We start from the raw sequence: 72,089 nt of genomic DNA on the forward strand, positions 1-72,089 counted from the left end.
TTTCAAATTCGAGTTTCGTAGAAAAATCAATGGTAAAACAACTCCTGGCCTTGTATTTAGTGTCACCGTTTCTTCATCCTCTATTATTTGATGGCAATGAAACAAATAATGAAATTTTGCAAGCAGCAATGTCAAAGTTTGTCGTCACGGTTTTTCATGAAAAATCCATCGAACGCTTACTAAACTTACCGGACCAAAGAATAAGTCATTTGGACACTGAGCACGCAAACGCGATTAAGAAAAATTACCACTTAACGGAAAACAACGAGGATTATACAAAATTACTGTGGATTTTGGACGGATTTCCTCTAATCCTAGACGAAAACCCAGAAGTTCGTACAGCGATTGGGTTGTGTCCCAACAAAAACTTCATTTTACTGACGAGTAGCTTGAGCGGTTTCGAAAATATCGAAGTTTTTCAAAATCTGTCCGATTTGAAAAACAAGGAAATTTACACCGATTTGCTTGAAAACGTGAAAATTTCGGTTTCTGGAAAACAAATTCAATTGAAAGAGTTGGTAAGTTTGGACGAAATTACCACCGACGAATTGTTACAGTTAAATGATCACAAAATTGAGCAGAAACCTGAGGAAATTTCGGTGTTGTATGTTTCTAGCTTACTTTCCCGAAATTTTATTGATTTGGGATTTTTGAAACTGATTAAGAGCGATACTTTGGTTTGGTTAGTCACGTTCGCACGGATTTTTTGGAAAATTTTGAGTCTTTAGATGTCGATGAATTCTTAAAAATGAATGATTCTGACAATAATGCCTTTATACTCGTGAGTAAAAAGTGTTGTCCACCGGAAAAACTTGAGGAAATTCGTGCCAAAACTAACAAGAAAACGTTGCATTATTTCAAATTATCCCACAACAAGTTGGAGTGGGTAAAAACTGTCGGTTCCATCTCTAGTCTTCAACGTTTTTGCTTAGAACACGGCACCATCAAAGAAGACAGTTTAATTTCATCAAATTCCGAAAATACCATCCATTTAGTCGCCGATGATTCGGGTTTAAAGGAGTCTCTACTCCTAAAAAGCCTAAAAATCGGTAGCGACTACTCCAAGGTGAGTGAGAAGATCGTGCTGATTAAAGAATTAGAAGAGGTCGCGTTGAAGGTGGTACTAAAAGAGGAGGTGGAGAAATTTGCTATAAAACGCACGTTTATTTCACGGAGTACTTGGCAGCACGTTGCCTCGCCCGATGATCCGACCATGAAACTAAAAATTTTATCTTTGATGAACAGTATTCCAACATCCAGTACTTCTTTGATCTTATTTTAGCCAGGAATTGCCCTGTCCTCACTGTGGTTTTGTGCGATTTTTCCCTAACAGAACAGGAGCTAATTGGGGTTGATAACCCTTTGCAACTGGCGTGCTCTTGGGGTCCGAAGAACCAAACTTTCACTTTTGCAGAGGTTCAATCAATTGATTGGGTTAAACCCGCGAACACTCCCATTGAATATTTAAAAACGGTCGATCTGTTGGTTTCCAAGTGTGATATCTTTGAGGTTGATGAGGTGTTTGGGATGAACGCCATCGGGTATGGTGAAGCTACCGGAAATATTTTCGCTCTTGCAGCTATGGACCAAGTCAACAATCATAACACCCGTTGTAACATTTTATTCTATTCCGTTCTGTTTGGTCTGTCCAGATTTATCAATCAGTTCAAATCAGATCTAAATCTTCCAACTATAGGCTCTTCACTTAACAGTTTGCTTCATTTCGCATGTGAAATTGGTGATGCCAACGTGGTGGAGATGTTGATTTCTTCAGGGGTCAACATTGATCTTCCCAATGGCGAGGGTGACACTCCCTTAATCCTTGCGTGCAAAAGAAGCAGTACAAAAACAGTCGAACTGTTGATCAAAGATGAGGCTAATCCAATCGCTGCCAACAAATTTGGCGATACGCCGTTAATCCGCGCATGTGCCAACGGAAACGATGAAATGGTGGCGTTGTTGGTCAACAACGGAGCCAACATCAACGCTCGTAATGTCTTTGGGCAAACCCCTCTAAGTGTCGCTTGTGTTGGCGGACACGAAGAAGTAGTACTGTTAGTTATAGGAGGTTCCGATGAGCAAAACTTCAATTCATCTCTTCTGTTTGCTTTGGATCAAAGTAACAAAAGAATTGTGAAATGTTTAATAAATGCCATCGATGTGTCGCGTGAAGACTTTGAGACGTCGTTGCTGGTTGCTTGTAAGAAAGGAAACGAAGAGCTGGCGGAATCATTGATCAGTGCAGAGATCAAAGTCGATGTTTGCGACAAGAATGGTGATACGCCTTTAATCATTGCCTGTAAAAACAAAAGCGAACGACTAGTAGAGTTGTTGGTTAACGCGGGGGTTAAAACCAATGCTGCTAATATTTATGGCGATACAGCTTTAACCATTGCTTGCGTGAAAAAAGACGAAAAAATTTTGAAACTGCTACTCACCCATGGAGCCAACACCAATTTTATCACTTCAGTCGGGCACACATCTTTGATGATCACCTGTTTAGTTGGTGACGAAAAACTAGCAGAATTGTTAATTAACAATGTTCATACTTATGCGTTTGGTACTAATAAAACTGCATTAATTTTCGCTTGTGAAAGAGAACACGAAAAAATTGCACACTTACTAGTTGCAGCAGAGGCCGATGTTAATGCTGTCGATTTAAATAGAGATACACCATTAATTATCGCGTGTAAAATGGGAAATGACGCCGATGTCAGTGTTTCCAATAAAAAGGATGAGACACCGATGATTTGGGCGTACAAAAAGGAGATGGATGAAATAAAGAAACTGTTATCGGATGCGGGGGCTAGTAGTGATGTTGCGCATCGAATGTGGAGTCCCTTGCATAGAAGGTAGAGAGATGGATTGTTTATCAATGTTTATTTCTTTTTAAAAATATTTTTTGTTTTGTATTAATAATAAAATACAATTTTTAAGGACGGGGTAGGTTTTGTTGTCGCTCGGTCGACTCATCTTCTTTGACTCCTGAAAAGTTTTATTTTCGCTTCTAGGTGTATAAATTACTATACTACCTGGTGGTAAGCGTTGGCAATATTGCTGTTTTCTGGTAAATGAAATTGTTGCCTGCAAGATTTCATAATTTTTATTATTATTTAATAAAATAAATAAGTTTTTAATTAATTTAATTAATTAATTTGTAATTATTTATTTTTCGACTTTATTAGATTTATTCCAAATTTGGTGGAAAATGTACGTAATTGTTACTAGTTAAACAACCATCTTGTTATGAAGTATATTTGATTACATAGTTAAATAAATTTATGTGGGTTTGTACCGTAAAATAATAAAATTATTTATAACAATTGTTATTGTAAAGTAATTTACTCAGAATAAAAATGTACAATAAACAAATTAGACAAATTTGTGTATTATTGTAGAGAAAATGCATTTGTTGGACCCGTATTATGTTTTATGTTATGTTTAAATAAAGAAAATTAAATAATAGTTATTTGTGCACCAAAGCCAAAAAGTATTTCATTTTCAGCCGAGCTTTATTTTAATGGCCGAAGCGACAACCGTGTCAAACTAAAAACTTTATAGTAGAAAACTGATAAATTTTCCAAATGTTTATTTTGATGTCTACTAAAGTTCTCCAAAATTTTATATTAAGACCTGTGATTTTTGCACTGTTTATGCTACAAAATTCATTCAATTTGTCAAAAAATTGTAAGAAATCACTTAATTTTAACTTTCGTTTTCCACTACAATTGGATCATTTTAAATACAAGGTGTTTATAAATGTTTCTAGCATCAAGGGTCGCTTTGAAATTTCTGTCATGCATTATTTTGCCGCTTTGTTTTCATAATGAATATAATTATTTTGAAACATATTTATAATGTCACTTTTCAGTTACGTTTTTGTGTCCAAGTTTATGATTTTCAGGTTTCAAACCATAACTAGAACATTTTTTTTTATCAAAACTTACTTTGCTCCATGATTGAGGTTATCTACTAATGTCAGTTGAAAAATCTAACCCACATTTGAAATAAGTGTCAAAATTCTTTGATATCTCATAGCCACCTTTGATGTTAGAAACATTTATAAACATCTTGTAGTATGTATGCCGAGAAAAGTTAACCTACGAGGCTTGTCAAGTAGGTTAAATTTCACAAGTAGGCAATATTTAATAATCCAACAGTTCTATACAAGGTTTTTTCCAATGTTTTTCAATTTTCATCTAAAAACAATGATAACAAATCCGAAAGAAGTTATTGTAACGTAATTGACGTAGTTGCTAGTCAAATAGGACAATGGTGAATTATAATAAGTGTTACTTCGCTATATAAAGTTGACACTAATATATTTGGAAATGACATTTTTTGAACCCAAGTGCGGAAAAGTGATCAAACGAGTGAGTAATAGTCATTTTTGGTCTCATGAATTGAAACGTCGAATTAACATTCAAATAACAACTTCAGAAACATTATATTTACAAGCCCCCGTGCGGTAAAAATTGCCCAAATCATCTGCTTTTCAGATGCGTTTATAAATTAAAATCACTTTACCATAATGAAGATTGATCACCAAAGTGGTATTTACCTCAATTATTATCTCAATTAAGGCAATATTTCTATTTTTAAAATCATATTAAAACATTTTTTATGCAGCCCCACCTTGTGTATTTTTTGTGCACCAACTATAGAATTGACAGAATTGACAGATGACGAAATTTATAAATGTCAGATGTGACAGTTCTCATCAATTTTGAAAAATCCAATTAATTGAATTAAACGATTTTCGACCAAAAAGTAAAATTCTCGCCGCGCCATCTATCAATAAAATAATAAAATTTACTTTGATTTAGCAGCGTTCTACCTTACCCACAGTTATTATGGCAACGATGGTTTTGTTTTTGTTTGGAAGCCGTTGAAAGATTCTGGTGTTGTAAAAAATTTGGTGAAAGTTTAAAGCGGTTTAGAATTGTGTCGTGTTGTGAACTGAAGATGGTGTTTGCCTTTGTGGTTGTTGCAGATGATATTTTTCTAGCTGTCTTGGGGTGAGTATATTTTTTAACTAGAAATTTTCCGAAGCGTCTGCATGACCAAGTGCTTCAAAATGTTCTTGTCTAGACGATAACAGAGGGCCGATAAGCACAGAGTATTAAGTGAAGGTTGATTGAGGTTGATTTTGAGATTTTCTTGTGGTCTGTGAGAAATTGCAAAAGCCCGAATTCACCCGACTCGCATGACAGAAACTTGCAGTATTTATTTATTGCAAACAGTGTAAATTCGTTTGTACTTTTTTTTTAAAAAATGTTAAAGGGGTTTCTGGATATACAAGGCGTTCTGGTTACGAAACGGTAGTAGGTTTTTCAAGATCATCTCTAGTTTTCGAAAAAATAGTTTCTTTTATGTCAAATTTCAGGCCAAACCTGGTGTAAAAATACTGTATTTTCGAAATTATTAGTCCTCAAATTCATTCAAAATCGATGTTATTTTAAAGTCCAGCTCATTGCTGTGTAACTTTTCGAAAATTCTTGGGTGTAAATCTGGCTTTCAATTCTTTAGGGTGACAATTAGGGGAAAATTGAAGGTGACGGTTTTTGAGGATAACATGTTGTCAAAGTTGAAATTTGATTAAATTGGACCGCCTGATTTTTGATTTTTCTTTTCTTGTTTCGTTTTTTAAAAATTCAGAAAAACAATTGAAAATCAAAACAAAACTAGAGCTGATATGATAATCTAAATCAGATTGGTGAAAGGGGTCGTTCGGATTACGAGATCGTTCGGATTATAGAAGTTTTTCGTGTATAGATAAAAACTATCGTGTGATTCATTAAATTTCCATTCTAGGTAGGCCGTGTATTTTGGACGTGTGTTGACTTCTTGTTCGATAACTAGCAAATCTCGCAAATATTAAGTCGAAACTACTGTAATGATGTTAGTTACGACATGAATTTTTTTCTCAAAGCCAACTGCGAATGGAAATTTAATGAATCACACAATAGTTTTAGTATTCATATGAACATTATTATTGCATTTAGTTTATTATGTTTCAGGAAATTTATGCGCAAAGCAACATTATCTTCGTTCTGTCTTTGCTGTTTTCTTCTTCAGCCCACTGGATTGTAATATTCAAATTCTTGACTGCTTTAGAAGCTGTTTGTTTTCGACCATTCAAGTCCAAAATTTTTGCTTTCTCGCCTAAATCAAAGTTTTGTTTTCACGGGGTCAAAATTACATAATGTTTACTCGTGAATAATATACAGAAACACTAAAACAAAACAACTGACCCATGATCGATCACGTGGGCGGTAAGCAGGGGAGCCTGGAACCCGTTCGGTTTATAGAGTTATTCGGATACTAGGGGGTTCGGATTTAGGAGGTTCATAAAATTGACAGGTTCGTCTCTAGCAACTACCGGAAAATCTCTCTTGGTGATGCTCGTCGCACCTTTTGATTAATATTAATAAGAATCACCCTGTACAATTTTCTTTGAGTTTTCTGCAATTATTTGAGGATTTTGCATTTGATGCAAAAAACCGACAAATTGTTTGTGTTTATTTTAAACAACTGATGGTTATTATGGTGGCATGGTAACTACAATCCGAGGCGCACTATTTTCCTTGTATTTTTTCATCAATTTTTTTTCGAAATCGATTAACTCAACACTTTTTAGTCGAATGTATTTATAGTTAGATGAATTGTCCACATTATCGCAAGTTGTAGATATTATATTTTTAAACTAAAAATTTTTAAACTAAAATAGCTGGGTTATGCAATCAACTTTTCTAACGGGCGTAAATGGTGATCGCAATCGAATTTTTTTGACAGGTTATTATCTTCAAAGACACATTTTTGTTTTAAAAAGTGAATTACTGTCTATAACATTTATTAACAGAGCCAACCAGAAGTAGGGGAGAGGGGGGCATAGTGGGGTACCGGGGCATAGCGGGGTAACACTCCTGCTGCTCAAATCAAACGCTGTGAAAAAAGTCGAATAGCGTGTTTTGATTGGTTGTTAGTTGACAGTTAACCACGTGTGTTTTATAAAACAAAATGTGAAAACCTATATGTTTTATAAAACAAAATGTGAAATTCAGTGTTTTCGTTAAAAAATTCGCGAAGTTAGGGAGCAAGTTTTTTTCAAATTTAGTCATACAAATGTTGTGGCTAATTATGATGAACCTGCTCATTTATGTGCAATTGGCATTGATACCTAAGTAATTTTAAAATGTTACTTTTTCTAAGTAGGTACACAGTAATTCAAAAATTTGATTTCCCCATAGGGTACCCCACTTTACCCCATTTTTTAAAATAATGCTCACAAGTCGTAAGTTTTTTATGGAAATCAAAAAAAGTTCAACAAAAATCATCCGCAATACATTAGTCTATGATATTTAGTAAAAAAAAATTGTTAATTTCTATTATTTTAACATGCGTGGCTAATTGAATGTTAAGTACCCCACTATGCCCCCCTCTCCCCTACACAGTTATAACAAAGTTTATGGCGTGTTATTAAAGTAAAAGTTAAAAGTGGAATAGGGAGAATGCAAAAAATGTAACCTATATGTTTTTGTACCAAATTTTGTAGAATATTGTTCAAATAACGCAGTGGTGCAAAAATTTTTGAAAAATACATGACGGTTTTGCCAAAATTGGCTAAAGAAATTTAAATATTCAGGCGGGAGCTGAAACACTTTTTCATTGGTTTGACGTCACATCTCAGCTACGCGCTCCGCCTACTGATGGAATTCCGTATGCAGAACATTTGTTTAACACCAGCGTTGCAATTTATGATTGTTTTTGCAAAAGAATTTATACACAATGGAAACGGGATTTCAAAAAGCCGACACACACAATTTGAGACACGTAGATGTGCAAATGATATGGGATTTTTTATCAAGAAATCCTAACTTTGCGGTGAAAGTGTCGCGGTAACTACATCTTTCTTTAACTTGATATGTCAGTTTACAATGAATGGTTGGGTTTTTATTATCCAAGAGAAATACAATTATAATTATTATGTTGATGTTTCTTATTCAACTGGTCTACTTTCACACTTTTATTCACATTTTGCTTTGCATCATTCTCGGTCGGCGGGCGCATTTATCGCATTTACCGCATTTAACGATAATTTCTACGAATACACAGTCAGATTTATTATTTCTTTCTATCTCTTAACATCTTTGTAGAAAAAATATGGTTTTTACATTTTGATCTATTCTGATTTGATTGAATTTTATTTATGTACCTACGATATAAATAACCATCTATTATTTTCTATATTCGGAAATAATTATTATGAAGAATACGCTCTCCGTATTCGCAAGAAAATTTATAATTCAATAATTTGGTAGAAATTAAATAGGTGGTTTACTGTATTGGATTTTTTATTATCAGACCAAATTAATAACAATAACTGATCCAAAGCTTTTGTTGTTTTTTTAATTTTTAATTTCTATACAATCCACTATACAGAATGTCCCCGGATTGAGTTCACAAGAGAAAGAAAAAACATTTTACAAAAAAAAAAAAACATTTTTGCTTAATTCAAACCAGATAAATCTGCAATTAAAATTTCAAAATTATTAGTTTGTACTCTTAAAATCAATTTTTTCATCTTTTTATTTATTGAATTTTCTAATCGTAAGTACTTAATAGTAGGCTGTGAATTCAAAATATCAAATAGTGCATTAAAGATTAAACGACAATTTATTCAATAATGGGTAAGTATTTAAAACTGGGATAATAAATGCAGTTGCATCCGATAAAATTCGAAACAGCCGAATTACGAGTTAGAATTATTGAACTATGTGCTGAAAGAGGTTGGGTTAATCAAATATTGGTTTAAATTAAGGAATAAATTTTATTCTTTTGGCATTTGTTGCATAATTAAAAATAAAAAAATTCTTTGTTAGTTTTTGGTTTTTACGGTTTTAGAAACACATTCTGATAAGTTTTAATTTAAGCAAAAACTATTTATTCCGTGATTTATGCGTAAAATTAAAAATAAAGTTTTTTTTTGCAAATTCAATCCGGGGACATACTAGATAGACTACTCTATACAATAAAAGTCGCAACTAAATTGGTAAATTTATTCGAATAGTTTTTTCGTTAGACCAAAGGATTTTTTTATTAAAACCCCCAACACTTCAAGTCTTTGAGAAAAGGTACAATTGGCAGTTGTTTCGGATATAACAAAAGTCTTCAGTTTTAGCAAAATATTCATTGTTTATAAGTTTGTATAAAGCACTGTAATAAATAAAGTCAGTGTATGTAGCATGTGGACTAGAGATAAAGTCAATCAAAAAATGTAATACCTGCATGTATTATGGGTAATAACATAATTAATTTCAATAAATTTAAAATATTACACTTTATAGAAACATCAGACATCGAACATCTCGCGGCCGAAAAGCATTTTTTTTCTTCTTATTGTCTTAAGGAACTGTTCTAAATATTTTTTCGGGTGCATTAATACTAGCACTTTTACATCCTGGCACAAAACACCACTGTTTTGACCCCATTTTCAATTATAAAGACGGCAATCGAATTCTAGTAATACAAACGCACGGCTCTGCTAATAATTGAGCGAAGCTGAGATGTGACGTCACAAAGCTAGCCTCGCTGATAGGTATGTTTTCCAATCTCGTTCGAATCGGACTTTTAAAAACGCTTAAAAAATTATAAACAATTTTTTTACAATTTTTCTATTAGCAACATCATATTATACGACATGAAAACTATCGATTTTCATCAAAATTCAAAAATGTGCATTCTCCCCATTGTCATAACTTTCAATATTTAGTGAAATACCTTGTTGCAAGTTTTCTTTTAAACTGGGAACTGGAGCTGCGCTCTCGGGCATCAAACTTATCCTCGACAGGAATGAAACACTTTTCACTTCGGTATGTAATTTACTATTGCTTATATTGTCTTATAAAATTATGATTTTCATCTAGTGACCTTAAGCTGCGTAGGTTTTTAGCGCAGTCATGAAGTTCTTTTCCATTAATTTTGAAACAAAGTACTGCATTATTATCACCCGCCGGAAATTACTAGCTGGATTTGAGGCTGTAAATTGCAGGCAACAGCATCACTCAACTTTTCTCATTATGATGTGTATTAAGTACTCACCCCATTTCCCTCGTATTTAGATTACATAACATGTGGTGTTTGTTCAACTCCATATGAAAACCTTCCCAGTGGACAAATTTTATTCCTTATAAAACATCTTTTTTAGCATTTTAACTGGGTTCAAAATACAAAAATTAAGCAAACCAACAGATCACAATTAGTTGTATTTAAAAATTTAAATACTGATTGTTCAGCAGACAACTACTTTCCTTTTCCTCTTGAGTTTTTATTTCATTCCTTGCGGCACTTTTTACAAGCTTTGAGCCTGCGTTTGCTCCACCTGCTGTAGCAGCAACAACTCCTGCGACAAGTCCTTCCATTAGTCCTAACACCGCACCGCCCCCATCTTTAATTACTGCTGGTAGAACGTTAAAAAACCTTGGCTTTGCTTTGGGTCTGTGTGCATTCACTTTGTGATCACAGTCTGAAATGTAAGTTTAGAGTAATGCGAATATCTAATACGGCACTCAGCACTATCACATAGAAAAACTGCAAGAAATGTGACGGCTAATGCAGTTAACAACTTCATTTTGGTGAAAATTGAGTATTTCGTAACAATAGTACTTATATACATTCAAATTAATTATTAAATCAATGGAAGGCGTTTAATTAAAATGGAAACGAATGAATTAAGATCATTTGTTTTCTTTAACGACTTTTTTTAATTCGATAACTAAAAATCTAATAGTTACTTATGAAAATTAAGCGTGCCTATTTCAAAATGATTTTCATCTAGTTGCCTTTGAATGAAATCTTTTTGTGCCGCTCGCATTTTACTAGTCTTGTCACTTTGGACTTTTTTCAATGGTGTCACTTGTCAAACGTCAAAATTGCCGATAGAGAAAGAATGTAAACAATAAATAGCAAAATTAAGCGAATGTTGAGTCAGTTTTGTCCCCTCAACAATCCAGCTGTCCTAAACCACTGTCTAACTTATCAATTTTTAAAAGTATTTTCAGGTTATGTAACTAACATTCCAATCAATATCTTTGCAAAGCGGCATTTTTTGCTTTGTACGGGAAATCAGAGGTGACTAGACGAAAATCTTGTTGAAACACGGTGTATTGTCACTCATTTTGTTTATACAGGGTGAGTCGAGCTTGCGTAGGCCTTCTGTCAAGCCTTAATATATAACTCTTTCATATTTTGCAAATGTTTGAGTAAAATTGATCTTTTAAAACTAATTTCAATTATCGCAAATGCAATATTTTTGCAAGGACGCTTTCAACTTTTTTTCTGCCAATTTTAGTAGTGAATTTTGGTCCTGCGTCACAAGCAGCTGCCCGAACTAACTGATGTTTTAATTTTTAACATTTTCAAATGGTCAGAACTTTTTTTTTCGCACTCTGTATATTTTTAGTGTAATGAATTTATTTTTTTATTCACTATATTTTTTCTCTTAACTTCTACGTGTTTAAAATAATCGATTTTTGAAGTATATTATGGTATTTGAGAAATTCATGTATTTATTGTTTAAACTCGACACAAAATGGTATAATTTAAATGAAAACCTGTTTCAGAGAACAACAATAATGAAAAAAATTAATCAAAATAAATTTAATTTAAAAAAAATAAACTAAATGTTCAATACAGCTTCATGAACACAAGTCTCCATCTTTTTTATAAATGAATTGTTTAGTCTTTGTTAATAGATCGATTGTGCATATTCTCTCTGGTGAAATGAGCCAGCGCAGCATCATGTTGAAAGTCACTGTTCATTTGGACTTTACTTTTCACTATTTTGCTAATCTGTTCTTGCAGAATTGTCTTATCTTTCTCCTTCTTCTTTGATGTTGCCATCATTTTTATTCCTTTTGTTTTTTCTCTTATATTTCCCACCAATAGTCTGTTGATATTCTTAGAACTTTCATGTCTTTGTGATTTCAATTTATTCAGTTTCTTCCAACCCTCCGATTTAAAGTGATCCTTCTTCTGACAATAAAAGCAAACTTGCACATTTTGTTTTCGTTTTTCTGTCTTTCTTGAAAAGTTTTATCTTTATCACATGAATTCCAAGTTGGGACAAATAGTTCAAATTCTAGCGGTAAACTTTGAAGAATTTTTGCTATGGTGCCAATTTCTGGAAGATTTTCACCATCATCAACGAATGCTTAAATCACTGATTTCACTTTTCTGTGTTGAGTGATGCTGTCTACGTCTGACATTTGATAATTGAAGACTTGTTATGTCAATATTACTTTATTGAATGATGAACGTACTGTTAAGAATCAATGATTTTAAAAGGCGCAAAACGTTAGTTTTTATTTCTCGAAAATCTATTGACAAAAGTGAAATAACTATGGTAATATTTCAAAGTTAACTAAATCTATTACAGTACTAACAACTATTAATTAAAATAACATTTATTTGTTTATATGGAAATAAATAATAAATAAATAACATAACAAAAAAACTTGGATCTATACTTAAAAAAAATCAAGAATTTGAAATTCGGTAAAAAGATTTGGTTATCGTTAAACATTTATTTCAAAAGGGTCGCTGTTTTTTTCTATTTTGTATTCCACCTTCTCTGATTTGATAATAGTATATTAAAAAACGTGTTTTGTAATGGCGATCGAGTGCACCAATGCCATTATAAAACAAGTCCTTTATTCTATTTTTTTCGAATTTGCACTCTTTTTTTAATAAAAAAATTAAATTTTCCAGATCTAAGAGTTTTCGTGTTACACGATTGGTAACGGTTTTGTAACCACGACTTGCCACTTGATTTTCAAATTCAATTTAAAATTTGACATTTATAGAGTTTCACCTAACGTAACCTAACCTCACAACCTGTATTCACATCTATTATACACGGTATTTCAACTGAAACTGTGGCCCCAATTTTTGTGGTGACAGGTGTATATAAGTGCAGAGTGTATTATAGAGTTTAGGGTAATTAGCTGATGTTGGCAATTCGTTTAGAATGGTGGGGGAGTCATATTTGTTTTGTGTGATCTTAACCTAACAAGTCATGAACTGACAACTTGTGTTCTGCTATGCATTTTTCTTGGACATTTAAAGAAAAACACAATCATGGTAAGTACAAGTTTGCATTAGGACATTTCCCTTGAAATGATTGGTAACATAGTTCATTTTATTTAGTTTTCTACTTAAACAAGGTGGGGAAACTGCACGGCAAGTGATTTCAATTGGCTAAATGGAAACCAAAATGAGACAGTGGACACTATAGCTGCGAGGAACGACTTTCTAAGTACACAAAACCATCCTGGTTACGATGATCGAACCTGCTTGAACTGTGTGGACCATGATTGATTCAAAACAAAAGATGGGGGGAACTCCTTACTTGTATACAACCTTACTTGTTTGTACTAAACTGCATCTTTTTATTTGTGAGTGTTAATGATTCTAAAAAGCAGCACAATTATACCCACATTATTAAAATTAATAAAAGCCTCCACTTTGTTAATGATTTTATTCTGGAATAAGGATCAAATCCTTAAATTTTAAGCACAATGAAACGAAAAACAATACCACTTTACTAACTGACTGGTTAAGTTCATAGAAAGTTGCAAACACTCATTGTTTTGACCACTAGCTTTGAGAGCTTTGACAGCTGTCAGCTGTAGATTTGCTGTCAGTGTCAACAATATCCATACCAACATGCAATCGTAAAAATACCCTTGCACTGTACAATCGAATACATAAATTTGACGTACAGTCCCAAAATTTGATCGTGTGTTAGACTTTGGACCACAGATTCAGTTGAAATATGGTGTATTTAGCTACATACAGGGTCCGGCAACACTTGTGTCCACCCCTAAAATCGCCTTCAATTTTAGAGATAAAATTTTGAAATTTTTCAAACGCTCATAGTTGACAAAGCTCTAAAAGCTGACGCAAAAATTTGTTTTTTATCACTGATAGTGTTGGCATCGCGACGCCCTTAAAATGTCATTTTTAGTTAATTGTGAGGGTTTGTGATATCAACCTCTAATTTTTTTTTTTTTTTAATATAAATGTGTTAAAAATATCTCAGTTGAAATTTTAGATTCAAGGCAAATTGTCTTCAAAATTTGAGAAAAAAATGCTGTTTTATCAAGTTAGTTTCCAATTTCATTACGTCAAAGTTGGGAACTACGTTTACACCCACTGTCAGCATCTTGTGTCACAAATGACATCTATCTTTTGGCTCGCTTTAGATTGTAACAAAAGTCTTACTTGGTGAAATTGTCGCTTTGTCGATGTTAATTAACGATTTCTGGTGTCCATAAAGTGCAACATGCCCGTGTTAATCAAAATTAACCTTTATAAGAGTGAGTGAAGTCACTTGTGAAATTTTGGTGTAAACGTAGTTTACCGATGCGCTGCCATAATTTTGAAAACTAACTTGATAAAACAACGTTTTTTTCGCAAATTTTAAACACAATTTGCATTTGATTTAAAATAAAAACTCAGATATTTGTATCACAGTTATATTGAAAAAAAATTGATTTCGCGAATAATTCCGCAAAAACTCAAAAATTGCTAAAAATTATAATTCTTAGGCGTCGCGACGCCAACCAAACCATGATAAAAAACAAATTTTTGCGTCAGCTTCTAGAGCTTTGTCAACTATGAGCGTATGCAAATTTTCAAAATTGCAACTTTAAAATAAAAGACAATTTTGGGGGTGGACACAAGTGTTGCCGGATCCTGTATATTGTTGGCCGCAAAGGACAATTCAATTATATTGATACATTTTTTATTTACGCAGAAATTTATTAAACATGAATTGTAAAATCCAAATTGACCAAGAACTTGACAGGAAACGGGTGACAGCCGAACTAATTAGTTCTGTCAATTCTTTAAAAACAAAATTTCCTACTTATACCTATAAACGACTCCAGATTGAGTACTCTAAAGCGGCCAATTCGAAAATAGAATATTAAAACACCGAGTTTCATAAGGCAAATTTTAAGGCACGAATTCAAGCCGCGAGTTTTATAATGGATGAGTGCTTTAATGGCCTTATGAACGAAGTTTTTATACTATTTTTTCTAATTTGTTCTTGTAACAGAGCTATTTTCGCTATTTCCTCATTCGTTTTCAGTGCTGTAATATTCCATTTTGATACGCGATGTTATAATAGCTTTGTTTCCATAGCAACTTGGGAATCTTTAAAATACAAATTAAGAAATAGTATATTGTATAGAATTCCCAGTTTCTTAAGGTTATATTGCTTACGCTATTGTTGTGGAGTCATTCCTCTTTCAATAAGCGAAATTATCCAAACTACCCCCATCATAAATTAAAAATTCTTGCCTGGCTATCTAGTTTACATTTGGCTGTTTCCCCGGATTACAGCAGGCCTTTGATTTACAAGCGTCCCCATCATTTTAACAATGGTACAAATTATGGTGGGTGGCTACCTCTTAAAAGAAGTTAAATAGATTTATGGAGGCCATATAACCTTATTCCAATGGGAATACAATATAACAAGTGTTGAAAATGGAAGATTTCACACAAGTTTTGCAGACTTGCTTAAGCAAACGAGAGTAAAATCGAATTTTCAATTATCCAACCAAGGTTTCAAATTTTCAAATTTTCATCGTGTAATTCGTTTCTGTTTCAAATGTTATGTGAATTAGGTTTTGGGTACAAAAAACATCGTGTAAGTTCTGTCAATGTAAGTTGTTTTTTACCGTTTTTAAACAGCAGTCGTATCTGAGGGAAATCTCACTTCACTTGAAATGTCTTTAAGGGCTAGCACTAATTAATTACGTACGTAATCTTCTCATGTCAAAATTGACAAATGTCAAATTCTCGAGGAATGGTATCATCTTAAAATTTCCAAAGTTAATTCATTAACATTATAATTCTTAAAGAAATTTATTGGATCAATTCTTGGTGTTGACAAAAATTATCAAAAATACAATTTATTCCCTAACCCCAAATTTTCAATAGCAATGCTACCATCATCAGAGATGATTAAACAAAAAAACTAACAAATAATTCGCTCCTCTATTGTCATGTTCCTATATTTTTTGTGAATCACTAAATAAATTTGATGCAACCCAAAATTCCGTAAGAATCATATAAGAAGTGCTACATTTCTTATGGAACAAATTTTCATCTAGTGACCTTATATGGAACTTTTACGAAATTTTGTACTGCTGGTGGTGAGCAAACTGCTTCGAGTTTATCAAACTACAATAAAAGGTACATTAGGAAAAGCCAAAATTGCATCAAATCAGCAGTAGTTATAAGTTTATTATACAGGGTGTCATGGAAATTATCTAGAAAAGTTCTAGATCTTGATGCGTTCTAACCGGTTAAATTTTGTGTTTTTATTTCATAACCTGTTAATGATTTTTTTGAATAAAATTTTTGTAAATACCCAAAATGTTTTACTTTATGTTAGACTTAATAGGTCTAAACACCACCGCAAATTAGTTTAGAATGGTCATTAATAAAATGTTTTACAAGCGGACTGATAAAACAGAGTTTTTTATGCTTTTTTGTTCTTTTAATATTGTAGCAATTCAATGGTAGGTGGGCGACTCGTCAAAATATAGGGGGAAAAATGAGTTTAAAGACATGCGATTTAAAAAAAAATTATTAAGAAAAGTTGTTGCAAATGGTGAGTTCTCTTACCAGTTTAATTTTGTGTACTCATTTCCATAAAATCCTGTAATTATTAATAAAATACAACTAAAACATTTTTTTTTTATTATCGTCTATGACACTAAAATTGAAATTTTGAAATTTGTTTTTACCTTATACAAATTCTCACTTGACCGATTTATTGATGGCATCATCAGAAGGCCTGCTGAAAATTGTTGGTTTGTTAATTTTCGTTGCATTATAGTACTAAAACATTTTTGATTTTTGATTTTCATCTATGTGACTAAAATTGAAATTTTAAAATATGTTTTTACCTTATAGAAATACTCACTCGTTATGTTTTGATGCCTTAACGATTGATTGCTAAAAAAATGTTGAATAAAAAATCGTTAAAAATGTGCAACTTATTGTCCGATCGATTGAAGTCCATAAGCTCAATTTAGGCAACTCTGCAAGTTTAGGTACAACTAGATATTTACTATTTATCATAATTTATTGAACTGAATTCAATTTAACTTAAAGCTGTTGAAGGTGTGAATCGTTTGTTTGTATTTTCTGTACTTTACGATAAATCTGCTCTATGACGTCATTTTCGTGCTTGACTCGCTGCTCGAATGGAATAGCTAGAGGAGGCAAACTAATAATCCTATAATTTCCAATAAGGAGCGTCTTATTTAATTTTAATTTTTATTACAATTAATATAAATATTAACAACCCCGCTCTTTATAATTACAGCAAGGCGCGACTGTTTATTTTTTTGCTTGCCTCGCCTCTATCTTTTCAAACTTTTTTGAATTACGGCTCTTTTTTTTTGTCTGCGTTCTGGTCTTTGTTGACCTTGGGTCAATCTTCCTGTAACAAATTAATTACAAACATTTTTATAACTTTGTTCTCAAAGGGTTATGTTACTTATCGACGTATTTCTGGCCGAATTAATCTTAGGGGTAAAGAGGAAAAAGGTTGAACTTCTTGGAACCAAGCCAGATTTATAATTGTAATCCTCACTTCTTTCTGTTGTAACATTTTGCCAATAATAATTTTAATTTATTCATTTTTTTTAACACTACCAACTATTTATTTAACAATAATTTTTATTTCGTTTCTTTGAGACAAAAATGTATTCTCTCTTTTTAATTTTTTAAACACAAAATTAGTTGTCGCTACCTTATGAATGAGAAGTTTTCATCTAGTGACCTTATACTTCATGCGGGTGAGTTTAGTATAACTGATTACGACCTTGGCAAGTACAGTTGCGTTTCTAAGTGTACGTGTTTGTGGTTTCTCAAAACACGTGCGTTGTTAGGTGCTAAGTTTCTGCACCGTGTGTAAATAACTATTATTATCTACTTGACCAACAATAATAGGAATTATTAATTACTCAATAATCGCTGCGAATTAATAATAACTAAACGTTTAAAGTATTTTCTGTAGTTGGGTTTGTAAGCTGTCAAAGATAAACCAACACTACGAGAAGTTCCTGCATTATTGAATTTTCAAAACCGCCAAAATTTAGTAGTGTCTAGTTTTTCAAAACTCAAAATGGTCACCCCTGAGGTAAGTAAAATGAATCGAATTGCACTAATATCATAAAATCATAATTGGAAAAATTGGCGAAGGGTGCGACATCTATCGTCATTCGTCTGAAACGCCGAAAAGGTGAACAACAAAAACGGCCTGTTATTGAAAAGTTTTTTTGAACCGTTTTCGTTGTTGAATTTTGAAAATTAACAGTTTGAAATGCTTTTACTTTGTGTCTAGACCCTTTCCTGCGTATGACAAAAGTGATTTGTCGTTTTGTTTAGTATTTCAATGGTCAAATGTGTCATTGTTCAAGAGTAAAATGGCAAGAGATGTTAACATAACTAAACAAATCAGGCTCACTGACGGTGTTAAATGTTGGGAGAAGTCTTGTAGTAACAATTTGTTTCATGAGATATTGAAAATTGGCAGAAAACGCAGGCACTAAAAATATAAAATTGAAAAAGCCAAACACAGATACGTTGATGTTAGTTTATGGATTTTACTTGCAAAAAAAATTGTTGGAAAACATTCAATAGCCACAGGTGTATCATTTCCGTGACTATTATATAAATATGTAACTTTCTTTTAAAACCAGAGTCGAATTACAGAATAAAATCGTGAAGAACTATTAATCTGAACCGGCGTAAGTCCACAGCAGCCTTCTTTCAAATGTCCGAAGAATGCTTGTTTTTTTAAGATAATTATCTGCATCATAGGGCATTTTAAATAAACAAAAGTGCAAATTTTTGTTGCTTGTTAGATACTGTTGTTCACCGTTAAAACCGCCATTTTGTAGTTTTGTGGCGCCATCTATTGACACCCGAATAGCCCCCAATAATTGAGCGCGTATCATTGACTTTAACTAAATAACCTAGATGGTGCAAAGTACCCGCCATGATGTTCCTACTCACCAGCCATATTGGAAATAGTGGATTCAAATTTTTAGACAACCCGCAATTCTCAAGTGTAATGTTTTACTCTAAGTTGAAATAAACCACCGAAAATAGTTTGAAGAAACATGCAAAATTTAATAAATTATGACTAAAGTTGTATACCAAACAACCAAAATAATAAACAAGAGCTTTAATTAGAAAATGCTAGGTTCTATTTGACCAGTTTAAAAATTTTCGAAACTTATCATTATCACTCCTACATTTTTAAATATTTTTATACAATATAAAAACTACAGACCATTTAGTATTTACACTTATTATTATTAGATTACAATAAATTAGGAACTAGTTTATCAAAAATCACTGGAAATTCTACGGCAGCAAAGAAAAGAAAACAGACTATTTAACTTGACTTTTTACAAATAAATTTTCAGACTATTTAACTTGACTTTTTACAAATAAATTTTTATTATAAAACTCATTATTTTAATAAATAACGATGCTTGTCAACTTGTGTTAATGACGTCGTCGAAAAAACATCTTAGATAAATTAAAATTACATCTTTTTTGCTTTTCAAAATGTAAAACGGATTTTGCAATATAGGCAACATTTGATACACCGGTGTACCAGATTTATATCATTGCATACACAAATGCTATTTCCAAGATGGCCCATGCTAGGAACACGGATTTCTACCCCCACCACCGGCTTTTCACCGTCTAGGTATATTATAACATGTCACTGGTCTAGGTATATTATAACATGTCACTGGCGCGTATGGTGTAAACAGCTGATCAAATGGAGTGCGGGCTCTACCGCCTGTACAGTATGCAACCTCCCACTCTGGAGGAGCAACAAACCATTTAAATACCATTGAAAGCGTTGTTTAGATGCCGTATTTAATTATTTTGACTGTGTTTTTACCATGGTTGAGTTGCAATCTTTTAATATAAATTATCTATACTGTCACTGAGTAGTAATTGTTTGTTTTGGGACACTTTTGGCGTAATTAGTGGTCCAAAAACGCCAACGAATGACGACTTTCCAAATTTGATATTTTAAAAATCGCAAAAAAAGTTACAGGTGTTTATCGCTTGACGATGAAAATTTAAATAAAATTGAAATATGTACAGATTAGACGAAAAATGATACAGTGCTTTGTACTTTAAATTAATAAGATTTTATCTTCCTTAATTTTAGAAGAAAGAATTTGAAAATGATACTTAATGGGAACTCAAAATTTAAAGTTGAAAGTGGTTAAAAATTGTGTAAGAGAGCATTGACAACATTGTATGTACTAAAGATTTCATGGCTCATTTTGGTTCGCTAATTCTTATTATGCATTGTATTACTGCTTAAAAGAACTGTATGTGATAAAATAAAAATTGGAAATTTCGTTTAAAAACTCCTCATTTGGTATAAATGAATTTAAAATTCGATTGTAAGCTACTTCTCTTAGAATAATACCTAACTTTTAGAGATATTTCTAACGCGAAGTAAATTACAAGAAAAAAGCTTTGTTCAAAAATTCCTAATAGATTGAATTTACCATATTTGTTGTATTAAGTATCGTCATGAATTTTGCAATATAAATATCCCTAAAATGAACTTTACGATTTTGTCAAAATTTAACTTAATATGCCAAAAATTAATAGAGCAACCAGCTTGTATTTTGGCTGAAATTAAACATTTACCGTTGACTGATCAAAATTATCATTAAGGCGATACATTTTAAGAAGTAGCAACCCAACTACAATACAAAAAATAATTAAATACTGCATCTAAACAACTCTTTCAACTCTTTCTTGGTATTTAAATGGTTTGTTGATCCTCCAGAGTGGAAGGTTGCATGCTTTATAGGCTGTAGAGCCCGCACACCATTATGTATGATTTTCAAGGAATGGAAGGTTTTAAGGTTTAATTTGATAGATCAGAGAGTCACGTACATGTCATGCAGCTTAGTAATAATTTGCAATTATTTCTCGAGATCTGAGTCTGCACAGATAATTGATTTGTTAAAAAAATACGTTTCGTGCTGGCGGTTTAATTGGACCATTTTTTTTAATTAATAATACACAGGTGACCCAGAACTCATGACCCATAGAGCAAGGGAGGGTGCCGACAGCAATACAGCTGGTAAATTTTAAAACAAAATTCGACTAAGTTTAATAGTATTCGTATTTCAAAATACTAAGAATTGATCGTGAATGCTGGAAACAGCTTGACGTATTTATACAAAATTGTGCCTTTTTAAATCGGTAAATTTTTTATTATACCTGCATCATAATCCTAAATTAAAACACCCAAACGCGTGCAAAAGGGGTCTTTAAAACACTAAAGCTTTAAAGTTGTCTAGGTAACAAGAAATAGTGAAATGTCAGGACCAATTTTTATTTATAATATAAATAAACATGAAAATGACAATTACTATTGTTTGAAATTTCAAAGCCCGCCGCGTTAAGCTGGTTACTGTTGTTTGTTGCTTCTAATTTTAATTTTTTTGTTGGACGTCCATAGCTCTTGTTATAGTTGATTTAGCAACCGATGTGTTCAGAACACCAGCAATGCGTTTGGAAACAACTATTTTGTTTGAAGTGGATTCTTCAATCACTCGAAGATTTCCATCCCACCTGACGTTTCAACTCATCGATGCTCATACCACTGTTTGCCATAATCGTATGAAGTTCGTCGGAAAGCATGACCAGTATATTTCTCAGCGTCGGGTAGATTCAGAATTAATCGCAGTTCCGCATGTTCTGCTAGCCTTTTAATATTTTCACTTATTTTCTGAACGGATTTTTACAAACGTTAAAAAAATGTGCTTATTAACATAAACAAACAATTGCTAACCGTCTCTACGAAAACGATTCACAAACAACATTTGATAATTTTATTGTGTAAATTCACATTTTTTCAAAGCTCCTAAAGGATTGTAAATGCATAGGTATAATAAAAAATAGCGTATAACACTCATTTATAAGCGTCGTGCTCTTAAATTTGTCGTGGGTGTTTTAAAGGCTTGCTTATAAACTTGTATTATAATAATATTACTATTTTGCGTGACTTATTAGCTTCATATTAAACTAGTCTTATAAATAACTACTCTTATGAAGTACACGACTGAACTCTGATAAAAAAATCGCTTACCTTTCATTCCAAGAGATCCTGAAACGCTGCTTAAAACTAGACCGATTCAAAATAAATTGATATTTTTTCGCATTCTTAATAAAAATGTTTTTAGGTGGTTTGTAAAGGAATTGAAGAAAACAATTACACACACTATACCACATGGTATAACTCATATCGTAATATCAATATTGTTATGAGTAATGGAAGAACTCTACTTTCATATGCTGTCAGAAAAGGATGCCTCACAACTGTTAATTACTTACTAAAAGCCGGAGCCATCGTTAATCAAAAAGAATCGGATGGTGCAACTCCATTATTTCTTGCATTGCACCTGAATCGTTTCGACATCGTGCAAGCTTTGGTCTTGAAAGGAGCCGACATTAAGCTTAGAGATTCCTTTGATTCTCCTCTAACTATAGCCATACGATTGGGGAATTTGGAAATGGTTAAGTTCCTTATTGATAACGACACTGACACCTCAGGCTGCGACATTGAAGATGCCATTCCTTTATTTAAAGCGATAAAAGAGAACAAACTAGAACTTGTTAATCTTCTAAGAAACGCTAACTCAAATGTTGTGAATGAAGAAAAGAACACTTCTCTCATTGCCGCCATCAGATATGATTCGAATCTGGAAACTGTAGAGAGTTTATTAGATGATACTAACTTGGATGCATCAGAAAACGAGAAAACTCCTTTGGCTTGGGCCGCCGAAAAAGGTAATGTAGACATTATAAAGAAGCTATAACAACAGATATATCCAAATATCTCATTGATCAAAATGCCAACGTCTGTAAAACTGGAGAAGGCGGAATAACTCCTCTTTTATGGACAATCCTGGGTAAAATGTCTTTTAGACTATGGCGCAGAGTACATCGTTGACTCAGTCTTCCAAACCGCCATAGAAATCAAAAATCTGTCCCTCGTCAAATTATTGAAAGAAAGAGGCGCGACTATTCATCCAGAAACTATAAATAAATAAATGTTTATTGACGCAGAACTTATACATGAAATAAAATAATACAAATAGAACACAAACAGATTAAAAATAATACAACAAGAAAATACAAGTACAATACGAATACAATACAAGTACAACTAGATTAGGACAACAGAAGCGGTTTTTTTAAATTTACCCTTCGACATACCAAAAAATTCGATTTTATCATGCCATGCGTTAACATTGTTTAACATTCGAATTAAAGGACTATTTTCATAGCAATCAGTTCTAGCGTAGTTGACCATTATCAAACGATTCATTCTTACTTGATACGCAGGTACCAAAAATTTTAGATCTGCTAAAATATTTGGACAATCCGAAAACCCGTTTACTAACTTAAAGAAAAAGTGAAGAGACTGATAAATCCTTCTATTTTGGAGGGTCACTATCCCCAAATTCTTCCTTACATCGTCGGTCGTCTCCAGAAGTACATCGCTACTGGTAAGCAATTTGTATCGAACCAGACGCAAAAATCTCTTTCGTACATTCTCTAATCGGTTTATGTGACACTGATATAGTGGAGACCACACAATACTACAGTAATCAAGATAAGATCTTACAAGGGAAGTATAAAGTAAAGTCAAAGTTCTAATATTCTTAAACTCAGTGCAATGACGGAAAACAAATCCAAGCATTCGATTTGCTTTAGACACGATGTAATCGAATTGTTCGAAAAAGGTGAGCTTCGAATCCAGTAAAACACCAAGATCCCGTATAGAATTGACGACCTCAAGAGCTGTATTTGACAAAAAGTAAGCTGGACGAGATGGTAGAGTTTTCCTTGAGAAAAAAATTACTTTACATTTCTTGATATTCAGGTGCAAATCTTTGTCCACACACCATTCGGATAATCTATCAAGATCCTGTTGAAGACAAACAATGTCTGATTCAGATGAAATACTTCTATAAATTTTAAGATCGTCGGCCAGAAGAAGAAAATTGGAACTTAATCTGGCAGAAACATCGTTAATGAAAGCAAGGAATAAATGAGGACCAAAATGAGATCCCTGGGGGACACCTGAGGGAATTTTGATTGTGCGAGAAACCGAACCTCTAACAACTACTTGAGCCTCACGATCACTTAAATAAATGTGAAACCAATCAGTGACAGAAATACCAACTCCATACTGCTTTAACTTCGAAATTAAAATTTCATGGTCCACTCTGTCAAATGCCTTTGAAAAATCGGTATAGACAGAGTGAACATCAGTTCCCTGAACCAAGGAAGAAAAAACAGAAGACTCAAATTCAAACAAGTTGGTTTCAACCGATCTACCACTAAAAAATCCATGTTGCTCTGGGCGGATAATATTTCTGAAGGCTGACGCAAACTGGGGAGCCAAAATATCTTCAAACAGTTTAGGTAAAGAAGAGATTATACTGATTGGCCGATAATTGGATAATTCACTTTTATGTGAACTCTTGTGCACTGGTACGATATTTGACAATTTCCACTTAGATGGAAAGACCGAAGTCTGCAAAGATATGTTAAATATTAGAAATATTGGTAGGTACAAACTACTAGCACACGATTTAAAAAACAAGTTAGGAATTTGGTCTGGGCCAGTACTCCCAGGAATGTCAAGATTCGATCACTTATCAAAAACATCTGTTGGTGTCAAAGTAAATCGGCTTAAGTTTACCGATTGATGTTGACCTGGTATGGCGTTTGATACAGAATGGTGATTGTTTGAGGTTACAAAGTTATTCATAAACTGTGAAGCAAAAGCATTGGCGATTTGAAAATCATCATTTAAAACAACGTCATCTTTAATGATAACAGATGGCAGAGGAGACGTACGATTTTTTAATTTATAGAAATCCCAAAATTTTCTAGGATTATTATTGATATTGTATTCTGCGTCAGATAAAAAATTTTCGTAACATTCTTTAGATAGCCGTTTACATTCCGTACGTAAATTTTTAAAACTGGTATAATCTACTTCTAGTCCTGAAAGTTTGAACTTTTTATGTGCAACTTTCTTTTCTTTAATTAAATACTTAAGGTTAGCAGAGTACCAATGTGGGTGAGTATCCCTGTAACATTTTAAAGTAGGAACATACAACTCGATGACACTGTACAAAATATTATAAAATTTTACGACACACTGATTGACATCACAATTGTTAAATATAATAGACCAGGGAAGACTAAAAAAGTAGTTATTTATAAAATCATACGGGGCCGTTTTAAAATTTGGTTTTAAAAACTGAGTGTTAAAATTATGCACATTAAAGTCGGAAATAGAAACTAATAAAGGTGGATGATAGTTATCCACATTGACTAAATTAAAATCACATTTTGAAACATCAACATGGCGAGTGGCGAATATTAGGTCTAAAATGTTGCTATTTATATTGTTAGAAATATTATTAAATTGACTGAACCCTGCTGAAAATAACCTATCGAAGACATACTCAGCAACGTGATTATTATTACAAAAGAGGACTAAACTATACGTATCCTCATCAAAACTCCACAAAATATTAGGTAAATTAAAGTCGCCCAGTAATATGATGCTACTAGATGAAAATTTGTTCGAAATGTACTCCACTGTTTTTATATAATCGTCATATCTTGATAAAACAGAACTTGGAGGCAGATAGACACATCCTAAAACGACAGATTCGTCCTTAGTGCTGCACGTGCACCCATACTTCCTCGATGTTCGATGATGGAGTGGAAATTTTGAAACACTGAAACTTATTACACACTGCCACGAGAACTGCACCACCTCGCGTTTTATCACTTGTATCGTTGCTTCTGTCCTTTCTGAAGATGTTATAGCGATTGTCAAGGATTTCAGAATCTTGAATATTTTCAGAAAGCCAAGTCTCCGTCAGGACAATGACGGGATAGTCCATCAATGCAGAAGAGGCGAAAATATCGTCTAGTTTTGTTCTTAATCCCCTAACATTTTGATAGTAAATATTTATGTTTCCATCTGTGGGAACCTCAGATTCTCCCCACTTGTCGTTGGAAGTCCAGGTTCAGTCAAAGAGGCAGATGGTCGAGCCTTGTTAGTTCTCGGATAGTTAAAAAATTCTTGAATTGTTACGAACTGTGGCCACAACGAAGCATCCATGAGTTTATCAAAGGAAGTCTCTGAAACTCCCAGCTTAAAAGAAGAGAAATCCTCATTTTGCTTCAGCAAGAAACACTTGACGTCAGAAACATTGCCATATTTTTAAACTTATTTCAAAACATTGCTCGTACTAGTGTTAGGGCTACACCTACCAACGTAAATCCACTTTCTGCGCGCAACCCCAGAAATTAACGAATCGCTGCTCTCGCTGGCTTCGAACTGCTTTGAACCGACAGTTACTGGTCTATGTTTGCTCCTTCTGCTTTTTACAACCTGGAATTCTTTATCGATTGGATTGGGGATTGCAAAAATATTTGCAAAAAAATTTTTAAAACATTCTGCGGAGTAACAATGCGCCAACTTAAGAGAATAAACTCTCAAATCCCTGATTTTGGAGGTTAACGAAGAAGAAAAATTTATCTGCATTAATTTTGTGACAAATCTTGAGCGTTAATTTGCAAGAAAAATTCTCATTTTTTTTATACAATTTATACAATAAAACAATAGTATATTATAATACAAGTTTATAAGCAAGCCTTTAAAACACGCACGACGCGTCAGCGGAGTGCTTTTAACGTCGTAAGTGTTTTAAAGGCGCTTATAAACGAGTGTTATACACTATTTTTTATTATACCTATCCATTTACAATCCTTTAGGACCATTGAAAAAATCTAAATTTACACAATAAAATTATCAAAGGTTGTTTGTGAATCGTTTTCGTAGAGACGGTTAGCAATTGTTTGTTTACGTTGTTAAGCACATTTTTTCACGTTTGTAAAAATCCGTTCAGAAAATAAGTGAAGAGATTAAAAGGCTAGCAGAACATGCAGAACTGAATCTACCCGACGCTGAGAAACATAGTGGTCATGCTTTCCGACGAACTTCATACGTTTATGGCAAACAGTGGTATGAGCATCGATGAGTTGAAACGTCAGGTGGGATGGAAATCTTCGAGTGTGGCTAGTGGCTATATTGAAGAATTCACTTCAAACAAAATAGTTGTTTTCAAACGCATTGCTGGTGTTCTGAACACATCGGTTGCTAAATCAACTTCATCAAGAGCAATGGACGTCCAACAGAAGAATGAAAATGAACAAGCTTCTACTAGTTATGAATTAGAAGCAACGAACAACAGTAACCAGCTTAAAGCGGCGGGCTTTGAAATTTCAAATAATAGTAATTGTAATTTTCATGTTTATTTATATTATAAATAAAAATTGGTCCTGACATTTCACTATTTCTTGTTACCTAGACAAGTTTAAAGCTTTAGTGCTTTAAAGACCTCTTTTTGCACGCTTTTGCGTGTTTTAATTTAGAATTATGATGCAGGTATAATAAAAATTTTTATAAACAACATATTATCTAAAAAGAACTAATTTCATCCTGCTTATTAATAAACGGTTTTTCAAATTTTGATTTTATGATATTTGTTTTTTATTTGGTATGGTATTAAGGGGGAGGGTGATGTATTCACTGCACTCAGGCCGCAATCGGCCCATTGTGCTGCCTCCCATTTTTCCCAGCTAGCTTCCTTCGAACCAGCCCAGCTTCAAAGCAAATTGAAGGAGGGCGGAGGGGGAAGTGCTGGGGACCATGCCCATATCTGGGTATTGATCCTTTCCCCACATGGATCTTCTTAAATCGACGAGCGCGGGACAGTGACAAAATACATGTTCCACGGTCTCGTCGTCTTCTTCACATCCTCTGCATTGAGGGTTGCTTTTACACCTACCTGGTGAAGGTGCTTATTTAGACCGCAGTGTCCCGTAAAAATTCCCACTAATAAGCGGAGGTTTCCTCTAGACAACCGCAGTAGATAATTTGTGACCTTTTGAAGAGGTACTGGCATTGTTTATCTCGAGATCCGACAATCGATAGTGTTTCGCCATCTATTGCTGTGGTGCTCGAGATTGCTTTTGTTTATCAGCCCGTACATTGCTTCGAGGTTTAGCGGTATGGTTGGTCCCGGTCCATATGGTTTCCTGGATCCGCCTTTCGCCAAGCCGTCGGCGATGTCGTTGCCGCTGTTATCTTTGTGTCCTTTAACCCAAGCCAGAGTGATCAAGTTTGTTCTGGACAACCTTGTGAGTTCCTTGTGGGTTTCGTATATTAACTTTGAAATGATCTTGTTGCACTTTAAAGCTTGTAAAACTGCCTTGCTATCCGTCAGAAATAGAAGGTTTTTGTTTGTGATGTTTAGATGCAACATCTCTAGGACTCCGTGTAGAATAGGTACGATTTCCGCTTGGAATGTTGTGGGTCCTTCTGAAAGTGGTATTGTTTCTTTTAAGTTCAGTTGTTGACAGTACAGACCAGCTCCTGAACCTAAGTTATTTTTAGATCCATCAGTGTAAAAGACGATGTCGTACGGTGTCTCGTCCGCAGTGGATGAATCTTCTAGGTGGATTTGGTAGGGTTTGTTGAAAACAAAGGTCGGTGTACGTCTGTCCACAGGTGCCCCTAGTAAAGGTATCTTTTTGACAGCCTTTCTAAGGATGCTTCCGTGTCGACTGGCCGAGCTCCCCACCTTCCACATTCCCACCGCTTTTAGTCGGAGCGACGTTCTTGTCGCCACCTCCTGAACGTAAATTTCTAGGGGTAGTAACGAAAGGGCAGTCTCTAACGCAGCAGTGGGTGTAGTTCTCATGGCACCTGTAGCAGCAATGCAAGCTAGACGTTGCACCTGGTTCAGGCGCTTCTTTGCTGTTTCTTGTTCAGTTCTGGGCCACCAAACTATTGCACCGTAAGTAAGCATAGGTCTTATGATTGCAGTGTACAGCCAAAGAACCACCCTTGGAGTTAAGCCCCAGGTGGTGCCAATGGCTGATCGACATTGCCAAAAAGCCCTATATGCTTTTTCGGTTTTTACTTCAAGGTGTCTACTCCAGTTCAGCTTACTATCAAGAGTGATGCCCAGATATTTCACCTCTTTTGCAAGCTGTAAGGAAGTACCGAAAATTGAAGGTAGACGCATAGGGGCCAGCCTTCTTTTGTTTGTGAAAAGAACAAGCTCTGTTTTGTGAGGATTCACTGTCAGACTGTTCTTTTCACACCATTTCTGAATTATCGAGAGAGCTTCTTGCATTGAGTTGCACAGGACTCCCTCAAAGTTTCCAGTAATCATGATAACAATGTCATCTGCATAACCGACGGTATAAAATCCATGGTCGTTTAGAATTTCAAGTAGGCTGTTAATCACTATGTTCCATAGCAACGGTGACAAGACTCCGCCTTGCGGTCAGCCTCGTCCCACTACAGCCTTCGTACTTACGGCTCCGTGGCCTACTGTGATTGTCCTCCACTGCAACATGTGTCCAATCCACTCGACAAGAGTCGGGGAGACGTTATATTTTAACAGGGCGGTTCTGATTGAAGAGAAGGTGGTTTTATCAAACGCTCCTTCAATATCTATAAATACTCCTAGAGTTGACTGCTTCACCTCCAAGGATCTCTCAATTCTACCTACCACTTCGTGTAGAGCAGTTTCGGTAGACCTGCCAGGGGTGAAGGCATGTTGCCTAGGGTGTAAAGACATTTGCACTCTTTCTCTAAGTGCTCTCTCACACAATCGCTCTAGCGTTTTCAGTAAAAACGATGTTAGGCTGATTGGTCGGTAAGACTTGGGCGCAGTGTAATCATTACGTCCTGGTTTTGGTATGAAAACCACCTTTACTTCTCTCCATCCTACCGGGATGTATCTGAGAGTGATACATGCCCGGAAAATGCGCATTAAGTGAGGAAGGAGTACATCCAGTCCCCATTGTAGCAGGGCTGGGAAAATTCCATCTACACCTGGCGATTTGAATGGAGAGAAAGTTTTTATTGCCCATGTGATTCTGGGTATGTTTACTAAGATACAGGCCACATTCCAGTGTTCGTCTGAGAATGGACTTGGGTTGTAGGGCGGCCACTTCATGGGTTCGGTAAGCAGAATGCTACCTGGGAAGTGTGTTTTCAAAAGGATGCTTTCCGCTTCGGAGGCAGAAGTCGAAAAGGTACCGTCCTCTTTGCGAAGGCTTCCTGGCTGTGTTTTTGTACTTTTAGCAAGAACTTTGTGCAGGCGGCTTGCATCGGCGGTAGACTCAATGTCGCTGCAGAAGTTTTGCCAGGTTACTCTTTGTTTTTGTCGTATAAGTTTTTTGTATGACTTTTGGACCATCTTGTAGACGTCCCAGTCAGATTGCCGCCTTGTCTTATACGCCTTATTGTAGCACTTCCTGGTCAGTTTCCTGAGTCGTGCTAGTTCTCTACACCACCAAGGCATGGTGGTGCCGTGAGCGTTTTCCGTCCTCTGAGGACAGGCTGCTTCAAATGAACTGATGATGCTAGAATGGATGGCATTAACACCGCGTTCCAGCTGTTCAACAGTCATGATCCTATCACGTGTCTGAAAGTTTGCCAAGTCCGCAGATAGGTGTTCGTAGAAAACTTTCCTATCTGTGCGCCTTGGGTTTCTGTAAACTTTCTTCTCGGCCGTGAGGTCATTCAGGGAAAAGCAAATTTTCCGATGATCCACATAGTCCACATATGACATATGACATAGTCACCTCATCGGATACTCGCCAGTCCTGTATTCTGTCTGCAATCTCCTTGGATGCCAGCGTAATGTCAATTACTGTCTGGCACCGCGTTGTAACAAAGGTAGCTTTGCAGCCTCTGTTAAGGATTTGCAGTTTGGTCCTGGATATGTATTCCAATAGTGCTTTACCTCTCGGGTTGCTGTCCATGCTTCCCCACACAGTGTGATGAGCATTGGAGTCGCATCCTATAATGAGGTTTCTTTTTAGCCTTTCGCAGTGCTCCACCAGGTCAGCCATCTCTCTACTCGGAGGATGATGCTGAGAATCACTAGGGAGATAGACCGAGGCTATCACTATTTTGGTTTGGCCCGATTTTGTACAGCAGCCGATTTCGACGGCCGTTAAATCAGTTCCTGAAAATTGCCTCAACAAGGTGGCTTTAACGTTTTTTGGTACATAGACGCATGTCCTAATTTTTGGGGGGTTCTCGCAATGATCATTGTCATTTACGAGTACCGTGCCTTTCAACAGTCCTAATCCTCGAACCTGTCCCTTGACGGTCCAGGGTTCTTGAATTAGTGTAATAGTGTTCTGCATCCTGCTAAGGCTGAGGCATAGAGTCGCCACAGCCGTACGGCAGTGATGCAGGTTTATCTGGGCAAATTGAATGTTGGCCGCCATTTTGCCAATCCATTATAGAGGGGCTCTGTCCGGTTGAGGAGCACGCTCCTCATCCCCGGTCCGCTCCACCTCCATCGAAGTGGCTTGGTCGGCCGTTCTTGCCACCTTTGCTTTGATGGTGGAGAAGCGGTAGCTCATCGCACCATCTTTGTTTCTCAGGGCTGTTGCGTCCCTTTCCCCAACTCCCATCACCAGAACGTTTCCGTTTTCGGCATGGGAGAAGTGGAAGTGGCACCAGCTCCTGATGTTGAGATCAGGGTTCTGGATCTCCAGCCGCCCCAGGATTCTATCCCTTTCCTCCGGTGGTCCCGGGATGAAAAGGGTGACTCTGGTCAGCCTTGGCAGATCACTGACCCTCACCACTTGAAGGTCGGTGCCATCAATATTGATGTCACTGACCGCATGACTCAACCACGCTCGGGATGTCTCGTTATTGCAGGTGAGCCTGAGGATCTCCCCGCTGTAACGCATCCCCGAAAACGTAGGCGGTGTCGTGTCCCGAGTGCCTCCAGGTCGGAACAGGATGTTGTCCAGAGCCTGGAGGAGAGCCGTTTGAACTTCTTCAGCCTGCACTTGCGTGAGCTTTCCTAGCTCATTTAGCCGGTTGCACACGGCAACGTGCAGGCTGTTTGTCGCGTCCGCATAGCGAACGGTAGGGTTCCTTTCGGCACCAGAGGTGCACGTCCTTTTCACCTGCGGTGAAGGTGTGCTGCCATCTGACCGAACCCTTTTGGTCTTTTTCCCCTGACGGGATGTCGAGGGCTGAGTCTGACCTTGACCTTTCGGTTTAGGTCGCCCAACGCCCTTGGTTGCGGTAGGGGGTTTCTTGCCTCTTGTCGGGACAGGCCCTCTAGAGGTGTTTGTACCTGGAGGGACAAGTGCAGCAGAGGTGGAGGGAATTGCCCCCGACTCCAGCCGCGCTCTCCTCCGACGCTTCATTTCAGCCCCACTGGGCCGTTTTCTTGAGCGAGGTGCCTCCGGGACACCCTCGGAACGAGGTGCCTCCGGGACATCCTCGGAACGAGGTGCCTCCGGGACATCCTCGGAACGAGGTGCCTCCGGAACAGCCCCAGGTTGAGGTATCACAGGGACAGCCTCAGATTGGGGTATCACGGGGACAACCACGAATCGAGGTATCACGGGGACAGCCTCGGGTCTTGTTTTTTGTTTTTGTTTTTGTTTGTTTTCCATGTAGGTGTTTTTGATTTCATCTCTCTGACTCCCCACCCACCATGGAGTCCAACACGGGGACGCCGCCCCATAGCACCAAGGCTATGTGCGTAACGCCAGGGCTATCAGAAAGATATAGCCTACAACGAAGGGACGCAACACGCAGAGATTACGGGTCCCGTAAGGGACACGGTCCCCGGTGCACGCCTCCTTCGCCAGTAGGCTCACCCTGTCGGCCATCTTACTGGACGACGCAGCCGATTGATCGAAGATGGGTTAGTCTTCAACCGCCCGTCTAGGAGAAATCCGGGCCAAAGAGGTGTGTTGCAGCAGCTTGGAGGTTTTCTCCCAGTTGCCGCTCAACCACCAGGATCCTTTCATCCCCCGACACGGGTTGCCCCGCACGGCACAAACACGGGGGAGCTGGTCCGCGATGCGACTTTTGTGATCACATCCGGGGTTTAGACCGGTGCAATCACTCATGGTCAGCACTCACCACAGTTTCCGAAGACCGGCATACCGTGGCTTACCCCTATCCGCCACCTGGGGACGCGCCCGATAGGAGCCCAACCCATGGATTGTTTTTTTATTTATTCCAAGTGCATTTTTATGCTACTCATTAAAAATTGTACATTTTTAATTAGCGCAAAAAATCTTTTTGGTACCATGAGGTGAAAGCTTTGTCTTACCAATTTTTATTAAAAAGAAAACTTTGGAATCTAACAGATTTTTTTTTCGTGTCTAAAATTTTATGTGACTTTGAGAATTGTAGAAAGTGACATTTTTGTTAACTTATCTTAACTTTACTAATCTTAACAAAATGCAGAAACTGTATGATTGAAATATGACTAATTTATAGATGACTTTACATAAATGATAATTGTGCAAGAGCCCGCATTGCGAACAGAAATGAATTTTTAAAAGACGTTCGAGCGGTGGCATTATTTGCACATTGTTGGTTAATTTATCATTTTCCCTTTCAATCAAGTAGTCTTGTAATTCAAATTTTCGTTAATTATTAAAAACAATATGTAGTTTAAACATCTAATAGATTTCCACAAAATTTTAAAATCATTTATTTTACATTTTTGTCCCGCTAGACTGCTCATTTGACGCACTGTGCGGCTTTAGAAAACTATTCAATAAACTTCATAAATTTTTAAAATGGATTTTTTTTTAAAACGTTTTAAGATCTCAAACGACGAAAATTATTTTGTTCTAAACCTATGACTTTTTGAGACTTTTTGAATCATTTCTCACAAAGACGTGGATACAAGAATGTAAATCTTTGTTAATATGAGCTTGAGGGTTCCAATGTACATTTGTGTAAAAATATTTTTTTTCTCGAAATGTCACAAAAAGTCACTATTTTTTAGTCGTTTTTATACAGTAAAGTAGGCAATTTTGTTATAACTAATGAAAAGGGCTCGTTGACCTGGAAACACTTTTGCTGTCTAGTCAGAAAAAGTATTTTTTGTGATGGTTACTATTTAAGACCAACATTTACACTTGCACGATCTACTATTTCGCTCCTATAAATCATTTTAATTTTAAAACTAATTGAGGAAAATTCTAAATTTATATAATACTGTCACGTTGGCCGAAAAATCAAAAGTCTCGCTTGTAACAATAACAATTTTATTGTGCACTATGAACACCCTCGTACTTCACAATTACAACACTTTTCAGGACTTCCAAATACTAGACTATCTACAATCCTATCACTACTCCCCTATATACAGATATTCCCCTATCACTAGCCTAATGCTGGAGCGCTGCGAGAATATTCGGGAGTTCCGCGTATGAATAAGAATTATTCCACGAACCGCTCGCTCTAGAGCAGAGCGGAACGTTCCAGCGCTGGCGCTCGAAGCTTCCAGAATCTTCTCGTAACACTGCCCCTCTCTTAGTTCTGATCGTCCCGATCAGACCAAACACCTGATTCTCCGTGATATTTACAAAGTCTATTTAGATGAACCACTTTCATCTTTGAACGGGCGCTGCGTTGGATCCGATACACCACGTCGTTGATCCTCTTGATCACCTTATACGGTCCCTCCCATGTAGGTGTCAACTTCGGAGATAGGCCCTTCTTTCGCCGAGGGTTGAATAACCACACCAAGTCTCCTTCGTTGAATCCTTCATGATTAGCCGTCACATTATATCTGGACCGCATTCTGTCACTAGCCATTTTGATCTTCTGCCTCACAAGGTGGTGTGTATCCAGTAGGGTCTCTCGCAGGTTGTCGACGAACTCCGGTACTTCCTTTCGTTCCACCCCAGGCGAACCAAGCAGAAGATCACAAGGGAGACGCAGCTCTCTTCCAAAGATAATCTTCGCTGGTGTTTCTCCCGTGGTTTCATGAATGGCAGCTCTGTAGGCCATCATAAACAAGGGCAGTCGACGATCCCAATCCCTCTGGTGCTCTTCCACTACCTTGGACAGATGTTCCTCCATCGTCTGATTGAATCTCTCGACCATGCCGTCGGATTGCGGGTGCAAGGGTGTGGTTCGAGTCTTCCTAATTCCCAGCAGCTTACACATCTCTTGAAAAACGCCAGACTCAAAATTCCTGTCTTGATCGGAATGCATTTCGAGTGGAACTCCAAACCTGCTGAAGAAATTATCCACTAGGACTCGAGCTACTGTTGTGGCTTCTTGGTTGGGAAGGGCATACGCTTCCGGCCATTTACTGAAATAATCCTGCACAACCAAGATGTACTTGTTGCCGTCATCAGTTTTTGGAAATGGCCCGGCCACATCTAGAGCGATTCTCTCGAACGGGGCTCCCACGTTGTATTGTTTCATGCCTCCTTTAGTTCGCGTTCGAGGTCCCTTGCTCGCCCCACAAACTGAACATCTCCTACACCATCGTTCGACATCTTCCCGGCAGCCAACCCAGTAATACCGCTGCCTAATCTTACTTAAGGTTTTGTTCACTCCGAAGTGAGCGCCTGATGTTCCGTCATGGACCTCCTTGAGTACTTGGGGGACTCTATTCTTGGGCACTAGTAACTGGGAGGTTACTTTCTTCCCGTCTGCGCTTTCCCAAGCCCTTTTCAGTACCCCATTTTCTACTCGCAGTGAGTCCCACTGCGCCCACATCGCCTTCAACCCTGCACTCTTTTCCGAGACATCTTCCCAACGCGGCCTTCGATTATCCGTTTCTTTCCACTCCAGCAGTGGCCCAATTTCCTGGTCTGCTTGTTGATCCTTCCGAAGATTCTCCGTAGTCCAGTCATCATCACAACCGATAACCATCCTGTTTATCGGCAATGGCCCTTCAATCTTCGCGCACTGCTTGCAATCCTTGCAAGGTCTTCTAGAGAGAGCGTCAGCGTTATTGTGTTGCTTTCCTGGTCGATGTTTGATTTTGAAGTGGTATTGCTGCAGCCGCTCAATCCACCTAGCCACTTGTCCTTCGGCGTCTTTCATCTGTAGTAACCACGTGAGGGCAGCATGATCAGTCCTTATCAAGAACTCGTGGCCAAACAAGTATTTGTGGAAATGCTCTACAGATTTTACAACGGCCAGCAATTCCTTTCTTGTAGCGCAGTAATTTCTCTCTTGCTTGCTCAACACTTTGCTGTAGTACTCGATCACTCTCTCTTCTCCATCCTGCACCTGCGATAACACCGCTCCAATGCCGATGTTACTGGCATCTGTGTCCAAGACGAACTTTCCATGAGTCCTGGGGTAGCTCAAAATCGGGCTAGTGCACAAAGCTAACTTCAGTCGCTTGAAACTGCTTTCGCAGTCTGATGTCCAGTTGCATGATGCCTTTGCTTCCGTTAGTTTGTGCAGAGGTGCAGCAATGTTGGCGAAACCTTCTACAAACCGCCGATAATACGTGCAAAGTCCAATAAAACTTCTCACATCGTGCTTGTCCTTAGGTCTGGGCCATTCCTTAATCGCCTGAATCTTATCTTCGCAGGTCTTGATTCCTTCAAATGACACCGTATGCCCCAGAAACTCCACTTTCTTCCGAAATAGATGGCACTTTTTCGGATTAAGTTTCAAATTGGCACCCCTAAACCGGTCTACCACTTCTTGAAGGTTCTTCAGGTGTTCATCGAAGTTTTTACCCATGACCATAACGTCGTCTAAATAAACCAGACAAGTTTTCCACGTCAATCCACGCAACACACATTCCATTAGTCTTTCGAATGTAGCGGGTGCGTTGCAAAGCCCAAAAGGCATAACCGTAAAGTGGTACAGGCCACTTCCCGTGGAAAACGCTGTCTTCTCCTTGTCTTCGGGATGAAGTCCCACTTGCCAATATCCACTCTTCAGGTCTAAGGTTGAGAACCACGTCGACCCTGACAGAGTTGTGAGAGTGTCGTCAATCCGGGGTAATGGAAAACTGTCTTTCTTGGTAACATCGTTGAGTTTTCGGTAATCTACACAGAATCTTGTACTACCGTCTTTCTTGGTTACGAGCAAAACCGGCGAAGACCAAGGACTGTTGGATTCTTCAATAATCCCTTCTTCTTGCATGGATTTTACCAACTGTTCGGCCTGCTCTTGCTTCGCCCATGGTAACCTTCTCGGTGCCTGTCTGATGGGTTGATGGTCGCCCGTATTGATTCTGTGCTGAACGATGTTCGTTCTTCCTAGTGGCTCCTTCTCAACGGCGAACACATCCTTATTCTTCTTGATGAAAGCCTGTGCTTTAAGAGCCTCTTCTTCAGAAAGGTCACTCGTGTCTACCTCCAGCTTTAACTTTTTCACGGTCTTCACGTTTCTCTTTGATGGCTGTGCGTCACTTATTCTGGAGATCGGAACACACACAGCACCTAGATCGCCCTTCTTGATCGTGACTGGAGTTGGGTTGATATTCGCCACCCGCACAGGTATTTCTTTTGTCACTTTTACTAGTGTCTTTCCAACAAGAATTGGTTTTGTCATGTCTCTGGTCGGTTCAATCATTCCAACGTAGCTCCCAAAGTTACTTCCTAAACGCACACTTATCACTTTCTCGCTGTTCCCATCCACACAAGTTTTTGCACAGGCGAACGCTTTCACTCCATCTTCTTTTACTTCTGGGGTCGATAACACGAAGCTTTCGGTTCCAATCTTGAGGATCTTCTCGTTGTGATTAAAGGAAATCCCATGTCGTCCAATAACATCCATTCCCAGGATCATCTCATCCCTCGATTCCGGCCACCAGCACCCGATGCCGAAACTTCATACCTCCCAACTGGACCGTGACCTCTGCCTCGGCACTTACTGTGGCGACATCTCCCGTGACTGTTTTTAAAATAGCACTCGTTGTTTCCAAAGATGTCCTGTTGTCCAACATGTCCTTTCTCACAAGGGAAACCATGGCTCCGGTGTCGACCGTTATCTTCACTTTTCTCCCATTCACACTTCCTTCAATTATCAAACTCTCAAAATTCCTCTTCAAACGCATCACGGAAATAACTTTGGGGCTTGTGCTCTCCCCAGCCAGTGTGTGCCCCTTGACACTGCTGGGCTTTAGTTTTCCGACTGCTGAGGACGTGACTGGGGACCGTTCTGGTCGTTCCTAAGAACAACCCTACAGTCACGTTTAAAATGGCCTGGTTTTCCGCAACGATAGCAGGTCTGGCTAGTTCGCTGCTTCAATGTCATCCGTAGCTCCCTGTTTTCCTTGAGGATGTCGTTTAGCTCGGCTTTCGTGACGAAAGCGGTAGGTGTTGCCTCTTCTTCGTCAATGCCCACACCTCGAATTCGTCGGTAATCGGGGACGTTCACAGAGCTCTTGAAAACGGTTTCCACCTCTAGAGCGCGCACCAGAGCTTCTTTTGCGGAGTGTTTTTCATTTTGTCTTCTTTCTTCTTCTTCCAGTTTTTCTGTTTGTCTTCTTTCTTCTAAATTTGTCTCCAATTTTGCCATCATAGTGGTCATCAATTCTTGTAGCCCCTCCATTTCTGCGGCTTGCTGTCTGGTTTGAACAGGCATAAAAATTGTCCACAATCAAGTAACAATGTCACAGTCCGGTAATGTCACGAATTTTCCGATCGAAAATTCCAGAATTTTCTCGATCACAATGCTGGACGGGATCCCACTTTCTGACACCAGTTGTCACGTTGGCCGAAAAAATCAAAAGTCTCGCTTGTAACAATAACAATTTTATTGTGCACTATGAACACTCTCGTACTTCACAATTACAACACTTTTCAGGACTTCCAAATACTAGACTATCTACAATCCTATCACTACTCCCCTATATACAGATATTCCCCTACCACTAGCCTAATGCTGGAGCGCTGCGAGAATATTCGGGAGTTCCGCGTATGAATCAGAATTATTCCACGAACCGCTCACTCTAGAGCAGAGCGGAACGTTCCAGCGCTGGCGCTCGAAGCTTCCAGAATCTTCTCGTAACAATACTGATGTATTATGTAAAAATCTGATGTAAAGTGTATCGGGTTTCATATAAAACTTCTAAAGGAGAATTAAAGATCACAAACTGAACAATATATATGGAAGTTTTTAATACAAAAAGAAATGCTTGTTTATATTTTCTGTACCATTCTTCTCATGTCATAGTTTCAGAGACATCGAAGTTCTTACCAGGCGCATTGTGACTAAATTTTAAAAGCTTCTACCTCCCTTCTTTTTTTGACGTATGTGAAACTGGCTCCAATTTTTGGATTTTACTCAAAATTTTACGTCAAATGAGACAAATTGCATTAAAATTGCTTCACGCATAAGCGAGGAATCGACTTAATTAGGTTTTGCACCCTAGAGAGAGCCACACTTGGACTTCGAATTATTCGCCAAAACTTTCTCACTTTTGTGTTGCACTTTTTCTTATGTAAAAAAGTCCGAAAAAATCGATTTTTTAAACCGCGGTTTAATACATGTCATAGTTTTAGAGAAATCGAAGTTCTTACTAGGCGCATTGTGACCAAACTTTAAAAGCTTCTACCACCCTCATTTTTTGACGTATGTGAAACTAGCGCCAATTTTTGGATTTTACTCATAATTTTACGTCAAATGAGACAAATTTACAACCTCTACTTATTTCCTTGTAATTTCGTCTAAATTTTCCTGATTTCCTTGTATTTTCGTCCAACTTCCCCTTATTTCCTTATTATTTCGTTAAAATTCCCCTGATTTCCTTGTGATTTCGTCCAAACTCTATTTATTTCCTTGTAATTTAGTCTAGTTTTCGTCCAATTTTCCCTTATTTCCTTGTGATTTCGTCCAACTTCCTCTAATTTTCTTGTTATTTCGTAAAACTTCCTCTGAGTTCCTTGTGATTTCGTACAACCCCTACTTATTTCCTTGTAATTTCGTCTAAATTTTCCTGATTTCCTTGTGTTTTCGTCTAACTTCCCCTTTTTTACTTGTTATTTCGTTAAACTTTCCCTGAATTCCTTGTGTTTTCGTCCAAACTCTACTTATTTCCTTGTAATTTCGTCTAGTTTTCGTCCAATTTTCCCTTATTTCCTTGTGATTTCGTTAAACTTCCCCTGAATTGCTTGTGATTTCTTCCAACTTCCCCTTATTTGCTTATTATTTCGTAAAACTTCCTTTGAATTCCTTGTGATTTCATCCAACCTCCACTTATCTCTTTGTAATTTCGTCTAAATTCCTCTGATTTTCTTGTGTGTTCGTCCAACTTCCTCTTATTTCCTTGTAATTTCGTCTAAATTCTCCTGATTTCCTTTTGTTTTCGTCTAAATTCTCCTGATTTCTTTGTGTTTTCGTCGAACTTTCCCTGAATTACTTGTGATTTCCACTTATTTCCTTGTAATTTCGTCTAGTTTTCGTCTAACTTCCCCTTATTTGCTTGTTATTTCGTAAAATTTTACCTGATTTCCTATTGATCCCCCCTAATGTCGTAATGATTTCCCTTGATTTTTTGTTGATTTCCCTGATTTCCAAACGACTTCCCCTGATTTCCCATGCCTGCTACACTGATTTCCCAGGGAGGTTAACTCCTCGTTTTTATTAGACCACCAAATTTGTTAATAAAAGATCCACATAAAATTGAATTGTCACCATTCCAAAGCATGCTTAAAAAAATTGGAAAAATTAAAACACTTTTTTGCCTATTTTTAGTAGGAAAGAGGTGTCCAATACATAAAGTTATTGCAAAGCTTCATTGTACGTTGGTATTGTGTTGATTTTACAATTTACGTGGCGATTTTGAAATAGATTATAAGGTGCTTATTTCGGAAAGAAAATTTCATTTCTGTTGAGCATTTTTTTTTACAAAAATCGAGACATCTCTGAAATGGTTCAATTTAAGTATAGCACATTATACATAAAGTCACCCTTAATTTGGATGTAGAATCTGAAAATGCAATAATGTAAGGGGTGTTTCATTTTAAATAAGCAAGTTGACTACTACTTCCGGCATAACCGGAAGTGTCACAAATATGCAAATATTGTCATTCGATTTGTCTTATTCGCTTATTTTTGTTCCCAAAATTTCAAATTCTCATCTTTTGTAGTTTATGAGAAATATGTCAAAATACCTTTATAACAGTTAAAGGGTAAATAGCTTGAAATGGTAAAAAGGAATGTTTTGTTATTTTACTTCTTTGACAATTATCGCAAGATTTAAACTATTTTTTATATTTTTTGCGATATCTTTTTAACGCTTCCAATTAACATATAAATGTTCATTTTCCATGGACGCAACCATTGAAATATGAGTCCCATTAATACATATAATCATGCCCGGTAAACCAAATTTATTAAAATGTTTTTGCCGGCTATTTACAAAACCTTCGTTTGCTATCGCTTGTTTGTACGTTAAACAGTTCCGATTATTAATGCATTAACAAACTAGTTTATTAATTAACTATATCCGGCGATCATTTGTTTTTAGGTACTATTAATGCATGATTTGTCGGCTGTAATCATGCATTAAAGTGAATGATTTAATGTGTTATTGTTAAAAATTAGCATTGTTTTTACAAAAATAAAGATAATATGTTATTAGAAATAATGGCTAACAAAGATATATTAAAATTCACCCAAATTTAACAACTTTTATGGGCTATTAAACCTTAAAAATAACGCCCACAAATTTCGTTCATGTGACACCAAAAATGTGGAAATTAAACGGCGTTCAAGTTTTTTTTGTTATTTTTTCTAGCTACTCGAAATAAAAATTTCTACAAATTCTCCTTTTCGCTCTAAATTTTTGTAAATCGGTAATGTAAATAAGACAGTCAAGAGTGATAATCTCCACAAATTTCGTTAAAATCGCATAAAAAATAAAGAAATTACAGGATTAAAAAAAATTTGTGGCATTTTTTTGGTCTTAAAACGAAAATTTGTAAAAATTCGACTTTTTGATCTAAATTTTTGCAAATTAGTTATATTACTAAAATAAACAAAAGAAACAACATGAATAAATTTCGTTCCTGTCGCACTAGAAATAACGAAATTACAGTGTTGAAAAAATTGACATTTTCAGTTGTCCAAATAAAAATTTCTAAATATACTCCTTTTTGGTTTAAATTTTTCTAAATTGGTACTATTAATAAGACAGTCAAGGCTTATAAACTTAATATAATTGCGTTTATCGTCAATTTGAGTAAGTTTGGGTCAGTTGAGTAACAAAATCACCTCGAAATGTAGACCTGTTAGGAGTTGGTTTGCAAGACTGACCAGCTGGCAAAAAATATTAATTAGATGAGACTCAACCATTTGAGCGTTATTATGTTTAAGCGTTTGCAATAAGGTGGCTGTAAATGATTTAAAAAGTCAAAGCCATAACCAGTTTGTTAAACTGTACAATTCTGCAGCCGCTACAGCATTATCATGTTACTTTTCTCGTCGTTAGAATACATTTTCGCGAAGACAATGATAACTAGGAGTATTAAGTTTAGTTTGCAAAAATTGACAAATTTTTATGACACCACTGGTTGATATAAAGCATCTCTGATTGTATTTTTGAAATTTTAATTTAGAAAACTCAAGTCAACACTGGAAATGTATTGTTGGTTGCATTTTTTGAAATTCCAGGTGAATAACCCTGTATGAGAAAAGGTAAATAATTATTCATTTGGAAAATCAATTCATAAAACCGTCCAGTTTATTTTTTAAATTACATCTCATTGCTGTTATGAAATGATCTTTGTCATTATCTAAATCAAATTTGTATTGATTGCACTGACCACTTCTTGAGACAATTCATTAATTCATTTACATTAAATACATATTCTTTAAACGATAGTGATGTAAATATGGTAATTTTTTAATATTTTTTCTATTAGTGTTTTATCGCCTTGAATTGAAGAGTGACCGTTTGCATACTTTAGTGTAAAGTTTTAAAATTTTACGTGCGGTAATTGCAGTACTACACATGCATTTACAATTGCTGTCGCATTCTCAGGATGGTAATGCAAAACTGGATCTTTTAATAAACACCGAAATCGCGTTTTCAATACTCCATTGCACTGTACAGTCGTGCTTCTGGTTCTTCGATGGTGAATATTAAAACGGTCTTGAGATGTACCAGGTAGAGCATCAGCAGGTGTAGTTAACCATGGTTTCAGTGGATATCCAGAATTGCCTGCAACATTATATTTAAAAGAAATCGAACTTTTGCCTCATCTTCCTCAAAAATGCCTTCATTTCGCCTAAACCAGTAATCAAAAATATGTCCACTTTTTGGATCGTATGTCAATTCAGAAATACTGTGAGCTAGAGTTTTCATTCGAAACTCCTCGTCGCTTCGCTGTTGATTGTAGCTGTTTGGTGAGTTCCAGCATGAAGGTTTCCTGTCTATGAGCCATAGAATCCATATGCTGTTTGATGATTCTGCATGAACTCCAACAACCTGTCCATCAACTTTCTTTCAGCAGCCATTTTTTATCCTCGTCGCCAATTTGTTACGGTTTAAGTAAAGGAAAAGGAAGAATTGAAAAGTTTATTTTGTTTTGTTAAACAAAAGCTTATTTTTATTGACAGATTAAACCTTAACAGTTAAAAATGGTTTAAAACTTTATTATTATGGTTACAGCTTTTTTAAGCTTACTGAGTTCTAATAAAAAGGCATTCGTTTGTTTGTGTCAACTGGTTCTAAAAAACGAAAACCACGTTTTTATGATTTTTTTTTGGACCTGGCTTTATGAATTCGTCAAATTTATCCCCAACTTACGATACATTCTGTATTATGTATCCGACGATCGTTTATTAATGATTAAATTAACAACAAATTCATTTTCAAAAATTGGCGTTAAAGTGAATAGAAATTTCAAATGTAAATCTCGATCTAAATGTAAATACGAATCCACCTACTTCTACGCGTATTTTGACATTTCATTCTTGACACCCAATGTTCACCGAAACTCTGACTCCTCTTGGGATGTAGTAGACTGTAATTAATGCGACAGTTATGTTATTACTTTGACAGCGTGACAGTTAGCTTGGGAGTGAATTTTGAAGGTCAAGTATGTTTAGTTGTAAAGTGCGGCTCACTCTCATCAGTCCACTCTCCTGTGCAAATTTTCAAAAATTCTTGGGTGTAAATCAGGCTTTCAATTGTTTAGGGAGAAAATTAGGGGAAAGTTAAATGTAGCGATTTTTGAGGTTAACACGTTGTCAAAGTTGAGTGTATTAATCAATATTTAATTAACAATTTGCTGCAAAAGAAAGATTTCAATAGAGATTTAACAAGTTCTGGCAATCTTGCGCAAGACGACTAGCTTCTACGCATGCCACAGTTGGATCAAGGTCAAACGCTATTGCTGCCAACTATTATTGATAAAAATTGCTAGGGGCTGCTGCCAACTTAACTTTTTAATGAGTGGACTGATAGTAATGAGCTCTGGTATATGTATAATCAATCTGATTAATATTTTTCTAAATAGCTTTTGGCGATTGAGTAGGGTCGTCGGAAAAATATTGTAAGCAACACGTGCTGTAATGGCGACTAACGATCGCTCCTTACAGTCGCTCGTGTATTTAAATTGTCTTGGTCCTTAATCGCTATCGTTACACAAATTGTTGGTTAATTAACTATTTTAAGTTTTAATTTTCATTTAGCAATCTCAGTAAAAGATTGCCAATTTCTACTAGTTTCTGTTTTTCTCGATTTTGATTGACTTGTTTTACATCCTTCAGAGGTTCTATGTTTAAACTGTCCCCTGCTAATGAATCAATTTTTTATTATTACCTGTATTATCCCCTTCTTGATTATTTCTTTGATTGTCTTTGTGCAGTATTTCATCGACATTCTAAAAAAAAATAGATTAATTTAGAAATTTTGTTTTCAAAGGGTTTTCTTTCTCTTTTATTTAAAGGTTTTCTGTTACAGAATTTTCTTCCAGTAACTCCAGTACAAGTTCTTCGTCTTGGCCTTATGAACGAGATTGTTATACTTCTAATTTGCTCTTGTAACAGAGCTATTTTCGTTATTTCCGCATTCGTTTTCAGTGCTACAATATCCCATTTCGATACGAAATGCTATAATAGCTTTTTTTCCATAGCAACTTGGGAATGATTAAAATACAAATAAGGAAAAAGTATGTTTAAACATTGTGTCATACTAATATGACGTTTTACGTAATAGTTTAAACGAGCAAAGTGGTTTGAAACTTGCGTGACAGCCGTAATCTTCGCTGCCTTTAACGTCATTGATTATTATTCACCCACTTATACCATAAGCAAATATTAAGGAAATGAAATGTCATAACATAACACTAGAGATAATTCGAGATTCGTGATGGTGACAATGATGTTAAACTTAACCACTATAGCATTGGGAGGTCCTCTATCTAGAAAAAGTGATTGTAATGAGTCACTTTTTGGAGTGTTTTCGATAGAGATCTTTATGCCTCTCAAATCAATACCCGTTTGTGCTATTTAGATAAAGAAATAAAGACATTGAAAAATAGTATATAGGTATTATGATACGAGTTCTACATATACTGAAGATTTTGTCGCACGCACGGGTATAAAGGAGTAAGTGCGACAAAATTTAGTGTAAACGAGCTATCATACGCTATTTTTTTATTTTGCGCATTTTTACACAAAACAAGCACATTTCAAAATTTAGGGAATTTTGCCACAGTTTGCATTTCTCGAATATGAATTTTTTAAACAGACGGCTATGGAAATCTTTAAAACTATTTTAAAACGTCATATTTTGTTTGTCATCTTGTCATCGTTAAAAAAATGAGTGAAGAAATTGAGTGCACACCTACTGAAGTTCGGGCTTTGATTTTAGATTTCAGTTACGTTTAGTTGTTTACAGGTATAATTTAGTTTAGTTGAATGTTTTCTATAAGTTTGTTGTTATTTTGAGGTTATCTTAGTCATACGCGGGTCAAATAAATTTCCTACTTTGAATGCTCTTTTATTAAAGATTCACGATCGGTAGAAGTAACTAAATTTAGTAACTTTTATTTTTGAGCTGTGTAACTAAGGTTATAACTTTTCTACTGAAATGCCTTGTAGAACAGATGTCATCAAAATGACAGTTTTTGGTTTGTCATTAAAGGTAAATATTTATTTTTCAAACGAAAAAGAAGAGCACCAAATCAGATTCAACTAGTTCATCGATTTCATCTTCTGAATCTGACTTTGTTAGTGTTTTAACCATAAATTTCTAACTTTGTTCCTTCCGATCCTGTTTTCTTCCTTTTGAAATTGCTTGTCTTGTAATAGTTGATTCCATCTCGTATTGTCAAATTTGACAATTTTATTTGATAGACAATGATGCCAATGTTTAATTCCTAGTTATTTCAGAAATTTAAGGTAGCGACACAAAAGTATCTATTAGTTACTTCTACCAAACGTGAATCGCTAATAGATAACTATAAACGAGTACTCTAATTGAGTACTCTAATGAGAACATAATCACAGTTTGTAATAAGGCAAACTTTGGCAAATTTTGTTAGCAAAAAGTCGCAGGAATTATTTATTATTTGTTATTATTATTTATTATTAAAGTTGTACTTCTGCTTGAATTAGGTTGAAAATAGTTAGAATAGGTTTCTTCGTTTTTAAAACTTTGAATCTACGATCAGGAAGATATGATTAAAGCAATTAACAGTAATTTCGAGGCAACAGTTTGCTCATCAATTGCTTTTTTCCCTCTATCAACGATGAAAGCTTTCCTTGAAGCTTTTGGTTCAAGAAAATTTAGAGCATAATTTTGAGTTTTGGAATTTCTGTAGCGAAGTCAGATGTGATTCATGTTCTCCACGAGATAAAGTACTCAACACGATCGTGATAAAGCGAAATCCTGCTGCATCACCTTGCTTTTATGATGTAATAAATAAACGAAACTCGTCCTTCGCAGCTCAGATATCGATAAATTCTCTTCAAAAATGGTCTCGCCAATGAAACGCTGGAAAGGTAAGGTTGCCATCGTCATCGGTGCAAGTTCGGTTGTCGGAGTAGCTCGTCGTTCCGAACTAGTCGAAAAAAGAACAAAGAAATGTTCCTTAAAAAAAGGTAAACTCCACGCTTACAAAGCTGACATAACTCAAGAACAAGAAGTGGTAAAACTGTTCGAATGGACAACGAAGAAATTAGGACCCGTTCACATTCTGATTAACAGTGCAGGAACGGGCATCCACTCCAGTTTAACAGAAGGAAACGCAGAAGATTGGAAAACAGTCCTGGATTTGAATGTCTTGAGTGTGTGTATTGCAACAAGAGAAGCAGTGAAGATAATGAAAGAGAAGAAAATAAATGGTCATATCATACATATCAACGGGGTTTTGGGCCACAAGGTTACGGCTATGCCAGGTTTGCACGTTCTTCCTGCTTCTAAATTTGCGATCACTGCTTTGACTGAAACGCTCAGACAGGAGTTTAACCATCTTGGGTTAAAAATCAAGATCACAGTGAGTCAAAAAGTTGTAATGTTGTCGTAACTTGATTGTGTTTGCCAGAGTGTAAGCCCTGGCTTGGTGGAGAGTGAATTAACAACGCAGCATAAGAATCCAGAGATACAAGCTCTTATGAAACAAATGCCGATTTTGAAAAGTGAAGATATTGCCGATGGTGTAATCTTTGCGTTGTCTACTCCAGAGCATGTTCAAGTATGTTGGTACTTCAGTTGACTCTATTTATTTTATGTATTTTTTAGATCCATGAACTTACAATCAAACCAGTTGGAGAACAATTCTAGTAAAGTAGACATGCAAAATAAATTATTGTTGTTTCTTGTGGGCAATCAGAAGTGTGTAGTTACTTAAATGAATGGCTTGACTGAAAATTTTCAAACAGAACGTTGTCAAGTCCTTAATTCTAAATTAAATAACTGATAAAGACTGTATTTTATCAGTGGATTTTATTTATTATCTTTGTTTACTGATTGTTTTTTATGTTTGTTTATCGAGTGTAAAATCATGACACAATTTAATTTGGTTCTGCTTTTTAGAATTACTCTCTTAATGCTTTTGATTAAGCAATTTTTTTAATTCTACTTATTGCATAATTTTCGAGTTTTCTGGACGTTTGAATTTTTCCTCATTTTTGTTACGATTTTTACGGGCATTTTTGGGCTCTTTAATTGCAAAACAATAATTATAATCGTTGAATTCTCAGACAATCTTCTAAAATGATAAAAAACTGAAGAACCAAGAGAAGAGATCGCCTAAAGGGTCTTCTTGAACTTTCAATCATCCTCACCATCATGTCAATGAAACTTTACGTTTTTTGAAGTCACTATTTTCAACAATTTGGTCTATTGAATTTTATATGTAAGTTCTTTGGTCTTATATTCCATATTATCAAAATGTTCAAACTGAACACGCAAATTGAGTATTTCACATCCCTGATCAACACCTAATGTTGACTTTTGCATAAACGTATTTTATTCAATATTATCATTTTGCCTATTTTGATGCATGTTTTATACCTCAATTTTTAAAAAACTGTGGTTCCAGACTTGTACTACTTTATTTTGGCCGCCTCTGTATAAAGAAAATAGGCGCGTGAAAAACAATGGCGCTAACAGTTTCTTTCTACCTGTCGCAGTTATGGAGATATTTTGCATTATAAATTTGAAAAATTAAAACTAGATGAAATTATTGGTTATAACTCAGTTATTTGTTGTCGCACGTAGATTTTAAACCTGGATTTGGAATCTGCCTGAAATTCTGCTAAAAATGAGCCCCAATTTTGCAAGTTTGAAAGAAGAAATAAACGTGATATCGACTGCAGAAATTTGACGTAGTTTGTCATGAAATTTTTTTCGACAAAATCAAATTTTTGTCAATCGGAAAATAATAAAAATTGGTGGTGTTGTAAATTTCGAGCTTTTCTTTGCGAATCCAAGCCAGAAAACGGCGAGAATCGGCGAGAAATTGTCGTTTAGCATCGAAATAAGCAAATTTCCCTAAGAATTGATGATATCGCGCAGATTTCTGCTGTTTTCTTGCAATTCAGCCGTTGAATCTTGATAAAATTTGGTGGTTTTGTAGATTTCGAGCTCTTCTTAGCAAATCAAAGCCAGAAAACGGCGAGAAATTGTCGTTTAGCATCAAAATAAGCGAATTTCCCTAAGAATTGATGATTTCGCGCAGATTTCTGCTGTTTTCTTGCAATTCAGCCGTTGAATCTTGATAAAAATTGGTGGTTTTGTGGACTTCGAGCTCTTCTTTGCGAATCTAAGCCAGAAAACGGCGAGAATCGGCGAGAAATTGTCGTTTAGCATCGATATAAGCGGATTTCTCTAAGAATTTTGATGATTTCGTGCAGATTTCTGCTGTTTTCTTGCAATTCAGCCGTTGAATCTTGATAAAAATTAATGGTTTTGTAGACTTCGAGCTCTTCTTTGCGAATCAAAGCCAGAAAACGGCGAGAATCGGCGAGAAATTGTCGTTTAGCATCAAAATAAGCAAATTTCCCTAAGAATTGATGATTTCGCGCAGATTTCTGCTGTTTTCTTGCAATTCAGCTAGATAGCATTCTGTTGCTACGGTACCTGTGAAAAATTTTGCTTAAATTGCACAAAAATTCATTTTTCCAATTATTATAATTCCAGATTACGGAAAAAGTAGAAATAATAGTTAATTTGTTGTATAAATGTCGTATTAGTGTTATTTGAAAAGTCGGAGACAATAGAACGTTGGCTTGGCCAATAAGACACGAATGCAAAACAAACTTTTATCTACAAATGCAAGAAAGACTGCTTTTATGATTTATCTGTATTTGTCAAATATGACAGATATAATTAGCATGGCTAAATAGTCAATTGCTAGGTCATGAAACGGTTGCTATTAGGGTTGCATTACAGATTGCTGTTAGGAAATTGAAAGCAACTTTATGATCCGTGAGTTATAATAAGCCTGACCAAATTCAAACTGCAACCAAAAATACATTTTTCTATTTCGCGTTCATAATGAAGATATTTCGATACGCGTTTGAGCGTATTTCGGTATCGTAATGGACCAATCCCGTGCCAATATTTCCAGGAATTTATATTTTTCTTAGGTTTGCAGCAGACAAACCGTCAACCTGCCGTCAACGTTGACAATTTAGATTTTGGTTTTGATAAATCATGATAAATCGATCAATACACTATTATTTCTTGTTGTACTTGGGTTAATCGGAGAAAAACTCTTTGGATGCAAGAGAATCATCATGATCATGATCAACATCTTCGCTCTCTTGACTCCCTTGCGCTCCGGTAACCTCAAAACGTCACACCTGTCAAACTGACTGAAATTGGATTTGGCTCAAAGATGTTTTAGTATAACAGATTCGGGGATAAGGTCTTAACTCTGGGCCAACATCATCGAACAATCTCAGAAAAGCATCATTGGTTTTGTCCCTTTCTAACACATTGAAAACTGACATCTAAATAAGTCTATCCTTTTCTACAGTATCTGAGAATTGATTGGTCAAGAGAGTTGGCGCGTGATTTGAATTTAAAGGATGAGAAACCTTTAAAATAAGAGAATAATAAAAATTTAGCGTAAAATCGCTCGCTTTAGCGTTACACACTACACACACTAACACAGTTTTTAAATAAAGTCAAATCCAACACAACACAACACAAAACAATCAAATATTATGTTAATCGGTTTGCAAATGAACCCAGAACAAATGAGCGCAACCTCTAAACGCAACGGAAAGACTCTGTCCTGTCCAGTCCTGTCACATTTCTGGCGTCAAACAGAAATAAGTCACGACTGACGAGCTCCAACGTTATTGGCTGGATCTTATAGAAAAGGAAAGACTAAACATCGATGAAAATTTCAATGTGAAAGAAAGAGAAGTTTTATAAAAGTACGGTGTACATGTTGGAACTGAACGTAGGTTCTATTTACACTGTATGCCCGAATCTGTTACACTAAAACATCTTTGATTTGGCTACTTCGAATTTTTTTCCTGAACATTTTGCAAATGCCAACTACCCTAAAATTCCCTAGATTTCCAAATCAAGTTTTTTCGTTTAAAATAAAGCGAAATAGAAAAAATAGCGTATGATACTTGTTCATAATGCATTTTGCCGCACTTACTACTTTATGACACTCCTCGCTGCGCTCGTCGTGTCTTAAAATCGTGCGTGCGGCAAAATGTTCATTATGAAACGCGTTTCATAATATACTATTTCGTAACTTTTGTTGTCAAATTTATATTTAACAATAAGACAGCTGTCAGAGTTTTGATAAATCCTTCTACTCAAGGTTTTTAATCGCATTTAGAATGACAGGTTCTCCGAGGAAACGTTAAGCATGAAAAAGCAACGCTAAAAGTTTGCAGCCTTCATAAATTAAGTGCATAATAGCGGAAGATATGAAAAAGTATGTTGGTTTGCAAGCTCCTTATCACTCGGGGCCACGGTGTATATTGTCGAAGGAAGCATATGCGAAAGAGTTTGCTAAGTTTAACACTTGGAGAGTACAAAAAGACGTACCATTTGCAATAAATAAAGACGTTGTGCTGCTGTATTTCTCCATAAATAATAAAAAATAAATTATGTCTTAAGAAAACACGATATAAGACACTAGTGTTTTGTTGAATCCATAAGACGTCTCGAAATAGTAGTATTATGGGCTCATAATGTATCGGTTGTGGATAAATACATTTAAATTTTACCGTTTCTAAAAAGTCCCGAGCTTTTAAGCTAGCTGCGTGATTCTGTTGGCGCAGTTACGAGGACAAAAAGAAAGAAAAATTTGACAGGATTTTGACAGAAATTATTTTTTACTTCTAATTGGCTTCAAAGAAATTTTCTGTTTTGGTCAGGATCGTTTATATCGACAATTAATAGAGGTGTATCTTTGTGTGAAGATTTTTGTTGCTTTTATTTATGGTTGGAAAGACATTTGATGAAGGGAGAAAATGTCAATTTAGTTTACCAACAAAATCTTGTTTGGTTTGGATGTAATTTTATAGATCAAACATTCAATTTTAAAATAAGTTTTTATTTTTTTTCTCCAAAACGAGAGGCGATCGCCACATTCCACTATGCTCACGTGAAACTTTGTTAAATTTAGCGTCTCTTCTTAATACAAAATGTCAGTTCTAGATGCTAAAAAGGTACTTGCTAATGAATCTATTACATAATCAGATATCCATCTATCTCTATCTAATCTCTGACATATTAGGAAAATAAGTATTATTTATTGACAAGAGAGTTCTATAATCATTACTTCGTAGCGGAATATTGCTGTTACCTTTTAAAGAAAATGAGCCCACAACGTATGAAAATCTAATAGAATTTAGTAAATAATATTCATTGTTTAAAAATAAACCATTACGCAAAGTGATTGTTATCTGAACTCGTTTTTTGCTCTGCATTTGAAGAGGTTTCGCCTATGGAACTTAATAAAGGAGGCGTATTGTTGCTATTATCAATAATTCTTTGTTCGACCGCTTTCTTGTTCTCTGAATTACTCCTTTTTTGTTCTAAATGTGATGATTCTTTAATATTAAATTGCCGCATTAAATGAGGAGTTTCAAAGTGTGTTTTTATTTTCTTTGCTTTTCTTTTTGCCCACTTTTCTTCTTTTAATGGATTGTCAATTTCTTGTTGCATTCGAACATTTTTCACAATTTTTCATTTCTTTCTTAGTACTTTTGCAATATTTAATTCCACGGCTTTTAAATCTGAGAAAATTTTCTCTTTTAAAATTTTAACAAATCTTCCTATTTTTAAATTACTTTGACCATGAAGCAGTTGTTTTTTAACTATTTTGAATCAACATTCAACATTCGCATTACTTAATCTTAGAGGTGCATTTTCATTTCTTCTTTGTATCAAAGGTGTTAAAATTGCTGTCAACAATGGAGCAAAAGATTTTCTTCATGACTGTTAATTTTAGATTGCTCCTTTAAAAAAGGTGAGTCTACATATTTTCCGCGTACATCTTCAATATTACAATCGTCGAAAATTTCATCGCTTATAAACGTACTGTCATTTTCTAAATCTGAAGCCGAAGAATAGTGGCAAACAATTTCTACAAGTTTCTAATTGACGCCTGCTATATAAATAAACTTCAATGTTACCATCGGGAAATTGAATATACTTTTCATTCTTCTCATTCTGAGATTGTAGCAATATGTCTAAATACGGATTTTTATGAAAATCGCCTGCCGCCATCGCTTCCGAACGTGCTTTTTGGTAAACCGGTGAAGATCTGAGGTCTTGCCAAATTCCTTCCGCAATTAATGACATGCGACAACGTCGCGACTTCTGACTACGGATGGAAATGTCTTCAAAAGTTCCTTCTTTACATGATGAAAAGAAATAAATCAAAAGAATCAAGAAGTCATTGAAAACTGCAAAAGAAGTCTCTAAAACCTGTGGCGATCCCATTACGCTCTCTTGCTTCCTCTCCTGTCATCCAATGCTACCTAGAAGCATCAAAAAGAAATTAATTAAGACGCACTGGAGGAATCGCTTCTATGCTTCATGTCTAAGAACAGAGTGCAACATTTGTTCCCATCAACCCATCTGAAGATTTTCGTGGAAAAAGACAACAGGAATGAGTCCTGAAACTTTTTATGTTTTTTACAGTGGACAGGTCGCTAGCAAACTCTCCTCCTTTTATCCGGGCTTTGGACCGGCAGCAGCGTCCTTAGTGCCTACTTAATGCACTCCAGGACGCTGCAGGCGGAGTTAAAAACTGTTTGTGTCTAAGTATCCGTTTCGTTTGTGATAGTAAAGAAAAGAAATGTATACTCATCTAGGATCTCCACCATCAAGCTGTAGACAATGAGAGACACGACCTGTCGGACCTTCCAGAATGGAACCGCCAATGATTGACTCGAAACAAAAGAGAGCAACACTTGTTCTATCTGTTACACTGAAATACAGACGTGTGCACTCACCGGGGGTCTCCATCTCCTAGCTGTAGACGATGAGAGGCTCTACTTTCTTTGTACTCTGAATCTGAAATTAAACTTCGTGTTATTGGGGATGACAATTGCAAATTGAAAATCGATTACCATCGCTGAACATCTTGTCTCTTCAAGAACGGCTCTTTTGACTACTGGTTCTCTGCCATTTGTGCCCTGGAAAAAACTTCTTTTAGTGAGGTGTAGTGGGCGCAAGCGCTCCACAAGTGACCAAGAAAACCCTGCAGAACAATGCTGTCTGAAACAAAAACAACACAACACAAAACGAATCAACAAACCATTGGGTACTAGTACTCAACATTCTAAACCTAAAGGAGAAACGCTTAGAAACTCAAACCTGTCGTCGAAATTTTCCGCGTTGACAGCTCGAGCTGGTGGATTGGAACTTTGGGGGCACGGGAATTCTGCAGGATTCTAAAAGCTGAAACATGTTGTATTGCATATTGGTGTTAGTCCCATCTTAGTACCCCAAAATGTTAGTTTCCCAATAGTTAGATATCGTTATAAAAAAACCAACGTTACCAAATATTATTTTCTTATTCCGATTTATTTGCGCACTTATTCTAAAACTTATTTTATACCTGACTTGCTAAACTTATTTGATAACTTAATTAACTATACTAGGTACAGGAGAGCTCTGAAATAAAGACATTAATTAAAAGAAAGAAGAATCACCGAAGAAAGTGCAACTGGAATCTGAAAAAACAGAAATTAGTGAAAAGAACATCAAGAAATCAGTTCTAGTTAAGCTCTGAAAAACAAAGAAGTAAAATGAAATTGAACTTGCTTGCTGGCCGGGGCGTTGACTTCTTGCATCCTGTAGACCCTCCTGAATGTCGACTTCCTGTCCTCCAGTTTGAGGATGACTTTTGCAATCTGTGACATTCAGAACATTAAAAACTTCTAGACAATCTCTGAAAAGGAAAGAAGTAATAAAAAGAGACTTGCTTGCTGGCCGGGGCCTTGAGTCCTCGCATCCTGAAGGCGACCTTCTGTCCTTCACTCCGATGATGAGTGCACTCTGTTACATTCACAACATTAAAAACTTCTAAACAATCCCTGAAAAGAAAGAAATGAAGTGTATCTTACGTGCGGACGGCGATGTTGAAGGCTAGCATCCATGAAGATGTTCCTCGGTGTCGACCAGGAGAACTCTGTAGAAGTCTGTGACCTGAAACATATTACATTCCATGTTTGTGTTGGTCCAGTATTAATACCTCAAAATGTTAGTTTCCCGAGTGTTAAATATTTCAGTGAGATTCAGTAATTTATCTCCGTTGTTAGTTGTGGACTTAACTTAACTTATTCCATAACTTACTTTCTAAACTTACTTACTAACTTAATTGCTAACCTACTTGCTAACTTAGCTAACTCTGTACTAGGTACGGACTAGCTCTGAAATGAAGATATACAAAATTTGGTATTGAAGATTTCATTCTCATTTTGTACATATCTGAAACAAACATAAATTAATCAAAATAACCAAGCAGTCATTATAGTCAAGCAGTTCATTATAGGTTTAATTTAGTCTGTATGACTTGCAAAAGATGCTGTTAAAGTTTGGCCAAGCATTTCAGAAACACACGGTAAATACAAACATAGAGTGAAATTGTTTTACTTACAGCAGGTGATTTCGACTTCTATATGTCGACTTGACAATTTTATATAAACAATATTGTCGATTTTGCAAAAGTTCTTCACTGTTCCCAATGTATGCAAGAGGTGGAAGGTTCATTGATCATTCGGAAAAAATAATGTTTCGATTTTAGTGGTAGTTGAATGCAATCAAAATTCTCTTTTAACATTTTGATAGTACTTTTAATTCTTGATTGCTTAAAAAGAGGATATTCATTTAACCCTTACCGTTTCTAAAAAGTCCCAGCTTTCAAGCTAGCTGCATGATTCTGTTGGCGCGCAGTTACAAGGACAAAGAGAAACAAACATTCAACAGAATTTACAACCTTAACAACTTGCCCTGGTTAGTTTTAATAATGGGTGTCAACTGACTCAAATATTGAAACAAAAAATGTTATAAGAATGTTACAGTTTTTAGGATCCGATTGTTGTTGTTTCTGAAAATGATGTCTAATTTTTTTGTCGGTTTTTGATTCTGAATTTGCTGCTCAAACACGTCGCAGATTCATAAAATTGTTTTAAACTTGGTGTCGTTGTGTAAATAGCTTTTTTTATCATTCCTGTTGCCTTTATTTATCGTTGGAAAGACATTTGATGAAGGGATAAAAAGTTAATTTAGTTTACCAACAAGATCTTGTTTGTTCAAGATGCAATTTTATTCACCAAACATTTAATTTTGAATAGATCATCTCACTTATTTTTCCTGAAAAATGCTGCTTCAGTGAAATGCACCTTTTTTCAAAAGAGTACGTATCTCTTGAAGCCTTCAACAGTTTTCCATAAGATTTTAGCTTCCGCTATGTTTCGTTCTTTGTGTGTAATTGAAACATTCAAAATAATTGTAACTTACGTACTTTATTACATCGTCAGCAAATGAACTTGAAACATTTATTTTGTGTAATCGTGATCCATAATACTATCTATCGTCGAGATCAAACAATTTTACTGTAATGTGAGGACGTATGTCACCACTTTTTTTAGTGAACAAAGGAGAGACCTCAGAAGCAGGCGTAGGTTTGGAAACATAGGATTTATAAAAGTTTTTGACAGTTGACAACCACTGGGTCCAATCAGTTTTATTAAAGAAATTTCGACGAAAATGAGAAACCGAAGAAAATTGCGTAAATTTAGGGAAACCAGAATGAGGGGATTTGGTCCTTTTAGACGAAGAGTGTCGACCAAGGGAACGCTCTTCCCTTAAGCGTTTTTTGAACACTTAGGACAGTTCGTAACTGTAACACTGGGCTTTCCACACTTAAAACAAAATGTTTTTCTTTTGGCGGCACAGTTTTGGTAGGTATGATTAGCGAGACCACAGTTCCAGCAAGTAATGGTTAAAATTGGCCTTTGGCCTTGAGAACTAGTAGGAGCTAATTGTTCGGGGGGGGGGGGTTTCTTATTTTTGTCGGAAGAATGGCGTTGTGAGTTTCTAAGGCCCGATTGCAGAAACGCGGATTAAATTTTTAGTTCAAGACTAAAGCTTTAATCTACGATTATAAGTCAAATTCGATTGCAGAATAATATTTTTTATTTGGGATTAAATGTAGTCCGTGACTAAAATTTAGTTCTGAACTATAGCAAGGACTAAACGAAATATGGATTGCACAAACGACTTAATCTTGGATTAAACGATATAGTCTGTGACTAAACATAATCCCACAAGTTTGATGGATTATAGGACGAACTAAATTGACACTTCTAAGTAAAATCTTTAAGGTTATGTGGTTTTGCGACTTGAGGATGTTGAAATAATGGCAAAACAGTCTTAATTAATGGAAAAGGTGACAGGCATTTTTTTATTATAGCTCTGGATGTTCAATATGATTTTTGGATGTGCGCGTATTATGCGTTTTCCGGAATCAGACAAAGGTGGACCACAACAGCTTATAAGCTAGCTCACCCAAATCAAGTAGATGTGGGCTCATATTTTACAATTTTTTGAATCTAAGCAAAAATGTAGGGTGAAAACGACTGACCAAAAGAATGTTCATTTCGAATTCAAATGAATTTAAGCATTTTGTTTAAAAATCAAAAATTTATACGTACATACCCGCCCCCTTCATTAACTTAATTCAGTAACTTCGTTATTTTTTAACCGATTTCGTTCGTTTTAATAGGTTTTGAAAGAGAAAAGATTTCAAGGCGACATTTTGACTAAAGTTTTGATGAAAGTATTATACAAGACCCTACACTGTAAAACCTTTACAAGGTAAAAAATCGAAAAACTAACTAATTACATAAAATTCTAGGCATAAATTCTCTGTAATAGTCTGGATACAATTTTAATACGACATGCTACAATTCATAACTAATTGCAATCGAAGAAATATTTTTCTTTTTTTCTTTTATCGTAACTTGGTTATTTCCTCACCGTTTTAATTAGTTTTTATAGCGTTTGATATATAGAAAAACTCTCTAAAATTGCGATTTTCATAATAGAGTAAGAAAGTGCAATTTAGTATTTTGAACATCTCAATTCAGAGCCTTTTAAAAAGATAAACTCGAGAATAACCATATTCTAAAATAATGTACAGGTTGTAACTTTGAGACAGTATATTATGAATAATTTTACAAATAAAAATTAATTTCTATGATTTGAAAGTCATGTTAGGAAAAATGTTAGGAATATCGCTATTTTTACAATAATTCAATAGTTTCTTAGTAACCCCCATAACCCCTTAGTCTTGCAGAGATCTCCAAGCAAGATAAATCTTCTACTTACAGTAGTGTCACAGTTGGTACATATCCAGTGAAAACGACATTTTATAAGCAGCATTACAATATTTACATAAGAAATAATTTTAACTGTGGGTAATTTTTTATTTTCTATTATCTTGCAGTACCCATTATTTGAATTAATCCGTGAAGTTACATGTCAAAAATGTGGTTCGTTCACAATCAAAAACGTTTCATCCTGGATTACGTAATCCCATCTATAAACCACGTTTCTGCAATAGGATCAAAATATAGTTCAGGACTAAATTTAATCCAGGATTTTATAGTCCGTTGTTTAATCAGCGTTTCTGCCCTTTGTGTGGTGCATATGATGGAAGAAGATTACGCATAATATAACAAATTTTTGTGGAATCACTGACTACGCGTGGTACTCTCCGAAATAACGTTTCCATTTTGGACATAAATGTTGCGACTGACTCGTTAGACTTTTGTTTACAGGCTTTGATTGATTCCCAAACTTCATCTTCAAGGTTTGGCGGTAGGAAATCGCGTTTAAGTAGGGCAACCAAGGAATTCCAATTTGTAGCTAAATTTTTGTTATGAGTGAACCACGCGAACGCGTCACCAGTAAGAAATTCGACAGCCGATGAAAAAAGATCTTCTTCAGAAACGTTTCTGGATAAGGCTAACTCTTTTACTTTCTCTAAAAATGGAAAAAGTTCTCGAGACTGTCCGCTAAACTGTAAACCCTATTTAGCTATTGGAACTGACTTTGTAGGCATTCTGATAATAGGCGCAGGAATATTAATGATTGGGTTATGACCACCGGTTAAAACATCGTCGGCTTCTAACGCTAAACAAGTCGCATAGTATTCGCTCTTTTTTCGTCTGATCTCGTCTATTCCATCTTCGGGTTTCAGAGGAATTCTGCGAACTCGTCCCGACAAATGATTTAAACGTGAGGTTAGTCGCTTAAACATTGAGTCCGTAGTTGTGCCGTCGAACTCGGCTACTGCCGTAACTATACTATCGATGCTAACATCTATCTCGCGTTTTTCGCGATCGTAGTCGAAATTATAGCTGGCCATGTTAATTTTACTTCCCGGCGTTTTGCGTTTATCATAAGCCCGTCTGTCCGAAACGACCTCTCTAATTGCTAACTGATAATTAATTTCTTCCACTAACAAGTGTTTTGGATGGAAAATGTCCGCCATTTTGAAATAAACTTGAAACGATTCCGTAAATTTAGAAAACCACTAAGCCAACGCTAAGATAAGTGATATGTTGCAAAATACGCGTATATGAAAGATAAATGCTACTATTCAGCTTACTTTGTTTCAAACAACTGAACAAAATGGAGAGTTAAATAGGTATAGAAAAAACACGATAAGCTATAGCAGCAGCGACCTGTGACCATTGTCACCAACTAAGCATATAAAAACAACCTCTAGTCAGATATAAAACATTGGAAACAATATTCCTTTATGTGTAAAGTGAATAAAATTTGAGAAAATTTTGCCTCTTGAAATTTTGAAAGTGATAATAACAATATAATTAAGAAAGAAAATGTCAAAGTTTATGGGAATTTAGAAGAATCGAGCCCCACGTTGGGCGCCACTTTATTTATGTAGCAACTTTCAACTTCGGACATTTTTTTTTTGATACAATAAACACCAAAAGAATGACACCCACGAGACGAACGGAACGGAACGGCTACGAATAAAAAAGTTTTAATTAAGATTTAATCATCGCTCTGATTTAATCATCGCATTGCTATCGAAACGGCCGTCAGCATTTTTTGTTAAAATTTGGTGTTTGGTGATAAATTGTAATTTTAATAATTTGTCAACACCAAGAATTGATCCAATAAATTTTCTTTGACATCATAAAACGTCATAAAGTGATAATCACTACATTACCTGCAAAGTTGGGACCGAGCATGATTTACAAGGGGTTTCTGCTGCCCACGAAAATACAATAGGTTTGCCAAGATCTGCTCTTTTATGTAAAATCTTCTGGTTTTGGTTCAAACACAAGCAACAATTCTTCTAGTCCGAGAGCTTGAATCATAGGCTAAATTAACCAGACAATTTTTTTTAAATGTTTTATGTTGAGTTGATTAAAATCTAGTGGAGTGACTAATCGCAATTTGATAGAGGTGCCTCAATTGTCTTAATGCTAATTAGTAATTAGTCTTCTTTTTATACAAACATGAGTAAGAATTCTTCTGCTTTGACCACAACCATCGCCTAAATTTACTTAAGGCTGTTCTACCCCTCAACTAAAATTCGTGTTTTGAAAAATATGCAACCCAACATACTAACCATTTGACACATGCCAATCATCCATAAGGGTGAAAATCGTCGGTAAAATTAGCATATTTTCTACAACAGTTCAGCAATAAACCAGGCAGATGAATTTGCCTTGCTTTGGAGTTTGTTTCGAACGTTTTCCTGATTTCGAAATATTATGTCCCTCGAAAATAATAAATGAATAATAAAGAGAAATAATAAATGATGGGGCATCATCTAATAAACTTTATATTTCAAGTAAAAAATGTGTACCATCACAATTATTTTCAAAATTACACTGTGCAACAAATTCAAATTAATTTTGAATGTGTTATGTAATGTAAACAAAGTACATACCAAAAGGACATCCTTACCTAATAACCTTCACGTTCTTTTTGTTACGTCAATTTTTAACATAAGTAGTTAAAAAAAACATAGAAAAGAGATTGTTTTTCTATTTTACTTATGATTTTAATGTTATGGAATGGTTATCAATATTTAAAACACATATAAAATACTAAAATTTCAAAAAATTATATGCAAATCATAACTTATTTAGCCGCCAACTTTAATACGATTTTTTTACTTTTCATTACAAAATTCGATTTTATTACAGTAATTTGAAATTGATTCTATTTGATAATGTAAACACATTTAAATATTTTGGAAACAAAAATGTTTAAAACTTACAAAGTCATAAAATTTTACTTTTAAAATTAAATATAAAATTTGGTGGTGACTTGCTGTTAACGGCATATGTTTTTTCAAAAGGTGGGTTACCTATAGAACATAACAGTTTTTTTGCTACTAAAATTTTGTCACGCAGTGTTTTAATTGATAATAAATTTAAATAAATTAGATTTAGATATTAGTTCATCTTGTCATTTCTTGTGTTTCAACGCATCCGCGGATATTTAATAAAATCAATTCTATCAAATTTTACAACGGATATTTGGATACTTCCGAATAACACAAAATATTACAGGTAGGTAAAGAATACATATGTTCTAGAGCTACAATTTTTTTTATAAAATTGAAAAAACACTCGATCACAATTTTTTTTTCGATAAATCGCTTTTGCCATAGGTATTTTTATCCATGGCAACATAGAAGGTGGTGTGCGGTTGGGTGTTTATAATCTAAAAATTAGATGTAGAAGTTGTTTTTAATAAAAAAAGATCCAAGATTGTAGAAAAAATATTGTGTGTATTTCGAGCGCAAATTCAAATTGCCGTTTTCGAGAGGTTGCCACGCAACTTTAGTCTTTTTGTCTCTTTCAATCGGCAATGTAATTTTTACGCTCTTAATACACAAATAGCTAGTAAAATTTGTGTAGTTGTACTTTTGCCATCAGCTACTTGTATTAACGTGTCTTTAACAATAATTTGTTTTTACTTTTTATACGTGGACGTCAAAAAACTATACATTTTATAAGCATCACAAAAAATTAAAAAATAATATATCTTGACATAACTAAATATTTCAAAAACTGAAAACAAATGTGGACCTCACTGAATGTTTTCATCTTTTTGGAAAAGTTTAAAAAGTTGCTAAAGTAGCACAATTTGAGATATGTATACAGGAATCATTGAAAATGTAAAATCATGTTTCCATTTCAGTGTTGTTAGAATTGACCACGATTACCTTTTTCTAAAAGCACCGCTTTGGATCGTTTATTTCCTACCTTTTTCATCTTCAGATTTCATGTTGACTTGCAGCATTCTAAATCAGAGTTGTGCGTTAGCAACCCCAATCAAACTGATGCTACTTTAGCATCTGCGTCAACGCAATTTTGCGTCACTGACTTGAAATCGGGCCCTTAGTGCACTTGGGTCAAATTGCGATTAGTCACACCAACAGATCTTGAATCTACTCATCATTGAATTTAGTTAAAAAGTTATGTTTTTTAAAAAGATAACACGTTTTGAACCACTTTTACTTTTCAACATGTACTTGCGTTATAAAACGGTCTAAATTGTCACTTGTTACTTTTATATGATTGTAACATGGCGCAAATTGTAACACGACCAAAATTACTTGTATAAAAATTTATGTTGTGCTAGTTGTAGAACTAAATGTATATTTGCCATTAGAACGCGAACAATGGTGATTTTACAAATATAAATTCAAAAGTTACGCCATTGTAAATTAAAAAGTTGACTTGTTTTGCTGACCATAACTATTCTTTTGCCCTATTTGCATAAAAGGCTTGCCTCTGCAAAAATTTTTATTCAATAGCAATAATAATAATAATTGACTAACACTGCAATTATCAAAAAGGATTTGTGTTCTTGTTGGAAAATTATAGTACTAAGAATCAATTTCTTTTTTTTATGCCGACATAAGTAAAACTTAGAATAATTTGTATAATTTTATTTGATTCGCTGTGTGACGCCAGGATCGCCTGGTCTGTTGATGAAATTGACGTTTCGAACCCATGTGAAGAGAGGGACTTTGTGGATAAAAAAATTTCACTTGACTCCGACGAACAGGTGAGTCTCAACTTCCAAGAACTGTTTTGAAATCATTTCTGTCAGTGGCACTGGCAAACCTGATTCTTACGAAGGTTGGCGCAAATGTGTTTTTGTTGTTCCATTTTCTACTTCTTAAGTTTTTTTGGTTGATAGAAAACGTTGATTCCTTATTTACATTAATTTAATTATTATCGATAATAACTTGTGAAGTGCGCACTTCTAATTGTCATTTATGACAATAAATGACAGTAGTTAGTTAAAATCGGCTAGACATTGAACTGTAGTCGAAAAACCAAGAACCATTTCAAAATTTGAAGAAAACCGGTCGCTAAGAACTGGCTGTAAGTGGCAGTAAGAGTTGTATAATTTATACAAAATGTTTAGAGAAAAATCAAAACATTATGGAAATTAAGAGAAAAATCCATGACAACGAAAAAATAGTTCACATTTCGGTGTCGCCCATAGTAGGTGATAATAAACTGTATTTATTTTTTATCTGTGCTCTCAAGGTCACAATTGAACCAAAATTTGGGACTGTACTCAACATTTGTTATGATTTATGTATGTGGTTATACTATACCATCAAAGGGAATTTTTATTTTTTGATATGGGTATTGATTGTTGACAGTTGACAAAGCTGCCAGTGTGTCAGTGACAAATAAATGTTAGAAGGTTAATTTTTTTTTTTCACTAAATATTACATTTAAAAAAAATTAAGACAAATTTTGATAACAGAAATAAAAACTAATAAAATACTGAATTGTATTTTTTGATAAAATTAATAATTTAGTTCTCATAAATACAAGTTTTGTTGTGTACATTTGCCGATTGGCGGCGCTTAGTACACAAAAATCTGGCAATCTTGGAAGCTTTGAATTCCGGTCATTGTCATCTGTCAAAACTAACCGTTTCAAATCAAGAATGCCGGCGGGGTGCGAAGTGTGTAGTAATCATTAATCAAACACTTGAGATGAGGAAGGACAGCGAAGTAGGCGGAATAGAAACACTAGCGCGCCAAAGTGTTTGTGGAGAGAACTAAAATTGCAATAGTATTAGTATTACTATTATTATTTTCATTGCTCTGATTTCTTTCATTTATTTCATATTAGCACCAAATAATGAAAACATTACTATGTTTTCAAAACAATTGATACTTGTATAGGTGTTTATAATATTCAAGCAAAAATGCTTTGTGTTATAAATATTTAGGTACAGGTTTTAATTCTATACAGTTTTTATTATTATTAATCCTACTTCTACTTTAATACACCATTTACTCATTTTAAAAATTGCTTTTAAAAAATGTTGACGATTCACACCAACTTAACAAGACTTTAATTTGACAGAGCATTATAGATCAAAATGAAAATTAAAGTGATGCAGCAGCATTCTGCAATCCTTTTAGAACTAACTGTTGCATTAACTGATGTGGCAAAAAATGGCTAACTAAGAATAAATAAGAATTTAATTGGCTGTATGCCACTAAGAAAAATTGAAAAATAAAGTCACTGTTTGTTTTATTTCGTCCTTCGTTTTTGTTGGGACAAAAATATTTGTCTAGCTTCTAATTTTATTATTATCTAATATTATTTATTTATCTAATCCGTAATATGGATGGTGAATGGGAACTGGTGAAATTATTAACTAAATGTGATTTAAAAGAATTAACAAAATGAGGGATTGTAGGTGAAGTATTTTGACCACCGTGATCTCTTAAATTGCTAAAAAAATTTCCAAGCAATCTTGGTTAAACACCCGTGTTAAAAAGTATTCTATTTTTGGAAAAAGAATTGATTTTTAATAAATAAATCCTTTTAACGTTTTGACTAAATTAACACATGAAGGCAGCCGCACAAATTTCGCTCTTTTTTATCGAAAAATTTCATTGATTCAATTGTTTTAATCGCGAATTTCCAAAAACTCGTGCTCTGAATATACAGTTGCAACTCCTTTCAGTGGTGTAGCAAAAAAGTTCCACAAAATATTCTGGGTACTTCTTTCCGCCATCATACACACCCAGCGTATTTAAGCCCTCGATAAATTGGTTCAAACTTTTTTCTATCCTCTCAACTACATAAAATTTGATTACATCTGTAAATAAAAAAAAAACGTTTTAAATTATTATCTGGGGATACACCATTTTATTGTAAAAATTTTTTGATAAGTTGAAGCCATTCAATCTTTGGTGACTGTTTAAATTTGGTTTTACTAAATAGCTACTAATTGACACTAAAATTTCAAATTGCGTTTTTCAGCAGAAGTTTATATTACGGATTCGGTGTCATTGGATTGCCCGTTTATTCTGCCTCTGAAAATTCATTGTGAGAAAACAACGAATATCTGGGATCGCGTAACTTAATACTTATTGTTATCTGAAGATACCACGTCCTGGACGACTGCGGTCTCATTTTATTGACATTGAACTTGCGTAGTTGCATCTACCATTAATCAGTTATCTTAAAATAAACTTCATTTAAAATTCCCTTCAATTTAACCAAATCGACCACTTTTTACCTCGACTCTTCGATTTGGCTGAAAGTGTTTCACCTTTTTTTTTAATTTTTGTTTTGAAATGTACTTTTTAGAAAAGAATCCAAAAAAAATAAGATGTTAAACTAAAGATTTTCGTCTTTTTTAAAAAAACCTTATTTTCTCAAAGAAAAAAATTTTGCGATTATTCCCGCATATCCGAGAGTGAACCGATTTTTTTTCTATTTTTTTATTTAATTGATTGATTTGCTCTATGATTGAGGTTAACTGCAAATGTCAGTTGAAAAATCTAAACCCACATTTGTAATGAGCGGTAAATTTCTTTGACATTTCATAGCCACTCTTGTTGCTAGAAACATTAAAAAAAGGTTCTCTTAAGTCAATTTTTTAAGTAAAATCTTTATTTTCGTTTTGAGTCAGTTCTTCTATATCTTTCGCTTCTATCTGCTGAAAACCTTCCCTTCCCATTCGTCAGGGTTTTTAAACAATCTTTTCGGTTTCTTCTTGCGAATTCGGTATTACTGAAGTTTTTTGCACACACTGGGGCTACAGTTTTTGCCAACAAGCATAAAGTGTTGAAATGTATTGATTCCAACAATTTTTCGAAAACATTTGATGATTTTTTTCCAACTTATTTAAAATATGAGAAAAACTACGTCGTGTGTAATAAGCTTTAAAAGTATAATAACAATAATACCCTCATCTAACGGTTGTAACAGTGATGTTGTATTTATTGGTGGCAAAAACGATCAACAGCAGCTGATTCGCCAACTAACTTCAATTTGTGGAGATTAAAGCGGTTTTTGAAATTGTCCAACCGACCTCTGTTGGCTTGGAAAGAAAATTCAGGTCCATTACTTATTGAAAAGCCAGGGGCTGAAAATCCCTAAGATCTTCAAAAATGATTGCAGCTTTGTTACGAATTGTAAGTCCACTTCTTTGAGTTTGATCTTCAATCCACACTTTTTCCATTTTCTTTGACTTACTTAAGCAGCCTGGAGACTAGGCTTAGCTGCAATCTATACAGAAGCTCTGATTCTTTCTTCTGCTTTCTTTATACAGGGTGTTTGGGGTTATCGCTGCCATATGTAAAACGTAGATAGATGTTGATAAACTGAGTAAAAAAATTTTTGGTTTTGGCCAATAATAAATGAGCTACAGTAATTTGAATTTTGGGTTCTATTGTTTGGGAACGACCCTCTTGTTTACGTTTATTCATTTATAAATTGGTATTGCAACTTCACCGCTGTTTCCAAAAAAAAGGCTTATTACAAGTAAACCTAACCTAAAAATGTGTGGTGCACTTTGCTAATCTGGCAAAATTACACAACCTTTTTTTCAAATTTAACACTTTCAATCCCCAATAGTAATGACGTTTTGATAATTAAATAATTAATTCGTTGCAAATGCTTTAAAACTTGATTATTATGATTACCTACAGCTTTCTTTAAAGTTTACTGAATTTCCTAATAAAAAGGTATTTATTTGCTTGCTTGCTACAACTGCTTCTATCGTAAGAAGTGAAACTGATATAGAACAAAAACCACGATTTTATGCTTTTTTAAGGCCGGCCTTTATGAATTCGTCAAGTTTATCCGCGACTTACGACACACCCTGAAGAAACAGACTGTTGTAACAATACTTTAATAAAGGACCTTTAGTTAAAGCCGCCTTTAAGCGACGATTATAAAACTGCCCCTAAGTTACCTTCGGAAAACCAAGTCCCGAAATTAGAAATATTTGTCTGTTAATTATAATTGATTTTCTTTACTTTGTAAATTATATCTTTACACTTCTTATTATTTATTATCTTATTAACTACAGGTGTCCGAAAAATAGTGTACCTATCATTGGACAATGCTATAAATCACCAAAAAATGTAAAAAAAATCCATGTTTTCAATATTTTGGGATCTGACGGATTGAAGAGTAAAAGTTTAATTCCAAAACTAACAATTCTTGTGCAATAATTTCACGTTCAAATGAATTTTTTGCGTAAAGAACATTTTGTGCATAGGCAAGATGCAAAAAAATCGAAAAAATTTCGTAAAATAATGGCTGAAAAGTATTAAACAGTATTTTTACTGCTAATAAGGCCCCCTCAGAACACAACACATTTTTAATGCTTTTAGCTTGGTTTTCAAAGTAACTTTTGAAAAGTTAAAATTTTTAAAGAATTTGCCCGGTTTTTCGAAGTCACTCTTTTTTAAAGAAGTCAAAATTTTAAGAAATATATCCTGTTTTATCAAACGTGAATACGGTTTCGTACAAACAAATTCCCCTTTTTAAAATACTTAAAATTAGGAATTTTGCCTTGTTTTTAAAGTATATTTTAAAATTAACAATTTTCAAAGATTTTAACCCTGTTTTGAATTTTGTACTAGTAGGCCCCCTCAGAACACACTTTGTTTTTTTGATGATTTTACCCTGTTTTTATAATGTAGAAGGCATGCTTTAGAAACTCATGTTGATGGGTCTGTTCAGCACAACAGTTCAAATATTGATAGATTTTTCCGATGGAGTCAAACACCCTGTCTGTAAAATTGATGTGAAAATTGTATTTATAAATGAAAAATAGATGAATACACTTTTACCAAAAAATGTTTCATTGTATTCGCAGTTGCAAAGAACTCGGTAATTTATATATCATATAACGAGGACCATCATTAAGGCTCATGAAAAGAGATTCTTTTTCTATTTTACTTATGATTTTAATGTATGTATGGTTTTCAATATTTAAAATACATTAAAATACAAAATTATATGCAAATCATAACTTGTTTAGCCGCCAACTTTGAACGATTTTTTTATTACAAAATTCGATTTTTTTACAGTAATTTTAAATTGATCGTATTTAACAATGTAAAGACTTTTATTTTGGAAACAAAAATGTTTAAAACTTACAAAGTCATAAAATTTTTCTTTTAAAATAATAAAATAAAATTTGGTGATGACTTGCGGTTAATGGCATATGTTTTATCAAAAGGTGGGCTACCTATAGAACGTAACAGTTTTTTGGCTACTAAAACTTTGTCACGCAGTGTTTTAATTGATGATAAATTTAAATAAATAACATTTAGATATTAGTTCATCTTGTCATTTCTTGTGCTTCTACATATCCGCTGGTATTTAATAAAATCAATTCCACCAAATATAAAAACGGATATTTGGGTACTTCCGGATGACACAAAATATTACAGGTATGTAAAAAATATGTTCTAGAGCTATAATTTTTTTTATAAAATTGAAAAAACAGTCGATTTTTTTTTCGATAAATCGCTTATGCCATAAGTATATTTTTCTATGGCAACATAGAAGGTGGTGGGCGGTTGGGTCTTAATAATCTAAAAATTAGATGTAGAAGTTGTTTTTAATCGCGGAAAATGCAAGATTGTAGAAAAAATATTGTGTGTATTTCGAGCGCAAACTCAAATTGCCGATTTTGAGAGGTTGCCGCGCGACTTTTTGTCTCTTTTAATCGGCAATGTGAATTTTTGCGCTCTTAATACACAAATATCTATTAAAATTTGTGTAGTTGTACTTTTGCCATCAGCTACTTATATTAACGTGAGTTTCAAAATATTACTGTGTATTAAATTTTTCAATTATTTAATTTTAAATGTTTAGAAACACGTATTGTATTGGGGTATGAAGTCGCTTTTTCAGAAAATGTTTTATTTTTTGTTTTATAGCAAAAAAAAAAACGTCAAAACTAACTTTTCGTTTTTCTTCGCCTGTTTTCAACCAATTCGTTTAAAATTTAGCTCAAAACATGGATAATTAAAAAGTGTATTGCGGTATGAAGCCCTTTTTCGGTTATAATAGTTTGTTTTCTCATAAAATTAATTTAAAAAAATCATATTTATGCAACTTGGTATACATCTTGTTGCACTTTGGCTTCGAATCTACCATGATTTACGATATCCTAAATAGCCTAGCCAGACGCTAATGACAGCAATGGTCATAAACGACCCATCCGTCCAGGCAAAATTCTGAACAGCAGACCTGTGTTGTAAGAATTGAGTGAAAGAATGACAAAATTCAATCACTTGAACTTGAAAAGTAGCGAGAATAAATGGTATTTATGGTATGAGTGAATCAAAAAAGAATTTCATCAAACAAAAAAACGAGGTTAAGCCGAGTGTGATAATGTTTTTGAGTGGTTAAAATTTCTTTGTGTTTATCATATAAGATTTTAATCAAGTTAATCTCGCAAATAATTTGACAATTGCTGACATTTGCTTGGCGGAAAAACGATCACATGTCACTTTAAAATAATGTTGAGTATTTAATTAAAATTCAAGATTTAAATTAGCTTTTGTAAACCGGCCCTAGTAGGTAGAAAAGTCTAGTTTTATAGCAATAGTAAGTGGTTATTTTTTATTTTTATTTTTTAATGGTAAAACGAAAAAGTAGAAAACAATTATTAAAACTTGCGAAGAAATCTAAATTTCATTCAAATTCTTTAAACTTTCATTGAAGTTGAATTGGCATCTAGTAACCACACATTTATCATTAGTGGGCGCACAATAATAGACATTCACAATTATTAAATTTTTAAAAAATATTAAGGATAATTATGGTTTTGATTGTGACTTTTTAAATGTTGAAATCATAAAAGAAACAAGAATAGGGTTTGACAGCAGATTGTTTTATAAATGCATCTTGCAATGAACGAGTAACTATGGTTTCAGGCGAACGATGCCACACTGATCGAGATTGTTGATTCAAAAATCTTGCTAACAGTTTTCAGACACTTTTCACAAGATTTTTGCGATTTTTTTGCAAAATGTCATTTAGGTGACTAATTCATTTGAAAGTGAAATTGTTGCACATACAATTGTTGATTTTGACGTTTAACTTACACTCTCCAGTCTATCACATCTCGAAAAATTGAAGACATGGACATTTCTAAAAAAAGAGTGACTTCGAAAAACCGGACAAATTCTTATAAAATTTTAACTTTTCAAAAGTTACTTTGAAAACCAAGCTAAAAGCATTAAAAATGTGTTGTATTTTGAGGGGGCCTTATTAGTAGAATTTTTGAATATGACTTTGAAAACTAGAAATTTAAATTATTGGTGGAACAGTTTAGCAATGTTGTCATTTTTCTAATTTTATTTTGATCCTACTGCTAAAACAGAGTGGATTTTTTTCTCTTTTTGGTACTCTCGGGAACCACCCAATTACCCCTTTTCAAGGTGGTGCGCCACTTTCCGGACACCTGGATATCTAGGCACTAACTTAAAAAACATGCCAACGGAAATAACTTGATATTCAAAGGATATTATTTGTTGCACGTTAAAATTGCACTCCTATTATCGTGATTTGAGACGATTAAAAGTTCACACAAAAATTTGCTGAATTTCAGAACTAATTTGCACGTACATTTGTTTTTAAACGCTCTCAGAATGAATAATAAGAGAAACGAAATATAATAGGATGGAATGTCTTTTATGACAGTTTGCAACGAAATCGATCATTAGTAAATAAATAAAAACAATCGGAAATACATCTATTGGGCTTTTTAATTTTTTTGTTTTGAATATTTTTAAATAAACCTTGCACGCATTGCACATATGGACGGCTCGGGCCTGGAATACTTTAACGGCTTTTTTAAAGATGTCAATGTCTTAAGAGTCAAGAACGGTCGCCCCTTTTAGTTTTAGCTTTAAGTCCGAATTGTGAAAAAAAAATGTCACCACGGATGCTCAAGCCTTCGCTGACACGTCGAGATTTGCGAACTCAGCTGCGCCTCGTCATCGCAAAACGTCTCGGCTACTCAGCGAAGTTTCATATTGCATTCTTGGTAAATAAAATAAAAATTTAAGTCACTTATTGCACCTAACAGTTTTGAAGGTACGATTTTGAACACGAAAGGTTTTTCAACTGACATTTGTAGTTAAACTTAATCATGGAGCAAAGTAAGTTTAGAGAAAAAAATGATCTAATGGTGGTTTGAAACCTGAAAACCATAAACTTGGACACAAAACCGTAACTGAGACGTCGTTGACGTAAGTGACGTAAGCGGTAAAATAGTGCATGCCAGGAATTCCAGAGCCACCCTTGATGCTAGAGACATTTATAAGCACCTTGTATAAGGGTAGATAGTGTGTAATTCATGGATTACTATGTGGTCGTAAAAAAAAGTGTATTAGTACAGCAAAAATCGTGTTAGTTCACTTCTTGCGATTTTGTGTATTAGTTCGTATTTTTAATATAGTCCTATTAGTAGTTCAACAGTTTTTTGGCCTGTATTGCAATGTCGTTCAAGAGTTGTACCCTTTGTCACTGCTTTTTGAATTTTCTAGAATAATTACATAATTATTTGGAATTTTCTGGAAATAATTTATTCTTGTGAATTTTTTAGGAACTGGAATTTTTTGTACACAACCATAAGTGGACAGCCCCCAACTAAAATTCAAACTTTTACCCGCGACAGTTCGGCACACGCTTGGGTAGTGTCCAAACGAATTACAGTCGACTCTCGCTAATTCGAAGTTGGCGGGACCAGTAAAAAATTTCGAATTGCCAAAAGATTCGAATTAGCGAAAGAAAAAACAAAAAGTTC

At 35.1% G+C, this 72,089-nt stretch overlaps 4 protein-coding genes across 4 annotated transcripts; 2 read left to right on the forward strand and 2 right to left on the reverse strand.

Moving 5' to 3' along the window:
- Positions 1–22,406: 22,406 nt before the first annotated feature.
- LOC148166098 (ankyrin repeat and KH domain-containing protein mask-1-like) lies at positions 22,407–23,195 on the forward strand. The gene is made up of 3 exons (XM_088049437.1): positions 22,407–22,932; positions 22,968–23,054; positions 23,101–23,195. The coding sequence occupies exons 1-3, from the start codon at positions 22,407–22,409 to the stop codon at positions 23,193–23,195; spliced, it is 708 nt and encodes a 235-aa protein (XP_087905563.1).
- Positions 23,196–23,255: 60 nt separating this feature from the next.
- LOC148166099 (uncharacterized) lies at positions 23,256–26,299 on the reverse strand. The gene is made up of 7 exons (XM_088049438.1): positions 26,169–26,299; positions 25,964–26,124; positions 25,872–25,910; positions 24,857–25,827; positions 24,736–24,822; positions 23,362–24,688; positions 23,256–23,311 (listed from the first exon to the last, which is right to left on the reverse strand). The coding sequence occupies exons 1-7, from the start codon at positions 26,297–26,299 to the stop codon at positions 23,256–23,258; spliced, it is 2,772 nt and encodes a 923-aa protein (XP_087905564.1).
- Positions 26,300–30,780: 4,481 nt separating this feature from the next.
- LOC148166100 (uncharacterized) lies at positions 30,781–31,500 on the reverse strand. Its single transcript, XM_088049439.1, has one exon. It carries the CDS (start codon positions 31,498–31,500, stop codon positions 30,781–30,783), a length of 720 nt encoding a protein of 239 aa, XP_087905565.1.
- Positions 31,501–46,925: 15,425 nt separating this feature from the next.
- Positions 46,926–47,923, forward strand: LOC148166101 (farnesol dehydrogenase-like). The gene is made up of 3 exons (XM_088049426.1): positions 46,926–47,481; positions 47,530–47,679; positions 47,727–47,923. The coding sequence occupies exons 1-3, from the start codon at positions 46,960–46,962 to the stop codon at positions 47,766–47,768; spliced, it is 714 nt and encodes a 237-aa protein (XP_087905552.1). The 5' UTR covers positions 46,926–46,959; the 3' UTR covers positions 47,769–47,923.
- The last annotated feature ends 24,166 nt before the right edge of the window (positions 47,924–72,089 follow it).

The sequence above is a fragment of the Gnatocerus cornutus genome, unplaced genomic scaffold (assembly GCF_029298725.1).
Source record: "Gnatocerus cornutus isolate USDA-ARS CGAHR unplaced genomic scaffold, icGnaCorn1.1 ctg00000025.1, whole genome shotgun sequence".
In the NCBI taxonomy this organism is placed as follows: Eukaryota; Metazoa; Arthropoda; class Insecta; order Coleoptera; family Tenebrionidae; genus Gnatocerus; species Gnatocerus cornutus.

Coding starts and splice junctions, on each gene's coding strand:
- LOC148166098 (XM_088049437.1), top strand. CDS start 22,407: ATGAGTAATGGAAGAACTCTACTTTCATATGCTGTCAGAAAAGGATGC. Junction 22,933..22,967: donor GGCTTGGGCCGCCGAAAAAG/GTAATGTAGACA, acceptor CTATAACAACAG/ATATATCCAAATATCTCATT. Junction 23,055..23,100: donor TCTTTTATGGACAATCCTGG/GTAAAATGTCTT, acceptor TCGTTGACTCAG/TCTTCCAAACCGCCATAGAA.
- LOC148166099 (XM_088049438.1), bottom strand. CDS start 26,299: ATGGATGCTTCGTTGTGGCCACAGTTCGTAACAATTCAAGAATTTTTT. Junction 25,828..25,871: donor CATCATCGAACATCGAGGAA/GTATGGGTGCAC, acceptor CTGTCGTTTTAG/GATGTGTCTATCTGCCTCCA. Junction 24,823..24,856: donor TACCAGGTCAACATCAATCG/GTAAACTTAAGC, acceptor TGACACCAACAG/ATGTTTTTGATAAGTGATCG.
- LOC148166100 (XM_088049439.1), bottom strand. CDS start 31,500: ATGGCGGCCAACATTCAATTTGCCCAGATAAACCTGCATCACTGCCGT.
- LOC148166101 (XM_088049426.1), top strand. CDS start 46,960: ATGGTCTCGCCAATGAAACGCTGGAAAGGTAAGGTTGCCATCGTCATC. Junction 47,482..47,529: donor GGTTAAAAATCAAGATCACA/GTGAGTCAAAAA, acceptor TGTGTTTGCCAG/AGTGTAAGCCCTGGCTTGGT. Junction 47,680..47,726: donor CTACTCCAGAGCATGTTCAA/GTATGTTGGTAC, acceptor TGTATTTTTTAG/ATCCATGAACTTACAATCAA.